At 42.1% G+C, this 71610-nt stretch overlaps 4 protein-coding genes, 1 long non-coding RNA gene and 1 pseudogene across 9 annotated transcripts; 5 read left to right on the top strand and 1 right to left on the bottom strand.

Moving 5' to 3' along the window:
• The first annotated feature begins 7576 nt into the window (after positions 1-7576).
• LOC127786395 (U1 small nuclear ribonucleoprotein 70 kDa) lies at positions 7577-12892 on the top strand. The gene is made up of 11 exons (XM_052313798.1): positions 7577-7780; positions 7877-7991; positions 8171-8250; positions 8962-9037; positions 9119-9183; positions 9285-9347; positions 10977-11058; positions 11161-11323; positions 11714-11779; positions 11855-12476; positions 12576-12892. Exons 1-10 carry the CDS (start codon positions 7679-7681, stop codon positions 12459-12461), a joined length of 1419 nt encoding a protein of 472 aa, XP_052169758.1. The 5' UTR covers positions 7577-7678; the 3' UTR covers positions 12462-12476; positions 12576-12892.
• A 2510-nt stretch (positions 12893-15402) lies between these two features.
• LOC127753335 (peamaclein-like) lies at positions 15403-16745 on the bottom strand. The gene is made up of 4 exons (XM_052278816.1): positions 16668-16745; positions 16453-16494; positions 16286-16316; positions 15403-15698 (listed from the first exon to the last, which is right to left on the bottom strand). Exons 1-4 carry the CDS (start codon positions 16725-16727, stop codon positions 15517-15519), a joined length of 315 nt encoding a protein of 104 aa, XP_052134776.1. The 5' UTR covers positions 16728-16745; the 3' UTR covers positions 15403-15516.
• Positions 16746-24276: 7531 nt separating this feature from the next.
• Positions 24277-25330, top strand: LOC127753528 (barley B recombinant-like protein A; annotated as a pseudogene).
• A 2811-nt stretch (positions 25331-28141) lies between these two features.
• Positions 28142-34680, top strand: LOC127786120 (uncharacterized). 3 transcript variants are annotated; one of them, XR_008019914.1, is made up of 7 exons: positions 28143-28654; positions 28729-28837; positions 28932-29028; positions 29111-29338; positions 30615-30726; positions 31243-31339; positions 31854-34676. It is a non-coding gene; the product is annotated as an uncharacterized LOC127786120 (long non-coding RNA). The 3 variants fall into 3 exon arrangements; XR_008019915.1 differs by having other exon boundaries at positions 28142-28837; positions 31906-34680; XR_008019913.1 differs by having other exon boundaries at positions 28143-28837; positions 31854-34677.
• Positions 34681-37501: 2821 nt separating this feature from the next.
• Positions 37502-39366, top strand: LOC127786119 (barley B recombinant-like protein A). 2 transcript variants are annotated; one of them, XM_052313445.1, is made up of 3 exons: positions 37502-37647; positions 37839-38296; positions 38393-39366. In XM_052313445.1, the coding sequence occupies exons 2-3, from the start codon at positions 37946-37948 to the stop codon at positions 38972-38974; spliced, it is 933 nt and encodes a 310-aa protein (XP_052169405.1). In that variant the 5' UTR covers positions 37502-37647; positions 37839-37945; the 3' UTR covers positions 38975-39366. The 2 variants fall into 2 exon arrangements, with proteins under 2 accessions (XP_052169405.1, XP_052169404.1); XM_052313444.1 differs by having other exon boundaries at positions 37839-39366.
• Positions 39367-66005: 26639 nt separating this feature from the next.
• Positions 66006-67753, top strand: LOC127753044 (barley B recombinant-like protein A). Of its 2 annotated transcripts, none has more exons than XM_052278503.1 (2): positions 66006-66146; positions 66329-67753. In XM_052278503.1, exon 2 carries the CDS (start codon positions 66432-66434, stop codon positions 67458-67460), a length of 1029 nt encoding a protein of 342 aa, XP_052134463.1. In that variant the 5' UTR covers positions 66006-66146; positions 66329-66431; the 3' UTR covers positions 67461-67753. The 2 variants fall into 2 exon arrangements, with proteins under 2 accessions (XP_052134463.1, XP_052134462.1); XM_052278502.1 differs by having other exon boundaries at positions 66324-67753.
• The last annotated feature ends 3857 nt before the right edge of the window (positions 67754-71610 follow it).

The following is a 71610-nucleotide window of genomic DNA, read 5'->3' as shown; positions in this document are numbered from 1 at the left end:
TGGATCCGTGCGGTTGATGTGTTGCTTTCACCAGATCTGGTGGTTTATTGGGGTATTCTGTTGGTGCTTGATTGCTGCTGCTGCTGCTGGAGTGATTTGTAGCCGAGATAAAGACGACGAGTAGAGGATTCAGTTTTGCAGGGTTCACAACCTCTCTCGTAGATAGTTTTTTGTGTGAATCAGTCTTGAAATGGAGTAGTGATTAGCAATTCTTTTTTCCATTCTCCTATTGATCCTTCCTTTGTGAAAATTAGAGCAGTAATTACTTCTGATTGTTTTGTGAAAATTAGAGCAGTAATTAGTTCTGATTGTTTCTGACAGTCATAATTAGTACTTAAAATTTATAAGCTTCTCTCTTCTTGTATTCTAGTATTCTAGTGTCGATATCGATGATTCTCAAGTTCGAAATTATTTTTAGGTTACATAACAAAATAGCTTTCGTACTTGAATTTGGAGTGGTAAGCATTAGGAGCATGGTAGTGGTAAGCATTAGGAGCATGGTTAGGCATGTTAGTATTATCAAGGATTGGTCTTAGCTTCTTAGGTCAAGCGTGCTAAATTGCATAGTTTCTTTAACAAAATATGGGTGATCCATGTTTGACTTGTGGGTTTAACAATGTTCACTGGGAAAGTAGGGAGGCATCTACCTATTTAATATAGCTTTTCTACATTTAATAACTAAAATAATCCAAAGAGTTAGTTTGGGTCAGAGTTTGACTTGGTCTAGAAAGAAACCGTGTTTCAAAAATGCATGGTTAACTAATTATAATTAGGAAGATGTTTATGCCTGCCCAACCGATCACAGCTGCTGTTTACTGTTTTGATCTCTACTCTGTACCAAACTTACCACATGCATTCTTCTTGAAAAACAAACACCTTCTTTTTTATCAATGTTAGGTGTGGTAGCATTAATTTAAACTCAGTTCAATCCAAGTATATAGATCATGATATCTCCAAGGAAGAAATTTTTTCTAGCTTGGATCCTTTAGTGCAGTTGGTAGTTGAAGTAGGAAGGGAAGCTACTGCTGCATCTCCACCTCAGTCTGTAGTTCATAAAGCAGAAAATGTCACTGGTAAAAGGGAAGCATCACCTCCTGAGAAGAAAGGTCATGGCTAGCATCTCTTTGATTCCTTCTATAATCCAATATAATGTCTGTCACAGAAATATCCCCGTAAGAATGTAAATAAGATGTGAGATTTTTACTAAATTGGCTATAAACTTGCTCAAAGAGTATATGTTCCTTAAAATCACTCAACTCACAGATTTGCCTAGCAAAAACAGTTACTAGTCACAAGCTTCTGTAGCTCTAATGCAATGTTCTGATCTTTTCTTCTGATCCTTTCTTCATCTATCTTGCAGAATGTGACTACAAGAGTGAGGGCCTCGGGACTGCAAGATCCAGTGGCGCTGGTGAGCATCGGCGGGTGGAGCCCCAACCAGGGCGCGCCGCAGCTGGCCATCATCCTCAACCCTTCCTTGCGCCGCAGATGGGGCCTTTGCCCTGGGTGGCCATATTGGGCGGCGGCAATGGGATTGAGCGTAAAGTACAGAACTGGAGCCAATGGGATTGAGCTCTACTGAACAAGGCAAGTAACTTGGATTCTTGTTCTTTTGTCCTTACATGTGTTATGCCTTCATATCAAGTGCAGAATCTTTTTATTGACACTTGTAAATGTTTTAGGTTAGGCATCCTCACTGGCAGTAGACAAGTGGAGCCAAGGGGGAAGAGCATGGGTACTGCAATTGATGGTGAGCCCACTGCAATTGATCTCTTTAATGAGTTGCATTGCAGCAAAACTAAAGGTTTTAGTGAACCTGTGAAGAAAGCTATAGTAAGTACTGAACTATTACATCTTCTTTCCTTCTTTTATTAAGTACCTTATGCAATGAACCTTTATTTATATAATAATGCAAAACTGAAACCTTGCTTTGATTGCTAGGAGGATATGCATGCCCGGGAAGCCCTCACTTCATCATCAGGGCCTCCTTCGACAAATGATGGCATTTGGACAGGGTCAGATCAGTCCTCCCTAAGCTAGTTGTATGCTCAGGTGCATAGCTTTAACTTGTCTCTTGTGCTTTTGCATCCATATCAAGCCTATTGTACTGTTTCATTGGTGGCTGAATTTTTTGTTCATGGTGTGTATCAAAATTGCCTATTACTCTGCCTATTTCAATTTACTTGCTGGATTGTTTATAGTTGTTGTTACTATGAAATTAGATATTGTTTAGTTGTGACTGGAAAAGAGCCATTTGATTGATCGATCTAGATACTCTATTTTTTTTTTGGATTATTAGCTGCAAAAGAGCCATTGTTTGGATTTAGTTGTGACTAGAAAAGAGCCATTTGTTTGGACTTTATGGAAAAGAGCCATATCAATATATTGTTATTACTCAATTTACCTGCTGGATTATTACTCTAAACACTGTTTGTTCATTTGTTTGCCTCCAAGTCCAAACAAAATGGACTTTTTATTCACCAGCAACTGAAAACATGCACCTTTTGATGGCAAGAATGAGGTGGCTGAGCTTGGAATTTGATGGCTCGTGTTAGTGTAGTTGAACTTCGAGGCTGTGATCGCTTTTGGTACTTCAGAACTTGGTGTATGTGGCTGCTATTGTATGGTGTATGTGGCTGCTAGAACTTGGTGCTAGCTACTGGTTGCTTGCAGTTTGGCGCTTTTGGTGGCCGGAGTTTTTTTTGGGTTGGTTGCTGGAAAACAGGATTTTTTGGCACCAGTTGCTGGCAGCTGGCAGGATGCAGGCCGGAAGTGCAGTGGCTGCTTGGTGGAATTTTTTTCCTGGCTGCTAGCAAGATGTACGCCGAAACTTAGTAGTGGCTGCTAGGTGGAATTTTTTTGGTGCAGGAACTTGACACTTCCTGTAGGAACTTCGTAGTCGGCTGGGACTTGTGTAGTTGGATGGTGGATGGAACATTTTGTATTCATGTTTCGTGCTTTTGTATGGAACATGTTGGAAACTGTATTCTGAAACTTGCTTTTGTATGGGCTGGAAAATTAATTATGGCTGGAATGTGATTATAGTATAATTATGCAAATGGTTGTGGTTTATATTCTGTGATTGTTTTTTAATTGGGCTGGCCCATAATATGGGCTAGAATTGTACTTTAATTGGGCTATAAGGAAAAAAGTGTAAAAGAAAATTTGTAGCTGTGTCAAAAAAATATTTGGGCCAAATGTAATTGAAAATAAAAAAGCCCATGCTATATGGGCCGAATGTGAATTGCCACGTCATCTGCCACATCACCCGCCTTGTCATCTGCAACATCACATGTCATCATACACGTGGCGTTATTCGGTTCAATTTGTTATGACGAATTTGTCTCGTCATTCATCAATGACGGGAGAATTATTGTCACTGTATCAATGACGATGTCCTCTGGTGGTCACAGAAGCTGGTTAGTGTCCCACCTTCTGTGATGACAGCCATTTCGTCACAACAGGCAGGTAGTGACAGGAAACAGGCTGTTATCGTCATAATGTAATCGTCACAGAAGCCCAGAATTCTTGTAGTGTGAGTCATGCTGGCCACATGAGATGCACATGTAATAACCAACTCTAGTGCCCCTATAGGTGATTGAGAGATGCCTACTCCTGGTTATCGACTAGACAGTTGTAGCGACATCTTGCCGCCTATCAGTTGCCTTCAGGTGATCAAGAGATGCCTACTCCTAGTTGTCAAACCAGTAGGTCATAGCGATCTCTCGTGCCTCGACTTCAAACGGTCGAGAGATACCTACTCCTGGTTCTCAACCAATAGGTCGTAGCGATCTCTCGTGCCTCGACTTCAAACGATCGAGAGATACCTACTCCTAGTTCTCAACCAGTAGGTCGTAGCGATCTCTCGTACCTTGACTTCAAAAGGTCGAGAGATACCTACTCTTGGTTCTCAACCAATAGGTCGTAGCGATATCTCGTACCTCGACTTCAAATGGTTGAGAGACGCCTACTCCTGGTTGTCAATCAGTAGGCCGTAGCGATCTCTCGCACCTTAAACTCCAGTGGTCGAGTTATGACTATAACTGATCTTCGACCAGTGGTGTAGCGATTCTCCCACTAACTCAACGATTTGTTTAGTACAACTATACACCTAGTCTTTGCCCAATGTGGTGGTCATCTCATCATCTACGCCAAATTTCTGTAAGTGTTTATATGTGCAATATTTGTCCGTTAATCTCCTTTTCTTGTATCGCCTCGTCTTGAAGTCTGTCCTATCGTTCCTTTACGCTATTCTAACAAAGCCTCTAAAAAACCTAAGGGGATTTTGGCTAGGGACGCCCAGAGCTGATAAGGCTTTGTTAGATGCTACAAAGCCAAACGACCATGTTAGATCTGGTCATGTCAGAGCGCTCACTGGATGCATATTAACTAAGCCATGTAATCGGGAATTGGTTTTCCCAACTTCATGGCTGGGGGCTGGTTTGTTATAAGATTTGAGCTGCCTTTGTGGAAAATGTCTTTTTCCATAAAAACAACTGGGGGCTAGGAGGAGTACCGAACTTTATTTGCTAAGGGCAACTCTAACGAGCATACTATTTTATTGTCACACGCAGATTCAACTTATTTTTAATTTTTCCATATATATTATAGCATGTTACCCTTGAGCGTTTGCTCGGGGGCTGTTTCTATTTAATATTTTGTTATGAGTATTGATTTCAGGAAAGTTTCATTCAGCGTTATCGAGGACTCCGTGTCTCTACGGTTCTACACCGGGATCGACTAAGCGAGTACGACAAATGTTCTTAGTACTGATTTCAGGAAAGTCAGACATCAGAACAGTCAAGTTAGATTTCAGGGCTTTGTCACAGACTTTGCGCCTTATCGATTATCCGAGAACGGTTGGTGGAGTTAGACAAGGAATATGGAATAAAGCGATGGTGTACCCGTCGAGACAAAATTTCTTGACTTCAATCCAAATTCTCAACTACGGCAAGACAAGAGACTTAGTCACATGCTCCATACCTTCTTGGTTAACATCGGAGATCAACCTAGACAAACCGAATTAAAAATTAGGATAGGTACTGCTCTAAGATTACCTCTCACTGCAAACTTACCTGATCTAGCAGCGTGTGTTGGGCTCCTCAAAGGGTCACGCTAATGGGCCACCTCGCGTCGAAATACGGGGAGAAGTGCGGCCGCCGCTGTCTCCTCCAAAGCAGCAGTGGTCCAAGCCGAGTTGGCCATCCCCACCGCCAAACACCATCGCTGGCGCCGGCAGCCTCAATCCGCATCGAGTTTTCGTCTCCACCAGCATAGTGGTCTCTACACATGAGGTTGGTCTCAAGCTTCAACTTTGAACTCTTATTTTCCATCTTTTAATCGAACTCGATGCGAGCACGGGCTTAATGCATTCAGGCCACAGTCTCAAAGCATTCTGTATTTATGTTGATGTTGGTTGGTTGCTCTTGATGTGCATGTCAGGTACTTGGAGGTTTTTTATTTCCCTCATGACGAGGACTTGTTTTCTCTTATCTTTCAGGCCTCAAGTGACAAATCAGAGCAGCAATCATGCTTTGTTGGGGCTTTTATCTCCACCGATCTCACGGCAATCTATCGACATGTACATTTGTATTTTGTAGTTGGATAAAAAAAGTAGCAATAGTTGCCATCTTTTTCTCTAGGAAAAACTGATTTGTTTATGTGCTTTTTCAGTTTATGTTAGAGGAAATGGTTAGTTGAGCTTGTCTCCTGTACTGAATGTGCTTGGGGTTAACTGAGCTTTCAGTCCGTAAGCATGGTAACAGACTCTTCATTGAGTTAAGTAGTCCAATAATTATTTTTTATAAAGCATTTCAGTCAGAGTAGAAACATTTATGGTTTTTCTCTACTGGCTGCATCTGGTATTTTTGGTAATTAGCTGGCATCACGTACTTATATATATAGTCATATGGGCATCAAGCATGTTTGTGGGCTAATATAAGCTGCTCTAGGCAGAGTAGAAACATTTATATTTTACATTCCTAAGATGACTGCAATTATCTATTTTCGTGACAGCAATAAACGGTATGTCATTTGTCAGGAAGACAAATACGTACTGATTAATTCAGAACTAATCATCAGTTGGGAAGGATAAATATTAGCTACACATACAGATTCAGAGCTAACATCAATGACCGTGTTATGTTTCTCAGTCATTCACTATCTCAATAGATGAATAGACGCAAGTAAAGTAACTTTTAACCAATTTTAGGTCATCTATATAGTTATTTGCCATTGTACAGAAGATGCGCAGTTGAATCAAATATACAATTTATAGATCGATGTTGCATATCATATTTTCTGGTATTTGTGCAAATGGCCATATTTAGATCATATTCGATGTGTGTTGAACTGTAGATGTTGGTCCTGATAAAAGATACCATTTTTCTATAGTTTAATCTATACTGGTAAAGCCTTCCAAAGTTAGTTTAGTACAGTACACTGCTGTTAATCTTCTGGTAATGGGTAAATTACCTTCGACCAGTACATGGTCGAGATTGAATCATTTCCTGGTTGTTCCTTATGCTGAAACTGAATGAGAAATACCCGAATATTACCTTTTTATGTGTATTCTTTTTATGTGTATTGTTTTGCTGAAACTGAATGTGAATCAATTATTGCGATTTTTTGACAGTATGTCAATCCCATTTTAGGAAGCTTAGGAACAATATGATCCAAACTGAAATTCAATTCACCTCAGTTGCACTATATGATGAGTTTTCTGTACACATCCAAATGGAAAACAATATGCATCTGTTTTGTTCCAAAATACATCTCCCAAATTACTTTCTGAACATATTTTTACGTGTAATTCCAGCATATATGTTAAAAGAAAGGAGCATTTCATTAATTGCTGCATATTATGTAGGTGACTCAGAAATATGATTTTCTTTAAAAAAATGTGCTCTAGCTTTTGTTTATATTATGCAATGAATTAGGTTTTCAAAACAAGTATATGATTGCACTTGTAGGGCTTATTCGGATTATGGGATTGTAAAAACGTAGGAATAGTAAAATCATAGGAATATGATAGGAATGCATGGGTAAAACAGAGGATTGAAAAACACAGGAATTCTATAGATATGATTGGTAAACATGTGTTCGGATATACAGAGGAAAAACGTAGGAAATGGAAAAAATGAGGTAGGACTAGATGTAAATATTCCTTTGTTTCTCTATTGATTCCACGGGAAAAGAATGTTTCTTTGATTTTGCTTTGGGTTGATTCATGTGAACCGAATGACAGGAAAGGAAATATTTCCTATCTACAGTATTTCTCTTAAAATCCTGTAAAAATCCCTCAATCTGAAGAGGCTCGTAGTATGTGAGCCTTAATTTTTTTAGTTAAAGACGTGCATTGCACGATTATAGTACGTTTACTAGTAGTAAAAAATGTGTCACCACGATTATAGCCCCCGTGATTCAATAGCGGCAGCAAAAACCCTGCAACGCTCAGGCAGCAAAAGCATACACTAAGTCACCGACGCGTGGGCCCGTGCGAGAGGGCGCTGACGTGTGGGCCCCTCTTTTTACTTCTCTCTCTCCTCCCCTAATATCCCGAGAGAGAGAAAGAGAGAGACCCCCCAACGCTTCGCGAATCGCAAATCCCTCTCGCTTCTCTCTCTCTCCTCGCGCCGCCGCCGCCGCCGCCGCCGCCGCCACCGCCGGCGCCGCGGCCATGGGCGACTACGGCAGCGGGATGATGCGGGGGAACCCGGATGGCGGCGGGATGCAGTCCCGCACCAAGGGCCAGCGCGTCAACGTGCAGCAGCTCAAGCTGGTAAGCCCCCACCCCCTAAACCCTAGCTGCTATAACCCTAGCTCCTCTCCGGATCCGCCTCGATCTGAGATCTCTCTCCATGGCTCGCGACCACAGATGGGGCAGGGACACCCGACGGGCCTCACCCCCAACCTGCTCAAGCTCTTCGAGCCCCGCCCGCCGCTCGACTTCAAGCCGCCCGTCGAGAAGCGCAAGTTGCCGGCCTACACTGGTATATATTCCCTCACCCGCCTCATCCTCTATTCTATCTGTTCGGTTCTAGGGGGATTAGGAATATATATATATATATATATATATATTTTCTTTTAATTTTGTCTGTGAGATTTATTTTGTGGATGAGTTGCTTCCTGATGGATAGACTCACTCTTGTTGTTGATTGGTTGGTTGCAGGGATGGCGCAGTTCGTGTCGCAGTTTGCGGAACCCGGTGACCCTGAGTACGCTCCACCCGTCCCCATGTGCGAGACCAAGGTATACTGATACTGCTGCAAATTTGTTTTCTGTATCAATTTTAACTCGTTTGAAGCGCAATTGTTAGTGTTGCATTTTGTTTTATGTCTCCGTAGTGCAAGATGTTCCTACTTCATATGTGGTCGTAACCATGTCGTATTTATGCCAATGGTATACTTTTCGTGTGGCCATAACCATATTGCATAGTTTCCACAACCATATAGTTGCTTTTTTCAATCGACAAAATCAATTATTTGTAATGGTGTCAGAACGCTTGCTGGTCTCTGAACAATCAGGATTTCTTAAGACTGTTAGTATTAGTATGTGAGCTTCTATGACTACACCTGCTGGAGAATCACTCACAATTTGACTTTTGAGCATTGTTCCACTATAGTCAGTACAGGAAAATTGGGTCCAATAAGTTCTACCTGAAATTGCGAGGTAAGAGTTGGAATCAAATGTTCCCACCTCTGAGATGAATATTTCCACTTTCACCACATGAAAACTCTCTCAAAATAAGACGTGTAGCTATCCAAACATTTGTTTGCCAAAATTCTTCTTCTGGTAATTGTATGTGACTATGTCAAATATGCAGCTTTTTGTTGGCACTACTGGCTTTACTCTTTTTTTTTTCCATGTCTGTTATTGTTTCTAGATCTACTGTATTATTCGTGCCTATTGTCATTTCATCATTCCAGGTCATGACTTGGTGATTATGTTTTATTTACGCAGGCTGAAAAGAAGGATAGGATCCGCAAAAGTAAGCTTGACCAAGGTGCGGCTAAGGTGGCTGAAGAGCTTCAGAAATGTAAGTTCTTTCTTAGCTGCTCTTCCCTTTGTATCATATGATAGATACTGATAACATCATTGGTGTGGTTTCTTAATGTAGATGACCCACAAAGTGACCCCAATGCCACTGGAGATCCATACAAAACACTCTTTGTTGCAAGACTTGTAAGTTTTTTTGTTGCATCATTCACAAATTCTTTTGAACACTGCATAGTTGGTATTATTTTTGTATGTTACTTCCTATTGACTCCAGCAAACGTTTACAGAACTATGAGACGTCTGAGCATAGGGTCAAGCGGGAGTTTGAAGCTTATGGGCCTATTAAAAGGGTAAGTACATGTGGTAAATTCCAGTGCAGGTGGACTTATTCCTCTTTGGTAAGGTGTTTGGTTGTTCTAATTCATCTACAAAAACATGCTTTAAGAAAAAGCTGGTTCACTGCCATTATATATTGCTTACTTGGAATTTCACAACAAGGTGCTAAAGGATGAAAGGGATATCTTCTATCTCACTCCGATTTTCAACGGGCAGAATTGTTTGTAGTATTTGTTTCTAAATCAAACAAAATGCTGTGAAGACTTCTTTTTTGTAAAGAACAAAAATAAGTTATTCTGTCAAGTCTTTTTTTTGCAGCAAACAAAAATAACTTCTTGTTTTTGTCAAACAGTATTCGTAGCACTCTCGTTTTCAAGTTGGGCAATACATTCACTGTTTTGTGTGTAAGCATGCATTTGCTGTTTGCTTCTCAATAATGATGTTAGTTGCATTTTGCTAAACCAAGGAGAAAATAACCAAATAATCTTCTCAAATTATTTAAATAACACTTTTATCTTGTATTGACATGTATTGGTTTGGGTGGTTCGGACAGTCTTTTCTTTGTTATCCATTTCTAAACATGTGGGCTCTGTTGATGTACTTAGTGGATAAGTAATATAGAGCTCCAGCAGAAATTATGTCTTCTGGTAATTTTTGTTAGACATATTATCTGAGTTACTGTTGAGCAATTTAATGTGCAAATGGTTGGTACAACCATTAGAAGACTAAAAAATCCTGGGAAAAACAAATACACACAAGCAGGTATTTTTACTGCATGCAGCCTTGATGTTTTTTTTTCTTAGAACATCTTTTCCCTTTTACTCTCGGAAAAGATCAAACCATTTGCTTCTGAAGTAGGCACAATGTATCATTTGTTTTCCCATTCTATGAACTTGCATCTCGTGTGTATTAACTGGAGCAAACAAGCTTGAAGAATGTTGGCGATGGCACAAGTAAGCTTAGATCACTTTATGCTTTTAAAAGCAGCTTATCTGCAGGCATGGGGTTTCTACATTCTGGGATTTATTAGGTTGCTGGTGAGTACAGTGTTTATGTTACTTTCCCTGAGCTGTTAAAGCTAGTTCTGCTTTCAAGTGCTGCTTCTCTTGGAGGAAACAACAGCAAAATATAATGCAAATGACATCTCAACTTTTAGAGTTGAAGATGGCTCCATTTTCTGATGCGTAACAGCGTAAGGAATAGACATCACTGACTTGCTATTTGTTACCTCCATTTATGTAACCGTTGTCTATTTTGCTGGTCTTACCGACGAAGGCTGAACGAACTATATGCAATGGAGAGGGTAAATGGGTATTGTATTTAGTCCACCACCATCTTCTTTTCTTAATCTAGTAAATTCCCTGGTAAGGGGGTATCACTGTATTTCCCACAAACGCCAATCAGCCAGACTGCTTTTTGCCTCCAACTGTGTTGATCTGTGCTGGATTTCACTCCTCGTAATGAAGGATCTACATATGCAAGGTTAGCACGGCTGTTTTAGGCTTTATGCCTGTCTGTCGTGCAGCATAGAATATATGCTAAAACAAACAAACAATTGTAATGACAACCGGCAACATTCTTAAGTTCAGTGCATATTTCTTTTTGGAAAGAGACCTTAATGGGTACATTTGAGCTTTTTGCAGGTACGGCTTGTGACCGACAAGGAAACAAATAAACCTAGAGGATATGCATTCATCGAGTATATGCACACCCGGGACATGAAAAGTAAGCTTCTGGTTTAGCATATCTCCTCTATACAGTCCAATTTGGCGTCATCACTGATGAAGTGCTGTCTTACATTTTCGCTGCTAATATGTGTTCCCGCAGATGCTTACAAGCAAGCAGATGGGAGAAAAGTGGACAATAGGAGGGTGCTAGTTGATGTGGAGCGTGGTAGAACTGTTCCAAATTGGCGTCCCAGGAGATTGGGTGGTGGACTTGGATCAAGCAGAATTGGTGGTGAAAATGCTGAACAGAAGCTCTCTACTAGGTATATTTATTCTTTTTCCATTTTAGTGTATGAAGGAAGCAAATACTTTTGTATGATCTTAAGGCAACAAGAAGTGATGTGAGCACTAAAAATTAACTGATCATAAATGCTTTATGCGCTCTTGGATATGTTCCTTTGATACCATTTTTCTCTTTTTGCCCCTTCCTGTATGTTGAGCTTCATTACTAATATTATCAGAGGTGATTTTATACCTTTTCGGTATATTGAAGTTTGATATTGTTATGTAAGGACATTGACTCCAATAGGTGCATATTTTGTTAGTGCAGTGAAGATTTTGGGTGCTTATTTGGGTATAGCTATTGTTCCTCATATATTTAAGTATCCATGTAGTTGATGCTGAACACATGCATGTTTTTTTTTTATGTTCAGGGATCAGCAGCACGCTGGACGCCCAAGATCGGAGGAGCCTAGGAGAGATGAGCGTCGTGCAGATAGGTATATCTTATCAAATAAATGGAATTCCTGCATTAACATCTAATTGTGGTGCTTATTACTCATGTTTTGATGCAGGGACCGCGAGAAGTCTCGTGAAAGGCCACGGGAAAGAGATCGTGATGAGAGAACTCGTGAACGATCCCATGACCGTACTCGCGAGCGTGATTCAAAAGAAGATAGACACCACCATAGGGATCGGGACAGGACTCGGGACAGGGAACGAGGAAGGGACCGGGAGAGAGATCATGGTCGTGACCGTGACCGTGACCGTGAGCGTGATCGTCGTGATAGAGATAGGGACAGGGATCGTGGCCGGGATTATGAGAGAGACCGTGACCGTGGTCATGATCGCCATCGTGAGAGAGGCAGGGACCGCGAGAGAGATTACGAGCGTGCAAGTCATGAACGGGACCGTGGTCACGTGCATGAGAGAGATGCTGAATATGCCAACGGTGAGCCAAAACATGACAGAAATTTGGCTGGTTATGATCAGGAATATGGCTATAACTATGAGCAACACAAAAGCCATGATGCTTATGAGACGGAGCGCTCAAAGCGACATGAGCATGAGTACTATCAGATGCAACCTAACAACACAGAACCTGAAGGCCCTGAAGAGGGCGAGGCATATGATGAAGGTGACTACCAGTATCACCAAGCTGCTGATGAGCACAATAACTGAAATTTGAGTGCTGCAGTAAGTTTTTGTTGGCATCACAGTTTTCTTTACTAGTACTGTAATTATTCCCTTAATAATGTTAATGATGATCTCTGTCAAATCCTTGCACCATTTCAGCTGCTTGAACGGTTGTTCTGGGTGCTCGTCATTGTTGCCAAAAGAGGCAGAAGCATGTTTACTTGTTGCCTGGCGCTTGAGCTCTGCCGCTTTGCAAGGCTGGATATGTAATACCGGTGTTACTGTCTGTTGTTCCTTTTGTGGTTTGGGAGTTAAGATGTTTTTGCACTTCCCTGCTTTTGTATTGTATGAGACGCTAGAACTTGTTTTGGATTCATCTTTTGCTTCGGTACTCTGTTCAGAAAGGTTTTGTAATTCGAGCACATGGACTACAGTTATTTCGTATGGAATTCCAATATTGAAGTATCTTTTGTTAACTAGTTTTAGGTTCCTCTTGACATGTCTGTTGCATTGGGATGTAACATAATGTAATCCCGCTTTACCATGGCTGAATGTGGAAGAATATCCGCCGTAGGAAATAGAGAGATTTTTGGATCATCAACATTTTTGGCAATTCGTGTTGAGATATTGGTTTTAGAAAATAATTCAACCTTTTGATGTTGCCTGTAGATGATGCATGATTTATGGAACAAAACAACTGCGTCACTTGCTATTAAGATAGGTACTCCCTTCATCTCAAAATATAAGCATTTTTAGCTATGAATCTGGACACTGCTAAAAGTTGGACACTGCTAAAAGTTGTTATATTTTGGAGGTTTGTTTTTTTTAAAGAAAAAGATAAGTGGCTTCAAGAATCCGTGGTATTTTCAAAATGATGCTAGATGGTACATGAAAAATAGGTATGTACTAATATTAGTTGATATGTGAATGAATATATGTTACATCATAGAAATCATATATGTATATGTATAAATAATATGGAGATGATGATTTGACATCGCTTATATATTAAGATCTAAAAATATAACAAAATCATAAATAATATATCATGTTTGTATGAGATTTAAAATAATTAAATAATAATTGTTAGTGAGTGATGATGTGATATACAATTGTTGTCAGTGAGTGATGATGTGATAATGATTGTCAGTGATAATTGTCAGTCAGTGATGATGTAATTTTTTAAAGCTCAACATGCAAAAAAATATCACATCATCCCACACTAAAAATTATTATCTAGAATATTTTAAATCACATTAAATACAAGCGATTCTTATACATCATCACTCACTGACAAGTGATGATGTGATATACGATTCTTATCCATACACTCACTCGTCGCCGTCGCCGTCCCTAGCCGCTGTCGCGCCTGTCCACTGCCGCGCCCGTCTGCCGCCACTGCCACCGCCGCGTCTGTCGACGCCGCCGCGCCCATCCCTCACCGCCGCCGTCGCTGTCCCCCGCCACCGTCGCCGCGCCCGTCCTCTGCCGCCGCCATCGCCGTCCTCGTCTACAAGGGACGGCTGCAGGGGGCAACCGTGCGTGTTGGGGTGCTCCTTCCCCAACGGGATGCCCAGCTATATCTAGTAGGAATCAGATGATACCTGGTAGGTATCATCTGATACCTCGCAAGTATCACGTGATACATGTAGAAATCGTCTGATACCTCACGAGTATCACGTGATACGTGGTAGAAATCGTCTGATACATGACAGGTATCGCATGATACCTCGTGAGTATCACGCAATACGTGGTTGAAATCACCTGATACCTAACAGGTTTCATATGATACCTCGCGAGTATCACGCGATATGTGGTAGAAAATCGTATGATACCTGATAAGTATCACATGATACTTGCAGGTATCACCTGAAACGTGTGTAGAATCGTCTGATACCTGATAGGTATCACATCTGATACCTACTCGGGATCATCCCGTTCGAAAACGTGATTCCGTTATATAGCAGCCCCTAAAAAAAACATCATGAATTCATGATGACAGATAAATCAAAACTTATTTATCTACTCTATAGTTCTAAAGAGCAATCGTGATCTACTCCTAATTAACGTTATCTACTTGTTTGTTTCATTATCTTCGGGTTCAGGGCACTTGGATGTGCCTTTGTTTGTTCTTCATGATTCATGTTGTTGTACCATGGGCTCTCCTCCTTGTTGACTGATGGAATGGAACACACAAGCTTTTCTTCGCAGCAGAGGTTGCAAAATGTGAGCTGCAGGATGGGCTATAAATTTGTATTTGATAAAATAAACGATCTGTAGTAAATGATTGTTTAAAGATATAGGAAAAATAAAGATAGATCGATGTAAGAGCATCTCTAGTGATCGATACATGAATTGACGTTGATGTACTGATGCATACGAGGAGCTAGAGACAACGACTCTCAATTTTGAGTCACAAAGTCGGCCATCGTTCTCATCTCTCTAAATGGAGTTTTTATTTCAAAATGGGCCATACAAGTTTAAAACACACAGTTAAATGAGTTGGTGAGATATGTGGGATTTTTTCTATTTTTAAGTTGGGCCCATGCTATTGTTCTTTCAGGAATTAGAAGTCATCTTAGGTCTTTATCGATTGCTTATATTCCCTAATATGGCTTATTAGGAAATAAAAATTAATTTATAGATAAAACTTTTATATATGTGTTTTTAACGACTTAAAAGTCAATGCAGAAAAAAATCACGTTAAAAATATTTTTAAATCAACTTCAAAATTAAGTTTAAAATTTAAAAATTTGACCTTTGTTTTGGTTTATTAGAGCAACCAATGGGGCTGCATGAATCGGTTCATCACTGGAGATGCTCTAACGTGCCATCCCCTATTCCCCTGTATCATTTCTTTTATCTTCTATCCCCAGTTCACAGACACTTCACATTCAAAATGGCATGGAAAATCCATGTCAACCAATATATAGCCTTATAATGCCAAAATATGGATAACTTTTATTAAGTTGAACTACTCTTCTCCAACAATAAAAATGACAACACAAGTAGTATATATGAATCTAAGCTTCAGGAAGCATTGTATTTCAGATGGTACATTCCAAGCTTTCATGGATGGATCGATTGTTCATAGTTGATTTCAGGGGCACTTTGGTTTGCCTTCCTGGGTTTTCATGTTGTTGTAGCAAGGGCATTCTTCCTTGTTCCCGTATGTACCGGATGGAACACACAGGCACCTCTCGCAGCAGTATTTGCAGTATGTCATGCACGCCTTCGTGTGAGATGTGGCCGAGCAACGGTAGCTGCATTTCCCTGGGCACTCTACACATAGCACAAAGAGAAACACAATGTAAATCTAATTAGGGGAAGTTACTTCTTGACATTTTGTTAAAAAAAGAAAGATTTCTTGAACACACAAGAAAATTACACGTGTTAAGGCATTTCAAAACGATAGAAACATTTTTTAGCTCACATATTTCAAAGTCTTGTACATATTTTATTTTCTAATTTTCCAAATGAGATTATAATATTTGTACATCCAAGACCTAAAGAAAGATGGTGTCCTTTTGTTTTACTGTGCTAGATTAAATTATTAATCGGAGCCCGAACAACCATCTAAATAAATACTCATTAGTTACATTGGTTTCTTAGTTTTTTTACATTCGAGATAATTTATTTTTTTTCTTGGTCTTGGTTACAAAAGAAACGCATAAGACTTTTGGATGCAAGGAGGAAGTATTCACTTGACTCGTGTTAGATTTATAATTCGAGCCTATACATATGCTACTCCTAGATATTATAGGTGATTTGACCATGTTTCATCGTGCGCCCCTACTTTTAACTAATTGTTGTGTTTTTAATAAGAAAAGACCAGATTTAGTTTGGAGGGTAGCGGATATAATCATTACCATTTTTGGTGAGCGAGCCTTCACCACCAAACTGCAACACAAAGTTCATAATCAATCAAGTGGAAAGGAGGAGAAAAATTGAATGCAAACAAATGAAGGATTCTGTTTGTGCCGCTATTTCCTAGTGTTCGAACAAAAGAATAATACTAGTATGATATGAAATTTACCAAGTGGTATACTGCTTCATTCTTCTGCCCAGACACCTCAACCTGAAGAACAAAACGAGGGCATCCTTTGTGATGAAAATAAACAGAAACCATATTGTTTTGGAACACCAAATAAACAAACTAAACAATATTGTCTGAAGTTTAATGGTTTGGTAACAGCGGTTGTTAGAAGACACATAAAATAAATTATTTTGTAAAGGAAAAAAATACATTACCACAAATGTCACTGCGACTAAGAAGAAAATAATGGAGAGGGAGCGTGATGCTGGATCCATTACTCCTTCTCGCACAACAGCAGATTATTCTTGGAGATAACTTTGTTGGTGGCCGACGAATATATATAGTGTATTACAATTAATTTTGCATTTATAGACGAAATAAATGTGAGATATCTTTGGATCATATCGAAACGCCCACGCATTAATTAGATAGATTGTGAACGGAATTATCTGGGAGATTTTATCATAATTGTACATTGATTGTAACTTAATATACAAATCTGGCTGGAGTAAAATCAACGATTGCCAGACATGTTGATATTTTTACTTTGGCAAATTTTGCTACAAGATACTTCGACTTCGTGGTTTTAGCTGTACAACACCACCCGAACTCACTTTTGGAGGAAAACACTCCATAAACGCGGTAATTTGCTAATGGACACCGCGCCGATTAGAATAATAATTTCCGGTTTAAGAGGAGAGAGAAATCGTGTGAAATGTCAAAAATGCCTTTAGGCCCACACGTCAACTCTCCTATCTCTCTTCTCTTCTCTCTCTATCTTCACTCCATAACGCCGCTATGCTGCCCGTCGTCTTCATCATCGTCCAGCCCTCCCTCGGCGGGAGTGGAGGGGGCAGGGAGGTGGAAGGCGGCGGCGGGTGTGTCAACGGAGGAGGCCGCGACGAGGAAGCGTCGGGCAAGCGGTGGCGAGGCCGGGGTGGTTATGGTGGCGAAGCGGCACGGGGTTCGAGCTCGTCGCGGCGGAGGAGATGGTGAGGACGGCGGGAGCGGCCGCCGCGGCGCTCGTGGCGGGAGCGGCGGACGACGGCGAGGAGGAGAGTCGCGTCATCGTCGCCAACTGCGGCCACTCCCGCAGCGGAGGATGGTGAGAGTGGCCGCCGCGGGAGCGGCGGAGGACGGCGAGGACGTAGCAGCCAGAGCCCTCGCGTGCGACGGCGGCGGCGAGGTCAGTCCCCTCCTCAAGGGGGACGCAGCGCGCACGGCAGGGGCCCACCCGATTGGAACAAAAGTGAGTTCAGATGGTGTCCCACGGCTAAAACCACGAAGTCAAAGTGTCCTGTAGCAAAATTTGCCTTTTTACAAACGTAAGCGCTCACACTCAAGACTCAACCCAATGAACGCGTATCCCTATGAGCGTACCTCAAATACTGGATTTTTTGAATAGACGAAGTCATCACAAGTGTCTCGCTGTTAAGTGTCAATGGGTACGTCACCTAGCTGTAAATACAAGCACCATTGAAGTCTATAACTTAAACCCGGATGGACAAGTTTCACCAAAAAGAACCTAACCAATTGAGCTATTATCACTTCGCACCCATGTCGAAAAATTGACCCCAGCTACTCCATTCATCTATAAAAGACTAAAATACTGATTTTTAGCTTAAGAATTTGTCACGCGAATACTGTATTGTAGGGTGGGGTTCACTGGACGTTGGAAAAAGTACGAATTACCCCCCATTGAACTATCATGGTCGAATGAATTACTCCATTGAACCTGAAAACCAGATATTGCTCACCTTAAACTTTCAATCCCAGACGAATTACCCCCCTCGATCTAATCCAGAGCGGTTTTGTCCTACATAGCGTACACGTGGCAATCCCGTCATAATTTTATTTTTTAAAATGGTGGGACCTACATGTCATACCCATCTTCCTCTATTTCTCTCTCTTGGTCGGTCAGTGGGCCACGGCGCACATGGCGGCACGCATGGCATAGCGCGAGGACGGGCGATGGGCAGCGGCGCACATGGCGGTGGTCGGCATGCACGGCGGCTCGTGGGGAGGAGGGGATGGGGGAGGGGGAGTGGAGGTCGAAGGGGAAGGGAGGAAATGGAGGTGGAAGGGGAGGTCGGTGCACATGGCGGCGGCTGGAGGTGGGGGCCACCTCGTGTACCCCTCCTCCGATCTCCCTTCCATTCTCCTTCCTTCCTTCCTCCATCTCCTCCCATCCCCCTCCCCCCCCTTTGTCGTCGTTGCGTGGATGACACTCGCCATTGTGGCGTTGGCGGCCGCTGTGGGCAAGGAGGTAGTGTCGACCCCCGTTTTTATAACAGGAATCATTCGTGTAAACAGTACCATTTCCCTGGATCAAGTAGTCTGGTACACACGAGTTCATAGCTGAAATACCAAAAGCACATACACGAGAGTCTAGTGCTAATTATTACATCATGAGCCCGCAGGCATTGTCTTAAATCATCGGATCGAGCGGTCCGAAATACATCCAAAAGCAGAAATAGATGAGGTAGCGGAATTCAGGCGGCGGCATGCCATTGCCACAGGCAACGACCGTACTAAGACCTACTGAGCGCCATCGTCTTCATCTCCCTCCTGGTAGTAGGCATAGGGATCCTCCGAAGCTTCATCTCCCACTTCTGATTAATTTTATATTTGCAAGGGTGAGTACCAACCGTACTCAGCAAGCCATCACAGTAACAATGCACATGATAGGAGTATTCAAAGGATGGCTATGGTTCTTTTGCGCAAAGCAAGTTTTGTAATTCTTTTCACAAGCCTAAGACCTAGCATAGACTGATCAAGTTTTAATACCAATGTTCACATTAAACAATGACGGTTCTGTCCACCATCTATTGTGATCCCAAGGATAGCTTCCCGCCATTGAGTCGTCATGGTTTTCTGAGGACGTCCACATTCCCGCCTCTCAGGAAGTGGCTCCATCAGCATAAAAATCATCATGTAATATCCCATCCCACACAAGTTAAAGAATTTAGAGTCTAGCCAAGTGTAATACATGTCCCGGTGCTCAATAACCGCGAGCACGGCTATTCGAATAGATTTGGTTTACTCACACTGCAGTGGATGTACACTTTACCCGCACTCCGCGACTGCCCAACACATGAGCCTCGTCCCAACACATAAGACGCGTCACGGCAAAGCCTTTCGATAACCTCGCATTGGCAGTACCCGCTCCATGAACTTTATCCCTCATGCACTCTAGGCGTCATACGTTTCTAGCAGTGAGAGGAGTTCTGGCGCTCCCGGGAAGGGAAAAACACACACATTCCTACGTTGCTTCTTGTCGTTGAACCCAGTCCATCATGATTGTTCTCTTATGGGTATCCTCATATAGTATTGCCAAGCCAGCCTCTGACCATCCGGAACGGGCATCCGCCATCCACCTGGCCATCCGAACCGGGCATCCGCCAGCAGACTGCTTGCCGCATCACACACCTAAAAGAAGACCTCTACTCATGGATACTGCCTCCGCTCAGCTATCTACTCCGCTAGGTCTATACCCATACGAGAAGTGCGGTTGTACGGGGGTCGTTTCATGCTTAACTTCATGGCTCGGTCCTTAACTGACCAGGGACGGCACTAGCCTTTTCCGGACACCACCCAAATCCTCCAGCCGCCCCAGTCGAAAACAGTTGTTTAACTTTATTTTCCTTTCACAAATCATGTCATCAATATCATGGCAATGTGGCGCTCATGTCTCCACATGCCGCATCTCAATTACCTTCCCAAAGGTAATTGCCCAAGCATATAGCATTTGATAAATATGAGTATGCATGATTCTAGAATAGCATTTCTAAGCAATTGTCATAATTGACTAGGGACTCATACGTAATCATGGTTACAAGGATTTTAAGGGTAAACAATAATCAAGGCATGGCATAATCACAAGTAGGATGTTTATCATTGCATGCAATTTTATTTGTAAACAAAACAATTTCGCAATTGGGATCAACATGTTCAACGAATAGTGATGACTTGCCTTGCTCAAGGTCTTGCGGGTCTTAGTCCTCGCTTGGATCTGCAACTCCCTCGGGCTCTACAAGTACGTGCGAAGAATCGATTTTGAATTCGGTTAGAATTCAAGTAAAATCCAAATAAATCCAAGTGGGAGTCGAATGCGAAGGTCAATTCTTTTATATTAACTTTACTATTTGCGAACTAAGGCAAACCTAATTTCGATTTTAAATATTCTAAACTATTTTGTGGGTGTAAATGTTTGGTTAGCATAAGTTTTTGATTGAATCTACCCGAGTATTATATTCATATCTTAGGTTAGAAATTTCTATTGCGAGCTAAACATCGGACGGAATCCTAAAATTATCTTATAATATTATACGATTTAATTTAGTCTATGACTAAATGATTAAATATAATATACGTCTAAAATTCCTAGTGATTAAATCCGAATTTCTATCGTGAATCGATTTCTTATAGAGATTACCCAAATATAATTTATAATAGCCTATAAGAATTCATCTAATTAATTATATCTAAATTACTACCGCGAATTGATCATTTGTAGAGATCATTAAAAACAATCTACAATAATCTATATAATTCACCTAATTGTTTAGTTTTTAAATACATTTATGATTATAGCATTATTTTGCAAATACTATATTTTCGTTAATCCTATACTTAAATTCTAATATTTTTAAGTGTCCTAAATTTCCCCTAACTTTTCCTTTCTTTTCTCTCTTTCTCTTTTCTTTTCTTTTCTCTTCTCCCTCTCTTTCCTTTTCTTTTCTCCTCTCTCTCTTTTCTTTTCTTTTCTTCTTCTCTCTCTTTCCTTTTCTTTTCTCCTTCTCTCTCTCTTTTCTTTTCTTTTCTTCTTCTCTCTCCCGGCTCCTCCCTTCCTCCTCTCTCGGCTCTTGCTCCACCGGCGGCGACGGTATAGGACGCGAGGGGGGGGGGGCGGCTTACCGACAGCGGCGCTGGCGACGGCGGCGCAAAGCGCGGCGCAGCGCGACGGTTTTGTGGCGGTGGCGCGGCGGCTCTAAGGTGGCGGCGCGGCGGTCACGACAACGGCGGCGCGTGGGGAGAGGGAAGGGGAGGAGAGATGGGGTGGCCGGGGTGGAGAAGAGGAGAAGGAAGGGGGCGGCCGGCTTTATAGGGCGCGGGGAGGGGAAGAGAGAAGGGAAGAGGGGAGAGGGGGGGCGCGCGGCGCGAGGCGCGGCAGCGGCGCGACGCAGCAGCGGCGGAGGCGATGGGCGACAGCGATGGGACGGCGCGCGGCGCGAGACGGTGATGCGACGCGCGATGGCGACGGCGCGACAGCGGCGATGGCGTGCGGCGACGAGACGGGCGCGTGGCGCGGCGACGCGACGAGCGACGGCGATGGCGATGGTGCGGCGACGTTGGCGCGGCACGGCAGGGGCGGCACGGGGCTCGGGGGCGCGGCGCGGCAGGGGCGGCACGGGGCTCGAGGCGGCGCGCGGCGCGAGGCGGCGACGCGACACCGGCGCGGCGCGGCAGCGGCGACGCGACGGCGATGGGACGCGTGGGCGCGGGGCGCGAGGCCGACGGCGACGCAACGGCGACGATGGCGACGGCGGCGCGGCGGGCGGGCAGCGCGCGGGCGAGCAGCGCGAGCGGCAGGGGAGGGGTTAGGGCTAGGGACGCGATCGAACACCTTCGCCATAATGAACAGTGCATTTTCTTATTTATTCCACTTTTAGTTTATTTCCCCTATAAATTTGATTCTATAATTTCTAATCTTTGCATTCATGAATTTTACTCAACATTTGTGTTATTCCAACTAATGGATTCACTTAAAATTAATATTACCCATTTTTATTTTTATATAATTTATTTGAATTTTTACTTAGGTTATTTGAATTTTTAATTAGGGTTAATCTTTATTCCATCGTACTAAAATTTAATTATTGCTACCGTGGTCGCGACAACATTTCGTTTACTTCCAATCTCACCTCATCCTTATTTTAAGTTATATTCTAGTCATTTATTTTGCTTACTTAATTTTGGGTTTTATTCCTAATCAATTGTTCTTTATTTGCGATCTATGAACTCCGAAATCCGAATCCGATAAAATAGTCGAACAAAATCGGCATGATGCAACTTATTTAAAAAGTTTTTTGAAAATCCGTATTTTTAGTGTTTTGATTTTATCGGTCGAATTTTCAGGGTGTTACAAACCTACCCCCCTTAAATAAATCTCGTCCCGAGATTTCTTACCAGTTTTCGAATAGATGCGGGTATTCCGTCCTCAGGAATTCTTCGCTTTCCCAGGTGGCTTCATCCTCAGTGTGATTACTCCATTGTACCTTGTACATACGCCACGCTTTGCTCCTAGTCCTCTTTTCGGCTTCGTCCAATATCCGGATCGGGTGTTCTGGATACGTGAGATCATTGCTAATGTGAATCTCTTCCAGTGGAGCTTGCTCTTCTGGCACTCGTAAACATTTCTTTAACTGAGACACATGGAAGACTGGGTGCACATCGGTGATATTCTCTGGTAACTGTAACTGATAGGCAACTTCTCCTCGTCTTGCGACGATCTGAAAAGGTCCCACATATCTTGGTGCTAGTTTTCCTTTGACCTTAAACCTTTTTGTTCCCCTCATCGGAGAAACCTTTAAATAAACGTAATCTCCTTCCTTAAATTCCAGGTTTCTTCTTCGGGTGTCGGCATAACTCTTTTGTCATGATTGTGCTACCTTTAAACGGTCACGGATCAAGCGAACCTTCTCTTCGGCCTCGTTGATAATGTCAGGTCCAAATACCGCCCGTTCTCCAGTCTCGGACCACATTAGCGGGGTACGACATCGTCGACCAAACATTGCCTCATTGGGTGACATCTTTAGGCTTGCTTGAAAGCTGTTGTTGTAGGAGAATTCGGCGTAGGGCAAACATCTCTCCCAGTCCTTGCTAAAATCCAATGCACAGGCTCTCAGCATATCTTCCAGGACCTGGTTTGTCCTCTCCGTTTGACCATCCGTCTGTGGATGATAAGCCGTGCTAAAAGCAAGATAACTTCCTAGGGCTTCATGTACTTTCTCCCAGAAGTGCGAGGTAAATTGTGTGCCCCGATCAGATATAATCCTTTTTGGCACACCATAAAGGCACACTATCCTGGTCATATACAATTCGGCGAGCTTAGCACTGTTATAGTTTGTCTTGACGGGAATGAATCTTGCCGTCTTCGTGAGTCGATCCACAATCACCCAGATGGAATCGTACCCTGTTGCGGTCTTGGGCAATCCAACAATAAAATCCATACCTATCTCATCCCATTTGGTGGGCCGTAAGCTGGGCCGTGCTCATGCTTAGGCCCATGTGGTGGCTTGGCTAAGCTGGGTTGGGCCCGGCCCACCTATACATCCCTCCTAGCTTTTATTATATATCAAGAAAAAGTAAATAAAAGGAGGAAAAAATAGTTGCGGATATTTCCCCGTCTCATCGTCCTCTATGCGAGGCTTCCTCCTTCCACTTCTCCTCCGTCCCCCGCCCGATCTGCATCCATTCCTCCCTCCGCCGATCGCACATCACCGGCGGGCGGCGGCTTTGCTCCTCCCCGCCGCAACCCGGTGAGCACGCATTCTCACTTTCTCTCTTTTTTTTTCTTAATTTCTTTTTCCTTCTCGAATGAACCCTAAGTAAGCTTCTTCTCTTCTAGATCTGGATCATCCGGATCTGGAACCTTAATTTTCCTCAACCCTTGATACTAATAACATCTTTTTGTTTGTTTGATTCTTTGTTCCAAAAAATAAAAAAGTTTTGGGGGGGGATGTTCGGCGTTAGATCCGCACTTGTGCATTGCGGCCCTTGTTCGAATTCGGCTGGTGATTTGTAGGATTCGGCGGCGGTGAGATGAACGACGACGCCAGCATGAGCAGCATGGGCCTGAGGGGTTGGGGGGCCTTCTACGAGCCGCCGGCGAGGAACCTCGGCCTGCAGCTCATGTCGTCGGTGCCCGCCGACCGTGACACCAAGCAGCTGCTCTCTGGTACCCCCTTCCTGCATCATCACCAACATCAGTAGCATGTCCCGCACCACCACCATCAGCCCATCACCCGCGCGAATGCGGCGCCAATGCCAATGCCAATGCCAATGCCAATGATGGTGCTATGCCTCCTCCTGCTGCCACGGAGGCTCCCCCTTCAATGCTGATGAACTTCGTGCGCAATGACATGTGGATGCACCCGCAACAACAACATCATCATCATCCACGTGAGCCCAAGGTTCTTCACACTCTTGCCGTTGGCCATGGTGGACACATCACGCATCATGACCACCCAGTTGGCTATGGGATGATGCTTGCTACGCATACTCTGTAGATGATGCAGCACCAACCAGAGCCTCAACCGCAACCGCAACCCCCACCATCACCTCCACACCCAAAAGAGGAATGCATTTCCCCGCCATTGATGGAGGAAAATGTGCCAGTTATTAGTGAGCCACCACCTCCCAAGAAGAGGCAGCAGGGCAGGCAACCCAAGGTACCAAGGCCTAAGAAGCCCAAGAAGCCTGCTGCTCCACGTGAGGATGGTGCACCACCTAGTGCGCCAGCACCGCGGAGAAGGGGTCCCATGAAGAATATAGGGATGGTGATTAATGGTATTGATTTGGACCTCTCAAGGATACCAACACCCATTTGTTCCTGCACAGGCGCACCGCAGCAGTGCTATCGGTGGGGTGCTGGTGGTTGGCAATCTGCGTGTTGCACAACCACCGTCTCAACATACCCATTGCCAATGAGTACAAAGCGTCATGGTGCACGAATCGCAAGCAGGAAGATGAGCCATGGAGCGTTCAAGAAAGTCCTTGAGAAGCTTGCTGGCGAGGCTACAATCTTAATAATCCGATTGACCTAAAGACCTTCTGGGCGAAGCATGGAACAAACAAGTTTGTTACCATAAGATAAGGTAAGGGACTAAAAGAAATTCTAAATTTGTTGGCTTTGTAGGTTCCTCTGCTGCTGTTTGGTCTGAGTAATTGTCTGTATGTACTCTAGATGACAAACTGCAGAATCCTTTTAGGTGTAGGTTTTAGCCATGTCCTGTCCCTTTTGCAGTAGTTTACATGCCTCATCTGTGACCTAGGTGCTTACCTGTATGGTGGCTATCTGCATGTATCTTTATCATTGTCTTCACAAGTAGCAATGTAATGCGACAGTCTCTAATTTAGGTGGCAAAGTTAATCATTTGAATGTTTCTCATTGTGCTTAAATCATGTGTTATACAATGTTTCACTGCAATGTCTAGATGTTTTACAGAGCACAATATAGTTGGTATCTAATGAAGTAGAGATGTTATATGTTTCATGTTGTGTTCTGTACGCATGTGAAGTTTATATAGCCTATATGTACAATTTGTCCATTCTTTTATTGTACTGATCTTTGCATGCATGATGCATGTGGGCATAAATGCAGTACACAATCTGTATTGCTTAACCAAGTGTCGTTAATGCTGTGAATGGTAGTGTTTGTACGATAATTTGGCTTATAGTTAGTGCATTTAGGCAGGCCAAATTATGGAGAATAGTTGGTGTGATTGGTTAGTGGTTTAATTATAAGATTAGCACATTTTATATGTGCAAAAATATTTGGTGCACTGGAAGATTAAATCTGTGAGTTACTTGGTGACTGTGGTATTTAACCCAGTTGGAGATTATGTACATGGAGCTGTTGCTTGATGGTTGGTTTGAGCTGTTAACTGGAAGGAATGCAAGGTGTTAGCTTGCTGCTCGATGGTGTGGAAGCTGTATTGCAGGAGACCTCTGAGCCATGTTCAGGACGGTGATTAGACAGAGGCAGGTGGATGGATGGATGTGGTGATCAGGCCGGCTGCTGATGCTGGCGTGGCTTGTTAGAGCTGATGAAGCCGGTTAGTGCATGCTGCGGCAAGATAGATAGAAACAGATCAGCTGGTTAGTTTGTTTCCCTTTCCGATTAAACTTTTCCATATTTTTGTGGGACCAATTAGGATTGTTGAAGATCGATTAGAGTAACCAGTATATATACTGGTGACGGCAGATTAGAAGAAACCCCGAACAATCTATCAATCTACTATTTTTCTCGTTCTTTACTTTTCCGTTATTTTCTATTTTGCTTTCATGGCTGAATTCTAGCAACCCTAAGATTTGGTTAATCTTTGCCGTTTTGCGTTGAAAAACGGTCGTGCTTCTCCATGAAAGCAAGGAGGTTATCCTTTGCTAGTTTGCTCGGAAACTAGTCGTTCGTCGTGACGTAAGTACGATATTTATCCTCTTTGCTAATTTGCTTGTAAATTAGTCGCTTGATTCCGCGAAAGTGAATTAATCTCGAAATCGGTTTCACTAGCCAATTTTGATCTATCGATTTTGGCGACTCTATTGTTTACACCGCAAATCGTTAGGTGATCTTGTGTTGACCACATAAAAGCGTCAACAGGTAGCAAGTTTCTTCCAATTTCATTTAATGTGCTCAAATCTCCCAGTCTCTATTCCAAAGTCCCTTGGAATCAAGAATTTTTAGAATGAATGCTGGGGACTCTCTTCAGCCACTAGTCTAATGTAACATGCCTTTGGTGCCCCCTTATACATAGATGAAACTTCTCTGTCTTAATGAATGATACGCAGATCTCTTGTGCGTGTTCTAAAAAATACATTGATGGAACTCTGACCATTGAAGTCAAATCCTTGATGTTCATTGATGAATCCTTTTGTATAGTACTCCATGTGTTATTTTCTGCACTTCTTTTGTAAGCATTCCTTGTCAAGTAATCGAAGTCCTAGTTCAAACAGTAAACAGCAGTTAAAATATTTCAATTATATACGAGTGATTTTTGATTAGTTAATTTTTTTTGGGGATAAAGAAATTTACCTGTCTACAGTTTTATCATATTGTGCTTCCTCATTATGCTGCAAGATTTTAAGCTGTCTGCATAAATCTTGTAATCCTGAACTGTTGCAAAAGAAAAAAACTGAAATGTCACATGTCATGCATTCAAATTGTTGATCCTGTCTACTAGGGGGATTTAACTCCAGTCCATAGCTTTGTAGTTGTCAAGGCTAATTACATTAGTATGCATATTTATTTATTTTTAGTTCTAGATTACAGGGAAAGTGGTGCCATTTGAATGAACGATGTTACTCCTATTCAGCAATTTTCTTTTCTGAACTATAATAAGTACCGTAATTTTAGAGTGGGTTTCACTAGTTCTCTTTAGCCATCGAACCAGTAATACTCCCTCCTCGTTTTCTATCCACATTAACGAATTAGTCTTTTAACCTCGTGCTTAATCTGACGTTGACTATATAATTTTCCACATCATATCTAAACAAACCCATACAACGGATTGTCTAGTTAGCCATTTCAAATAGATTACATCAATTAATGCTTTGATCCTAGAGACGACTTGTATCTGTATAGTAGATGGTATTAAGCTGTATATCGGAAAACATTGAGCAGCGCGGTAGGGGCGGCCGCTGGGTGATGCCACGTCGGATTGCGAGAGTGCGCACACGGTGGAATTTTTCCAAAAAGTCCTCCGGTTTGTGCGTAATTCGATCTAGCTCCCTCCCAAACAGTACCTCTGAGGTGTTATTTTATGTGGATGCCCTTAGAAAATATGGATATTGCATGTGAAGAAGAGAAAAATCGCGGATTAGGGCTACGCTCTAAAATGCGGAAGCCAAGTGGCTTTTTCGCAAAAGGACACCCACTAACACTAACCACCCCCAAACCCTAGCCGCCATGGCCTGCTCCCACTCCCACTCCCTCTCCCCCGCTGCTGCCTCTGCCTCCCCTCACGCTGTCCCCGTCGCCAGCGCCGCCGCCTCCACCTCCCCCTCGCGCCGCCGTCGCGTCACCGCCGAGCGCCCCCTCTGCCTCCCAGTCACGCTACCACCTCCGCCTCCCGCCATCCCCATTGCCGAACGCCTCTGCCTCGCTCCGCCACTTCCGCCGTCGCCGAGCACTGCCGCAGCACCGCCCTCCACTGCCACCGCCATCGCCGAGCACCGCCACTGCGTCCTTCGCCGCCATCGCCGACGGCTACTGCTCCGCCCTCTGTTGCTGCTGCCATCGAAGAAACGGCGGTGGTGACAGAACCGACATCAAGGAAGGCGGTGGCTGCAGTGTGAAGAGGAGAGCCCCTCGTCACCGATCCGTCCTTCACTCAACCTCGCTGTCGTTGCAGGCTCCAAACCTAGATGGCGGTACAAATCTAGTGGAGCTTTTGGCCGCTTGCTGCACGTCACCTCTTAGGTCGGTCCCTCTTTCCCTCAGGTTGTTGTCTTCATTTATCCCCATCTATTTTTTGCTGTCCATCGCCTCTGCAGGGAAGAACATGAGGTGAGAGTGAGGGCATTCCAAATGGAGGAGTGTGGTGTCCCCTAGTGATAGCCTGTACCCACGGATCCGCCATCCCCACACGTCAACTCATCCACGGTATATCTTGATTCACATGTATATTGTCTACTTTTTGTGGAGTGAAACTGAAATTTGATAGCCCTGTATCTGTCCCTTCTTGGAATGACTTCAGTGATTGCTGTGTTGTGGCTCTATTGGCAATGGTTAGAAGACAGTGCTGGCTGTGACAACAAAAGGTGAAACTAAAGAGATTGAAAAGATAAAACGGTGTCAGTGCTCTGCTCTATTCCTTCCTTTTTTTTTCTTTCTTTTTTTTGGCTAAAATTGGTTGGTTGGTTTTCTCCTTGGCAGGTTTTTTTTCTCGAACGTTCACTGGGGAGACCAACATGGAGGAAAGAAGAGAGGGTGGAGTTGCAAACATGAACCATATACCTTTTGTCATGCTTGATTAATTTTCTCCCAGATGAAAGTAACTCATTGCTGCACAACTCCTTGAATTGAGGGTTCCGATCCTAGAAAACAACATCCTCTGCAGATTTTTTACTGGAAGGTGTTCCTTTTGTGCTTCTTAAACTGAAGGTGAGTCCCATATTCGATTTTGTTTAATGTTCACTGTGTGAGGAAAGTATCTTCAAGTACTCCTAGCTCTCGATACATCAAAATCTTATTGTTGTAGCTGAGATTATTTTCTTACTTTTTTTGTTTCTTGGTTTCAATTATATGTACAAACAGTACCTTGGTGAATATGCACTTGAATGACTTCAAACCTTCCTTTAGCCCACTGTAGAGATTTGTGTTTTATACTCTCTTTGAAAGACTATTCTTGTGGCCCTTGATATTTTTTGGGAACTTAATTTTTCCTCCAGTTTATTGGCGTGGTCTAGGTATCCTATAGTTGCATCATTTTGCTATGGACTTTACTGTTTAAGGGGCACACTTGTCAGAATTAGCCTTTCGATCTTTCATGTTATCTCCGAGTTAATTTAAGATCAGAACAATAAAATCGATAAAATAATGGGAGCTGACTAGATTTTATGATTGGGTGATATGGAAAGTTGATTGTATTTTGTGGACAATTTGGTTTGTATGGATGGATGGTCGTGCCTTTTCTTTCTGTGCCTTTGCCCTCTTGCGAGATGCCAGAGTGATGAATAAATAAAAACTGAACTGTTGATTTTGTTAGGTATGTTGATATCATTTTTGGTATTTTTACATGATTGTGTGCCAATGTTTGGAATAGGACAATGCTTTGTTTTCTCAAGACTAACAAGCTGTTTTCTCAGATTGATTGCAACAGAGCATGCTGCAATGGCTACCATATACAGTACTCCATGGTTGGTGCCATAAAAGGGCAAAAAAAAAAGCCATATCAGTAGATGACTCGTACTGCAAATGAGTCGATCTAGCTAGACTGCATGCACAATCGAAAAGCCAGATACATGGATCAAGATTTTTTAATTATATCTAGATGGGTTGATTAATCATATGCTCGACCAATCTATTTAACTAGATACGTGCTGAAATTATGGTTAAAAAAGAAACTGCGTAGTGCAGTTTCTGATAGTACTTATCTTCCATAGCTATTTAAAATGAGTAAAGCATGTTTATTATCTTAGCTTTTCAGTTCTGATTTTGGCGCTATCTTTTCTTCATGTATTCTAATTCCCATTTCTCCTTTGGTTGGGAACTCCGTGATGTGATACAGGCTTTGGTATTACATTTTTATTATGTTGCTTTAACTATAGATTGATAATTGAACTTTGAGATTCATCTGCATTGCAAATATCACTTTGGTATTACTGTTCTTACTCTGATTAAGTTTGCAAAATGATGATTCTCATTGTATGCTGTGCAGGAGTTATCCAAGGAAAAAGAATAAATAAGATCCTATCGTCTTCAACGTGATGCTATCATCCTTGGTCATCAGGAAAAACTCAGAAGACCATGGACCACTCCTGCCACTCATAGTAAGAATCATGATCATAAATCCAATCTAATATTGGTTCTGTAAACCTAAATTTTTGTTTTAATCTATAATATCAACAAATTTGAGTCGACGAAAAAATCAATACGAAGAGATCATGCTTAATTTTATAAATGGCTGATCTCGGGAAAAAAATGATGTGAGGATTGGAGAAAAAATGTTGCACATTAATCTTCCTTCATGAGAAAAATTATAGCATTAATGAATTTGCCCACCCATCTTGCTTACAAGATGATATATTTTACGATTGGTGTAGGGTCATATGCGTTATCACTTTTTCTCAATTTTATGCTAAATGTTTTTTTTTCATATATAAATTGTGGCACTGTCATTATAGGATATATACATTTCAATGTTAATTCTACACTCAGCAATATTTATTGTTTCAAAGATAGTCTATCAAATTAGTGCTACACTTTGCTATGATTCCACTGTTTTGTTCACCTTTGGCTAATTGTTGTTTGTTCAATCATATTGGTTGACGTTGAATACAAAACAGTCCAGGTCAGGGGTCTTCTTTGTGAAAAGAGTTTATTCAAACAGCCTAATTGGGTTACAGTTCTTCGATGGAATTCAGGAAGGCACATATGAATGGGGTACAGAATTTATCTAATTTATCTAAATGCTCCAAAACATTACTTTGTGCAATATTTTTAGTACAACACCATTTCTCCTTTATGTTTGTCGTTCTTTTTGTTGAGAAAACATTTTTAGAGGTGCCATTTGCCAGCTTCGAAGCTAATTTTTGATGCAAGCTTTAGCTCATATCAATATTCATGAGGGAAAAAAGGTTTGTTCGCATTGATTTAGGCAAATGGCATTCTCATTTTTACCATTCTACTGCCTCCAGACCCCAGTTGCAAGAACAAAATTCAAATGATAAAAATGAAATATTGAGATTAAGAGCACTGCAAACAATATTCTTTCTAAAAATAGATGCAATTCTTCTGAGTCCATGTGATGCACCTTTTGGAGTGATTAGGATCTGATCATGAGAATTATCAGTTATACACCTATTTAAATAATCTCTCAAAATGTGTATGATTAATGCAACGAGTTCAATAATTTAGCATGATGCCTAATCTAATCCTTTACTCAATTATCTTTCAGGCAATCTTGATCAATTAATTGCTTCAGTTTAGAGAGATTTTTTTCCCTACAGGCAGGTGAGATGACCAGCAGGCACCAGCACAGTAGCTCATTACAAGAGCAGAAACCAGACTGAAGATTGTTTGGCAGCTGAAACTGCACTGTGTAGGCAGTAGCCCTTGCTTGAGAAGTGATAGAATTGATGGCCATGACTTGAGTCTTTGGTCATCTGGAACAGCAACACTTAGGTATGCAAGAAGCTCTTGGAAGTGGCCATATACATTGTGTAAAATATCCATCAATTACTATTATCCCTTTCATCCATCAGAATTGTGTTACTTGCCGTCTACGGTTTAACATCGCACTCTACCACCAAATTTTGTTGTAAACATGGTATCTAAACACTCCTTGAGTGATCCAGCTATTTAACACTTAGAAAATCTACCACTAAGTTATGTTGACAATTTTTTTCTTATTTACATTTTAAGCTTCTAGCAACAACACAAATTAGGAATCAAACTAAACAATATGCAGCAGGCGTGCCATTGGCGCGCCCCGTCATCTAGTTATTAGAATGTCTAGTTAACAGATCAATCTTCTCTCTCAATTTTCTCTCCCCTTCATGTCGTACAAAATCGTAAAGTGGCATCTTCTCGCAGACCATTATACTTTGGATTGTTTCTTTCCAATTTCATTTGATGTGCTCAAATTTCTGTCAGATTCTATTCCAAAGTCCCTTGGAATCAAGAATTTTTAGAACGAATGCTGCGAATGTCTTTTGCCACTTGTCTAATGTAACATGCCTTTGGTGCCGCCTTGTACTTAGATGGAATACTGGGATCATTGAAGTCAAATCCTTGCTGTTCAAGTGTTCATTTGGTGACTCTTTAAGTACATGTGTTATTATTTGCACTTCTTTGGTAGGCATTCCCTCGCAAATAATCAAAGTCCTGAAGTTTCAAACTCGGTACTTTGTTTAATCTGCTTTGCAAACATAAACAGCAGTAAAATATTGCAATTACATACTAGTGATTTTTGATTAGCTGATCTTGTTTGGGATAAAGAAAATTACCTGTGTACAGTTTGGTCATATTTTGCTTCATTATGCCTACCACTCCCCTGGCTGGTGCTGCACTGCTCTGCCTCCCCAGGACATATAAATCTGCGCTGCTCTGCTCTGCGCTGCCTGTAACTTGCTGCTCCAGGACATATAAATCTTCCTGCTAATTAGCAATGACCAGTAGTCCAGTACATACTCAAGATCAAATCAATTTTTGGGACCTTTACAAATTTCCTGATGGTTCCTTCTACAAAAATTGAATGTGCAATATCTGAATGTTGCCTATTTTTGCATGTATTGTTTTGCTGAAACTGAGTGTTATCCTAAGTTGCACAATGTGATTAGTTTTATCTGTATACATCCAAATGAAAAATAGTATGCGTCTAATCTTGTTCACATTGAGGGATATCTCTGAGGTAATTACTGCCCTGCTATTTCGGTATGGTATGCATATATTGATATATACTGGTCCCTGCTTAATTTGGCTTTACATCTTCAGAATAGTCCAGTATGCTTTACATTTCAGCTTTTATGAGCTAAATTAACATTTGTTCTTAAATAAGTTCACTGGCCTTGCAATATACAAGCATTTGCCAGAATACATTCTGAACATCTCTCTTTTGTCAAAATGAGCATTTTTGTGTGTCGAAATGAACCGATAAGAACCAGTTAGGTATGCTCCGATCTTTTTGTTTGTTTATGTACAATAACTTAAATGATAGTACTATTATTTGTAGAAACTATGATGATGAAATCTAGAACACTTTAAAACATGATGAATTCAGACCACTTTTATGAAATTGATAATGATCAATTGTTGGTGGAAAAGGAAAACAAGGAAGATTCTTATGCATAACGTATGCCTGGATCTTATTCAATTCTTATGTGTCCAACAATAGGTGTGTCAGCATGGAATTGAATTTGGATTGGTATGGTGTAAACCTTTGATCCCATATTTGTATTTTTCTTTGGACATTTGAGCTTAATGTCAGTTGAATTAGACTTATTGTAAAGCAAACTTTATATGTAAAGATGGCATATCTGTTAAAAGATATTTGGTTAATTCAACTGACTTGAAAAGTTATTTTTTAAAAAGGAAAATGTGTGCTCCTGCTTCTGATGATATTCTGCAATGAGTATATTCTTGCAGTTGTAGTATATTAGAGTTAATTTATATTGCCTATAATGCACGTACACGCTTACTAGTGTGTAGCAGGGTTTACCAAACCATTTAGGGTAACCCTACGGTTTAACGGTTACTGCGGTAACCGCGAGGTATCCCGTGGTTTCAAAAACTAAAAAGGATATCGCATGTGATAACCTGGATAAACGCGCGATAATCGTACGGTTCGTACGGTTTTGTAAACCCTAGTGTGCAGTAGTATGGATAGTATTATGCTGTATATTATTAGAATGTCTTGTTAACAAACATCAATCTTCTCTCAATTTTCTCTCCCCTTCATATCATACAAAATCTTAAAAGCTCATTTTCCATTTTCTCTCAGACCATTGTACTTTGGACTGTTTCTTTTGGAACTTTGAACACGGCTTTGGTGTGTTTGAGTACAACCACCTAACCCTCCGGAGCAAAAATAAGGATACAGATTCATAGTATTATCTTAGGATGGGGGTGTACTATAGTATGGACTATTATATATTGAGAAGGTAGTATATTAGGATGGTGAAAAACGACGTAAACCTTGAATTACTGTTTTTTATTTATTTACTGCATTCAATTTAATCTAAATTAATCTGTCCCTAACAAAGTGATGCTATTAGGCCCATAGCCCGATACCATAGGCCGTCCCGTTTCCCATTGTCGATATCATACAATAGGTGTGTTTAGTTTTTTTTAAAAAGTTTTTGAAGTATACAGACACAAAATAGTGTTAAACGTAGACTAATAACAAAACAAATTACAGATTTCGCCTGTAAATTACGAGATGAATTTATTAAGCATAATTAATCCGTCATTAGCAAATGTTTACTGTAGCATCATATTACCAAATCATGGCGTAATTAGTCTCAAGAGATTCGTCTCGCAATTTACATGCAAAACTGTACAATTGGTTTTTTTTCATCCACATTTAATGCTTTATGCATGTGTCCAAACATTTGATGTGATGTTTTTTGTCAAAAATTTTTGGAATCTAAACAAAGCCAATGTCTTTTCTCAAAGGGACGGATCTAACAAGTTTTTTCACCCTGTCACATCGAATGTTTAGCCGCATGCATGAATTATTAAATATAGACAAAAAAAATTGCGTGTAAATTGCGAGACGAATCTTTTAAGTCTAATTGCTCCATGATTTGACAATGCGGTGCTACAGTAAACATTTGCTAAATTAGGCTTAATAAATTCATCTCACAGTTTACAGGTGGTAAGTTGTTTTGTTATTAGACTACGTTTAATACTTTAAATGTGTGTCTGTATATATGATGTGACACGGTAAAAATTTTCACTCCTGGATCTAAACACAGCCAAAGTCATCATGGCACGTTTCCTTACAAACGCCTACGTTTGAATCGCACAAAGAATCGATGGATTATATGTATTATGATGTAATTGGTTATTGGTTTAATTTAATATATAAGTAAAAAAAGAAAAAGTATAAGGGAAATATTAGGGATAGTCTATGTGTAAACAACTTTAAAAAATAAATTTTATAAAACCCTACCTATTATGGTCCAAGTTTTGCAAAATTGCGTAAAGTTTGGCACGTGGCACATAATTCTAGGTATTAGGTATTATGGTTATAAAGTTTCGCAAAACCACATTACTAATCATTTTGACTTTAATTTACCACACTTTTGAGATCTACAATCATATCTCAAATTTATGAGTATTATCTATCATATAGATGTTACACCCACGTTTTCTATTTTGATATAGGAGTATGTCAAAATGGTTAATGGTGTAGTTGTGTGAAATTTTCGAACCATAATATCTATGGTTCTCTGATACGCACTAAAATACATATGGTTCTGTGTAATTTGGACCATAATACCTGTAGTTTTGTACAATTGATATAATCCAATTAGTTAATGTTTGGAACAATAGAACTCCTTGTATTATTAGTTATCACAGAACAAAATGTATTATAGAATTTATTTTATCACAAAATTTCAGATAACATAGAATGACCACATGTTGATGAGTTGGGAAAATGGAAATTAAGAAGTGTAATTGTGATGTGGAAACCGGAGAAGGGAGAACATCAGAAGCAAAAGTACACGGTACCTTGGACTAGTCAAGAATATATATACTGACCAAGTATGCGAAGTTGATAGAACAAAAATTAACACCCCAAATGTACTGAGGACAGGTTGATAAATATTTTATGGGGGCTTCTAAACTACTTCGTCCGTAAAAAAAAAAAAAAACTTAATCCAGATTCAAACCCAAGATTGTGTTTTTTTCTTGGGATAGAGGGAATAGGTTGATGGTGCACGATGATGATGGCAGCGACGCGTGTGAGAAGCGGGACAAGTTCAACTGTTGACGTGAGTGGAGGAGGGGAGCAGGCTAAAACAGACTCGGAACAAAAACGAGTCAAAAACCCAAACCTAATAGCAAGTCTTGGTAAGATCCGACGGTCACAAATTTGAAAAGAAATACAATGGAATAAATCTTTTCATCTCCCTCAACTCTTGCTCCTGATTAAATCTGTCTCCCTCAAGAGTATAACACCTCCCCAACCTTCGAAACCAGAGCAAATCGAGTCCCTCGATTTTTTGGATAGCGGTTTCGTCTTTCATGACGCTCATGAGACCCACATGTCAGTGAGAAAAATTAAAATAATAACAACCTCACGTGTTAGCCATTCATTTCTTACCTTTACCCTGTTAGGAAACGATAGGCAAATAAATGATAAAGAACAGTAGATCAATCACAGAAGACATGAGATTTGACGTGGAAAACCCTCCCAAAGCAGGAGAGGAAAAACCACGGGTGCCAGCTAGCAAATATCTTCACCATATCGGGTGAGGTTACAACACCGAACGACGGCTTACAGGAAGTATATATGAAGGTGAAACCCTAAAAAGATAACGATCCATACCGCTTCACTCCGTTCGAAGTGGGCCTTTATATGAGTGTAAATGAATTTGGATCACAACTCAACATACCCTTTCTATCTCTCTGGCTCTCGTCAAGCTAGAGCCGAACCAACGATGCACAATCTGTGAGCCCCACGCTGCATCCGCTGGCCTCCGACCCAATTGCCGAGGTGACGGCGGCCGACATCGGCGAGCTTATAGGGAGCGCAGCAGGAGTAGCCAGGAGCTACTCTCCTGAAATTGCAGTCAGCGTCCGACGAGGCATCGTTGCCTTGCTCCTCTCCCAACACTCGATGGGAACTTCCCGGACTAGACGCCACGTCAGTCAAAACAACTATCTATATTGTCTTGGTACTTTATTTAACCTGGTTTTGAAAGATGGATGTTTAATAATTTCTGAAGATTAAGGACCTACAATGAACTTATTCCATCCCAAAACAGTGTGGTGGTGTGTCTTGGATGGGCCGGGCTGGGCCTCCTACCATCCGGCTCGGTCCAACTATATATCCCTCCCACCTTTATCTATTCCATTTACAAAAAAGTGAAAAAAAGGAAAAATTCATTCTTCTTCTCCTCCTCCTCCTCTTCTTGGAGGATATTTCTTCCCCTCCGTCTCCGGCGCCGATCTGCATCCACCCGCCGAGCAGAGACCAGCGCCGCCGCCGTCGCCGTACGTTCCTCCTGCATCGCGTCCTGGTGAGCATCCGCCCCTCGTTACGCACATTTTTTTATTCGAATTTTTTTTTTCAAGAATGAATTTCTGAGCGTTAACCCTAGGTAGTACGTAGCTTCCGTTGTAGATCTGGATCTGGAAAGCTTTTCTCTTGATTTGTTCGTAATGCGATACTAATAGCAGTTTCTTTGCTTGTTTGTTTGTTTCCCTAAAGAAATTTCTTTTTTCTGGGATGTCCGACGTTGGAGCCGCCCCTGTGCAGCGCCGCTCTCGTTCGAATCCGGCCGGTGGTCTGTAGGATTCGGCGGCGGCGGCGGCGAGATGGACGACGACGCCAGCATGAGCATAAGATGGGGGGGATTCTTCGAGTCGCCGGCGAGGAACCTCGGCCTGCAGCTCATGTCATCGGTGCCTGCTGACCGTGACACCAAGCAGCTGCTCTCTGGTAGCCCCTTCCTGCATCATCAGCATCAGCAGCAGCATGTCCCGCACCACCACCATCAGCCCCATCACCCGCGTGACTGCGGCGCCAATGGCAATGCCAATGGTGGTGCTATGCCTCCTCCTCCTGCCACGGAGGCTCCCCCTTCAATGCCGATGAACTTCGTGCGCAGTGACATGTGGATGCACCCACAACAGCAGCAGCAACATCATCATCCCCGCGAGCACAAGGTTCTTCACAATCTCACTGTTGGCCATGGTTCTTCGCACATTGCGCATCATGACCCAGTGGGCTATGGGATGATCCCCGGTACGCATACCCTGCAGATGATGCAGCAGCAAACAGAGCCTCAACCGCAACCCCCACCACCGCCTCAGCAGCCAAAAGAGGAATGCATTTCCTCGCCATTGATCGAGGAAAATGTACCTGTTATTGATGAGCCACCACCTCCTAAGAAGCGGCAGCAGGGCCGCCAACCCAAGGTACCAAGGGCTAAGAAGCCCAAGAAGTCTGCTGCTCCTCGTGAGGATGGCGCACCACCCAATGCGCCAGCACCACGGAGAAGGGGTCCCAGGAAGAATATAGGGATGGTAATTAATGGTATTGATTTGGACCTCTCAAGGATACCAACGCCTGTTTGTTCTTGCACGGGCGCACCACAGCAGTGCTATCGGTGGGGTGCAGGTGGTTGGCAATCTGCGTGCTGCACAACCACCATCTCAACGTACCCACTGCCAATGAGTACGAAGCGCCGTGGTGCACGAATCGCAGGCAGGAAGATGAGCCATGGTGCGTTCAAGAAAGTACTTGAGAAGCTTGCTGGTGAAGGTTATAATCTTAATAATCCGATTGACCTGAAGACCTTCTGGGCGAAGCATGGAACAAACAAGTTTGTTACCATAAGGTAAAAGACAATGAAATTCTAAATTTGTTGGCTTTGTAGGTTGCTCTGCAGCTGTTTGGTCTGAGTAATTGTCTGTATGTACTCTAGATGACAAACTGCAGAATCCTTTTAGGTGTAGGTTTTAGCCATGTCCTGTCCCTTTGCAGTAGTTTACATGCCTCATCTATGACCTGGGTGCTGACCTGTATGGTGGCTATCTGCATGTATCTTTGTCATTATCTTTACAAGTAGCAGTGTAATGTGACAATCTCTAATTTAGGTGGCATGAAAGTTAATCTGTTCAACGTTTCTCATTATGCTTAAGTCTTCTGTTATACAATGTTCCATTGCAATGCCTGGATGTTTTACAGAATACAATATAGTTGCTATCTCATGAAGTAGAAACGTTATCTTTTTCATGCTGTGTTCTGTATGCATGCAAAGTTTATATAGCCTATATATACATGTCTTTTCTTTTATTGAACTGATGTTTGCATGCATGATGCATGTGGGCAAAGGTTCTGTACCTAATCTGGATTACTTAACCAGTTCTAATAATATCTTTACTGTGAGCAAGGTTCTTGCCAATTTCATTTGATGTGCTCAAATCTCTGTCAGACTCTATTCCAAAGTCCCTTGGTATCAAGAATTTTTAGAATAAATGCTGAGGAATGTCTTTTGCCACTTGTCTAATGTAACATGCCTTAGTTCTGCCTTATACGTAGATGGAACTCTGGGACCATTGATGTCATCTTTGCTATTTAGTGATTACCCTTTAAGTCCATGTGTTATTATTTGCACTTCTTTAGGAGGCAATTATTGGCTAGTAATCTAAGTCCTATGTTTCAAACTCAGCACTTTGTTTAATCAACTTTGTGCAAACAGTAAACAACAGTCAAAATATTGCAATTACATTCTATTATTTTTTGATTTGAGGATCTTTTTTGGGATAAAGAAAATTACCTGTATAGTTTGAACATATTCTGCTCTATTATGCTGCAAGATATCAAGCTATCTGCATAAATCTTGTCATCCTGAACCTTCAAAAAATACAGTAATATTTCACATGTTATGCATTCAAAATGTTGATCCTGTCTACTAGGGCAATTTAACTCTAGTCAGGCCATAGCTCTGTCAATGCTAATTGCATTATAAGGTATGCATGTTCTCTATTTTTTCTATTGTAGATTACAGAGAAAGTGGTGCCATTTGTAATAAATGATGTTATGATTCAGCAATTTTCTTTTTTATAATAAAGTACTATAATAATTAGAATGCCGATATGAGAATGAACGATGATGATTAATGAGCATCAGAATTATATGAAATGTTAGATAATTAATTACCACAAAAGCTATTTTCTTTCCAACTTCATGTATGCTGAAATGTGGGTTGCTGCTAGTTTCGTGTTGCCTAAATTGCAGTGTTACATGAGAATATTGAATGTTTGCACATATGTTTTAGAGGCCTTGAGTGCCACAAACGATGGACAGCACCTTTTTGTAAAAAGTAAATACCCAGTAAAATTATTGTGCAAAATATTTGGTAGTCTATGAAGCCATTAGGAAAATAATGTAATTCTGAGCAAATAGAAGCTAATACTGCCAATACTAGAGCTATTGTGATAGATATAGTTCACTGATATGATATGTGTGAAACGTTATAACTTGAGCTATTGCGAATTGCGATAGCAGAGTGTGCTATTTATCAGCATCATCATCGTACATCTGGGAATGTTGTCTTGGGTGATCTGTACATGTACTCTAGTTCCATAGACCATACATGCAGCCACTGCTGTTTTTTCTTGATCTGTTCTGTTCTTGGTGTGCATGCGCCAGACCGATGTATGAAGATCTATTATCTGCATTTGTTGATCGTTGTACATTTTTTTTTATTTTTTGAAAGAAAAGTATGCTATGTTTAGTTTGCTGAGATGCAAATGCAATGCATCATCAGGCTAGAGTTGATGATCAGGCTGAGATGTAGCTGCAAATAGTTTTTACTGTGATGTTTCTCATTGCTTCCATGTTCTCAGTTACCATGGAAGCAGCAGTATTCCCATCATCAATGCCATGGAATTTTGTGTATATCATGTGATATGGTTTTCACTACTGTTCATACTTGATGTGTTCTAAACAATGAGTGTGACACTACGTATCTTGAAGCTACAAAATGAATAATTACCGTTTTATTCTGTCTATACATGATTGTTCCTCCATTTGGTCATTTCATTGTCTCGTGTGGTCTTCACATGGCTTCATTGTTACTTATGCTGAGATATATCGAATCCAATCTGGCCATCATTCATCCATTCTGATGCATTTTGCACTAGTGCTTATTGCTTTGTTGTACAAAAGATTATTATTTATTAGTATTGTATAGAAGAAATAAACAAAAGCAGCTCTAATCAGGTGAACTATAGCTGCGGCTAAAACTGGGCAAGTTTTTGCATTTTAACTTATGGAAAATATTGTTTGTGCAACTCTCCAAGGACCAAAGGGATCTGTACTGGCCATGTTTCAGCACACGGCAATGAGGTTCAGACTTCAGAAGTCCAAACTGATTTGTGTCTTCCCTTCCCACCATGTACTACTGATTATCTTGCAACTTGAAACTCATCATTGACGAACAGTTTCATCGATCAGAGCCTATTAACATGCAGAGAGAGAATATCTAATAGCATATGTGGTCAAGTTTGCTCACATCTTAAGCTTTACTTAGGGCCTATTCGGTTCACAGGATTTCTTAGGGCCTATTCGGTTCACAGGATTTCCAAAACACATGAATAGGAAAAACGTAGGAATAATGTAGGAATGCACGTGCAAAACAATGGATTGGAACACAGGAATTTTTCCTACACTGAGTTAAACAAAAGAGGTTGGAGTGGATATTTTCATTCCTATGGAATTAGTACATTTTGGAGGATTTTTGGAGGATTGGTATAGTGTTCCTATGGAAAATTTTCCTTTGAATCCTACAAACCGAATGCATGAATAGTGCTTATTCCAAAGGAATTGAGATTTCCTTTAGGAATCCTTCAAAACGAATAAGGCCTTAGATTTCTAAGGGCTTTTACAGTGTGCCGATGTGGCGTTCAGCCTTACTCCCAGGAACCGAATATTCGTGTCCACGTTCTCAAACCGTTTGGCCTCCTCAGGACCAAAGCACCCATCTTTTTATCCTATGGCAGGATTGCTGGAGAAAATTGACCATATGTGCAAAGCTAAGGAAATCGTGCAGGCAGTTCAAATTCCTAGCTCCACATTTCTGCCATAAAGCACCCCTTTCATGACCCTGGTGCTCCCAAAGAGGAAGGCAATGTTTGATCATGCTTCTCCTGCAGTAAAAAGAGCACATTCCAGCTGGGCCTTATTGCCTTCCCTCTCTGATGATGGGCTTTCTGATCAGGAGATTTTAGATGTTGCACCTTTGCAAGCCTAGCCATCAAGTTCAGAAGTCACCCCAGCAGTGCTTCAGATTCCTATGGCTCCTGTGAAAAAAAGGGATGGGAAGACTATCCAATACAATCCTACTAGAAGGCAGAGCTCTAGGCTTCTTAATGCCAACCAAGAGCTCAAATTTAATCATCGAATGGGAATTGGCAAACCAAGGGGAAAATCGGCTAAAAAGCTGAAGGAGTTGGCAGGTATATCAAAAATCCTTATCCCTGGCAGCAAGATTACTGAATTTGATTTCAATGCTCTGGAAGATGTTATAAACTCAGATTCTTCCCCTTCTGATTGTTCTTTATCTTTGTTGCAAAAAATGAGGGTGGACCTATGTGGCCTGAATCATGAGGATATGGCTGAATCAAGTTTAGGGGGACAAAAAAAGGAAGAAGCTTCCCCGGCCAAACATGGATGGTTAGGAATGAATAATGTTTCTTTGCTCAGAACATGATCTTTTGTTTTTCAGTACTGTCAGACTGTGATCGGTGTCAGTGCTCTTTGTGTTTGCTTGGAACTTATTTTATATGGCCCTATGCAGGCTAATTTAATTAGCTTTGTATCTATATGCACTCCTAAATGTTTTCCTCATGAATAATGTGTTTAAATCCTGGAATGTGCTGTGCTGGAATATAAGAGACATGAATGCTGATACGAAACTGTTGTCTTTGAGGCAAAAGATAGAGGAAAGTGGTTGTCAGGTTTTCTGTGTCCAAGAGACCAAAAAAACAAAATCTCTCTTTGGCTGATATTAGGACTTTTGCTCCTAAGCGTTTTGATGCGTTTGCTTTCTCGCCCTCAAGAGGTGCTTCAACGGGAATCTTAGTGGTTTGGACCTCCAAAGTATTTTTGGGAACCCCAGGGGAAATAAACAGTTTTTCTGTTACAGTAAACTTTGTTTCAAGGCAATCTTCAGAAGCTTGGGCCTTAACTTGCATATATGGCCCATGTAGTGGCCCAGAACGTACAAAGTTTGTTGTTTGGCTGAAAAATATCTCTTTTGGGACAATGGATAACAGGATTTTGCTAGAAGACTTTAATTTCTACCGATCGGTTGAGGACAGAAATAAGCCAGGAGCCGACATGAATGATATATTCATTTTTAATGATGTAATTAGTTCTCTTGGTCTGCTAGAAATCCCTTTAAAAGGAAGAAGTTTTACCTAGAAGAATATGCAGACCAGTCCCCTCCTGGGGCAGCTTGATTGGGTCTTTACAAGTCCAGCTTGGACTTTGGTTTTCCCAAACACTACTGTCCACTCCGTGACCCGGAATATATCAGATCATGTGCCTTGTGTAGTTCAAATTGATACCTAGATTCCAAAGGCTCTAATTTTCAGATTTGAGAATTATTGGGTTGAAATGGAAGGATTCTTTGAGCTTGTTAGCAGAATATGGTGAATAGACCATGGTTATGAAGATCCGGCAAAATGCATTAGCTTCAAGCTAAAATGTTTGAGGAAAAGTTTGCTGCATTGGAGTAAAAACTTGTCTAAGTTAACTGCTCTTTTGGTTAATTGTAATACTGTGATCTATTTCTTAGACCTAATAGAAGAGCATAGGCCCTTGTCCATCCTTGAATGGAATTTTAGAGAAATTGTCAAAATACAGGTTTTTAAGCTTCTTGAGTTTAAAAGGCTTTATTGGAAAAAAAGGTGCACGAATAGGTGGATATTATTGGGTGAGGAAAATACTAAATTCTTCCAAGCCATTGCTACTGAAAGATATAGATCGAACTCCATTTCTCAGGTGCAGGATCGGCATGGGCAGATAGTCACTGGTCACAATCACAAAGCAGATTTGTTCTTCAATAGTTTCAAAAACAGAATGGGGATTTCTCTCTTGCCTCCAATGGACTTTAATTTGAGGGATCTTTTCCCCAATCTAGAAAACTTGGATTGTTTGGTGGATCAGTTCTACACTCAGGAGATGGACAGTCTTATTAAGGTAATTCCATCAGATAAAGCACCTGGCCCTGATGGGTTTAATGGGTTTTTTCTTAAGAAATGTTGGCAAATCATATCACAGGACTTCTATAGGTTAGCAGCTCACTTTCATGCCTGCTATACTGATCTGCAGCCGATAAACATGTCTTACATAACCTTAGTGCCAAAAAAGTCTTCTCCAGAAACAGTAAATGATTACAGGCCAATTTCACTAATGGGCATCAGTTTAAAGTTTATAACCAAATTGATGGCAGAAAGGTTACAGAGTGTAATGCCCAAATCGGTTCATGAAAACCAATATGGTTTTATCAAAGGCAGAACAATTCAAGACTGTTTAGCATGGTCTTTTGAATATATCCATCAATGCCAGCAGTCAAAGAGAGAAATAATATTACTAAAGCTTGACTTTGAGAAAGCATCTGATTCTTTAGAGCACTCTACCTTGATATCCATTATGAAATGTATGGGGTTTCCTGAAAAGTGGCTGCAGTGGATACAGATGATTTTTTCCTCGGCACATTCTTCAGTACTGCTCAATGGGGTACCTGGAAACTTTTTTAAATGCAAAAGGGGGTTAGGCAAGGAGATCCACTCTCACCATTACTTTTTGTTCTTGGTGCTGAGTTGCTGCAGAGAATAGTTAACAAAGCTTGCTCCTTAGGTCTGTTGACCAAGCCAATTAATGAACTTGATGAGAGGGGTTTCCTAGTAATACAGTATGCTGATGACACTTTAATTCTTCTCAAAGCATAGCAGAGAGAGGTGTTGTGTTTCAAGGCATTGTTGAATTCTTTTGCACATTCTACTGGCCTCAAAGTGAATTACCATAAGTCATGTCTCTACCGAATCAATTTATCTCATGAGAATGCAGTGCTTTTTGCTGGTCTGCTTGGGTGCACCATAGGCACAATGCCTTTTACTTATTTGGGTTTGCCCATGGGGACAACTAGGCCAAGGGTAGTGGACTTTGCACCCTTGGTAGACAGGGTAGAGAGAAGATTAACAGCAAGCTCACAATTTCTGCCACAAGGTGGGAGACTCACATTGATAAACTCTGTGCTTTCCTCGATCCCAACATACTACATGTGTTCTTTGCAACTGCCTGTCTCAGTGGTTAAAGCTATTGACACTGCTAGGAAAAAATGCATTTGGAGGGGAAACAACCCAACTTCAACTCGAAGATCTCTTGCTTCTTGGGATCTATTGTGCAGACCAAAGGATAAAGGTGGACTAGGAGTCATCAATCTAAGAGTTCAGAATATAGCATTTCTGCTTAAGCATCTAGTCAAATCTTACAAAGGACATGATCTGCCGTGGGTTCAACTGATATGGAACTCTTATTATAACTTCAAAGTGCCACATTTAGTTTGGAATAAAGGATCTTTTTGGTGGAGGGATATAGTGGCTCTGTCTGATGCCTTCAGGGGAATCTCAAACTGCCATATCAGGACTGGATCTTCAACTCTTTTCTGGGATGACATTTGGAATGATAAGATAAGAAGCAATGCTTTTCCATCTTTATATATGGTTGCTTTAGATAAAACCCTCTCTGTTAAGCAAATGGGTTTTACTCCTCTTGATGATTATTTCTTACTGCGCCTGAACACCCAAGCTTATGGAGAATTCACTGTTCTAGAGGAGGAATGGTCCTCTCTCTCTTTGCAGAACGGTAAAGGTGATGAATGGTCTTTCATCTGGAACTCTGATAAATACACATCTAATATCACGCCCAGAAATTCCCGAATAGAATTCCAAGCAGATTGTGCATTAAAATCCCCGTCCAGGACCGGCCGGGGTACACAAACGACAATGTTGACATTCAGATCCACGTCTTACAAACATCATAAAAGTCTTACATAAGTGCAGCGGAAAAACGAAAGACAACAGGAGCTAAGCCTTGACTAGAACTGCAGCGGGAACACCACTCCACAGGCATCCTCGACGGCACGGACGAAGCCTACTCCTCGGAGAAACCTCCATCTGACACATACTCGTATTCTGGGGTTGGGAAAAATAGAGCAAGACTGAGTACTACCCACTGTACTCAGCAAGTCATACCGGAATAGGGGTATGATGCAGGGAATTATCAAAGGAGAGCTAGAGTGGTTCATTTGCATAAAGCGAGCATTTATAAACAGAAGTTGAAAGAATTAAACAGTTGCCATAATTAATTAATGTTGATCATCCGCTGTACAACGCTATCCCACGTTGCAACAGGCCCAACCATCCACCTATACTATCCAATTTCATTAGACTAAACTAGGGTGAGACTAATCACGGTGAATCTGGTTGACCGCCCATAACCGCGGGCACGGCTATTCGAATAGTTTTACTCTGATCAGAGGTGTACAACTGTACCCACAAGACACAGCTCCACGACACGTTTCCGTGCGCCGACATGCCACCACGGCATACCAGAAAGAGGCCGTGACAGGACTCTTCGCATAACCCCCTCTAGCCAAGCACACCACACCTCAGGTTTCACCACCGTCCCCAGCGGGCAACGGGCAGTCCCCTCTCGTGCCTAGGTGAATCCGGAAGCGACAGAGGCTGTCGCAGGGCCCGCCCCGCTCCATCACGCCCACCCTTGCCTGGATGCGTCGACTAGAGGAAAGCTACACTACAAGCCCAGCCGTTGCCCACGCTGGCTTGTGGTAAGTACGATAAGTTCTTCCAAGGCATCCCGCGAACCGGTCCTTAAATGCCATGGGTGCGACTAGCAAAACCATGCACCCACAGCCCACCATGTGATTCATTTTAATTAACCAACACCAACACAGTGGTACTAAACCAACCTTACCAATTGAACCTAAAGTCTATATTTTAATGAGATCTCCCCACTGTGTGCTAGTGGAAGTAAGCATGGCTAAGCAATTCCTAGTCCAAAATCTATTCATGTTATAACCCAAGCTACAAAGGAGCATGGTATCAAAATAGCATGGTTGTAACAATAGGTAATCACCCCGTAGTATTATTGCAAAACAAAACGCAGCATTTGAAAGAAAACATTAGGACATTTGCAATATAGGATCAACATGATCAAGTGACAAGCATGACTTGCCTTGCTCTGCTGCTGGAGGAACCTCGGCGACTATCTCGAAGTACACCGGAGCGTCGGAAGAACCGGAATCTAGCGACATACAAGGCAAACATTGCAAACAGGCTATAAGACTACTGAAACAGAGAACAAAACCATTTTTAATGGATTCTACACATTTTTCTTGATTTACTGAGATTTGAATGGGCTTAAACGGAGCTCGGATGAATTAGTTATGAATTTTAGAAGATTCACTGTGTTTATTACTATAACAAAAAGTCCTTAAATCATTTATTGCGCAATATTTTCCAGGGCTGACGTCAGCACGGGGGAAGGCACGGCGCCGACAGGCGGGCCCCACTGGGCAGCGACTCAGGGGGGGGGGCGGTTCACCGTGGACCGGGACCACGTGGGTGGTCCACCGCCGGTCCACGGGACCGACGGCCCAGATCGCCCTCGGGGCCGATCGGACGGGCGGCGATAGAGGCGGCCGCCGGGCTCGGCTCGGCATCAAAGCCGGCCGGCCGGCCAGGGCTAGCGGCGACGGCACGCGGCCGACGGCGGCGGCGACCGGCGGCACGGGAGGCGGCGGCGGCGGCCGAAGGCGACGGCGCGCGACTTGAAGCGGCGACGCGGCACTAGGAGGGGAGGAAGGGGAAAAGAGGGGAGGGATGCCTCACCGAGGGTGGCCGGTGTGGAGGAAGACGACGGCGAACGGCGACGACGAGCCACGGGAGGACGACGGCAACCGACGGACGGGATTCGGGGTGTCCTAAGGAAGGAGAAGAGAGAGATTAGAGGAAGGGAGATGAACCACGGCGGCCGGCATTCATGGCCGAAGGCGGCGGTAGAGGTTGAACTCACCGGAGCGCGAGGGGATGCGAATTCCGGCGATGAATCCCGACGGGGAAGGGGCGGCCGAGGTGGAGCTTAGCCTCGCGAATCCGACGGCAGCAACGGCGCGGTGCGGCGGCGACCCTAGCGGCGGCTAGCGGCGGCCGGAGTGGCGGAAACGGTGGCGGCGGGTGGTTGCACGGCGCGGGAGCGATGGGGAGCACGAGGGAGTTCGGCGAGATGGGGAAAAAGCGAGAGGGGGCGACGGGGAAGCTTAAATAGGGGAGGGGAGCCCCGGACGTGGCCGGTAGGGCGAGATTTTGCTGGCCAACGTGGGCAGTGGGGGAGGAGAGAGAGGGGGGATTCGAAAATCGAATCCCGGCCATCTCGGGCGCGGGCGCGAGCGCGAGAGAGGGGGAAGTGGGTGCGGGAGATGCGGCGCACGCGCGGGCGTGGCCAACGCGGCCCGGAGAAGGCGGAGGCGTGGGCGCGGCGGCGCCGGCTGGAGGAAGGAGACGGGCCCGACAGGTGGGGCCCACCTGTCAGCGTCCCGGGGAGAGAGGGAGGGGCGGCTTGGGCCGGCCCACAAGGAGGAGGGCGCGCGCGCGGCGGGGTGGACTGGGCCGACGGCCCAAGAAGAGGAAAAGGGGGGAAAAGGAAAAAAGAAAAGGAGGAAAAGAATTTCCCTGGGATTTAAAATATTGCATGCTCGATTTTAATTGGTTAAAATTATTTCTAGGGCTTTGAAAATTCCACTAAAAATCCTGTTAGTGAATTTCGACATATAGAACTCAAGAAAAATTCCACATGCCAGATTCGATTATTATTTGTATTACTTTATTAAGGTTTTCTCTTGATTTACACAAGTATTTTCTTGAGACCATTTATAACTTCAATTTAGGCTTGGTAAAGAACTTTGGGGTGTGACATCTAAGAGGTTTTATAAGCTCACATACTCAAATGTACATGTGCCAAGGCCTTTTGTCTGGATCTGGAAAACAAAGTGTGTAATGAAGATAAAAGTTTTTGCTTGGCTTTTATTCAGAGACAGACTTAACACAAGAGATATGCTTGATAGACGACATTGTGCAAAGGAAAACGAAGACCTCACTTGTGAATTATGCCTGAATAATATCAGAGAGACAGGTGAGCATCTCTTTTTCTTCTGCCCTTTCAGTCAACATTGCTGTCAGCATTTGGGAATTGCATGGAATCCTGACCTAGAATTTTTCCAGATGGTGGTTTTGGCTCGCATTCAGTTCAATTAGAGAGGTTTCTTGGAAATTTTCTTCATTGATGCTTGGCACATTTGGAAGCAAAGGAATGGGAAAATCTTTCGCAATGAGCTTCCCTCGTTCAACTCTTGGAGGGCTTTATTCAAAGCCGATGTTCTTCTGCATTTGTGTAGAATGAAGGATCCACTAAAACAGATTATTTTTTATTGGTTATAAACAGTGTAATCCTTTGATCTTTTTGTTTCCCTTTTGTTCTCTTGTAATTTGTAAATACATTTTCTATTTATAAAATTACACTGCGAGGCAAAGTCCTGGCAGTATTTCTAGTCAAAAAAAATTAATTGCTTCATTTTAAAGAGTTTTTTTTCCTACAGGCAGGTGAGATGACCACTAGACACCAGCACAGTAGCTCATTACAAGAGCAGAAACCAGACTGAAGATTGTTTGGCAGCTGAAACTGCACTGTGTAGGCAGTAGCCCTTGCTTGAGAAGTGATGGCCATGACTTTGAGCCTTTGATCATCTGGAACAGCAACACTTAGGTATGCAAGAAGCTCCTGGAAGTGGCCATATACATTGTGTAAAATATCCATCAATTACTATTATCCCTTTCATCCATCAGAATTGTGTTACTTGCTGTCTACGGTTTAACATGGCACTCTACCACCAAATTTTGTTGTAAACATGGTATCTAAACACTGCTTGAGCGATCCAGCAATTTAGCACTCAGAAAATCTACCACTAAGTTATGTCGACAATTTTTTTTCTTATTAACATTTTAAGCTTCTAGCAACAACACAAAATAGGAATCAAACTAAACAATATGCAGGAGGCGTGCCATTGGTGTTGGTATTTCTTAACGACATTACTAGAAATATAATTCCCAGCAATGACGCATAAATACTTCTGGTATATTATAGTTACAGAGTTCATCCGCAAGCGCACGGATATACCATTGTAGCATTTCACCCAAGAGTATTTCAAGGGTATCGTATTTTTTTTATCCCGTGGGAAGATCATGTAGAGAGAACTCAACTAATAATTTATATATTACTTATGATAATCATATTCTAAGTAGGGGTTAAGATAATCCAAGGGTAGAGTGACACACAAGCAGTAACTACTCATTCTTATAATATATCATCTAAGCTAAGTGGAAAGAAAAGAGAAAGAAAATCTATTCCTATACTTCTAATATACATAGTATACATACATTCTAGTTAACTGATATACTAGCTAATACCCTCTATCGATGCCCTCCTGGTACTTCGAGAAGCCACCCCTGATTACCGAGTTCCTTACGACAGCCCGTCATGACCATACAACCGGGGCTAAATACGAAGGAATACCCTCCCCAGGAAATTAACTTAGGATTATATACCGGTGCGGAGGAATACCCGTACTGAGCTGTCACCATCAGCAGCCCACCTCTCATCCGCAATATATAACCCCAAATAATGATATCCCGTAATCTAGACACCACGTCTAAACTACCAGATACTACCCTAATTTCATCGTCATGACATAGAGTAATTGCATATGCAAACATTATACCCGCACCAAAGTATCTCCCAGATAAGCTAGCCGTATATTCAGTATAACATGAACATAATGTAAAGTAGGTACTCATATACTTGGAAAGTATTTCAATACCACAAATGTATTTAGAAGAGTATTCTAATAAAAGTACAAAGCTTACAAAAGAGAAGAGAAAAGCTACTAGAGCCATACCCGAACTCTTCCGAAGGCTTCCGGACTCCTGATTTCTACTCTATTCCTATTCCACCAGCTAAATACTACTAAACTAAACTTGAGAGAAATGAGAGAGCTATTACTTGAGGTGTGTTGAAGTGAGGAGTGTGAACTCCTTAAATAGGCAGGTAATGACGGTTATGGTGGTTGGAAAGGTCGATAATACCCTCCAACCGCCATAGGGAGTGAATCTCCACCGTTCCCTCAAAACCCTGCATCCAGCGTCTTTACGGCAGGTTCGGCCGAACCCCCTGGTTCGGCTGAACCAGGGGCCGGCCCAACCAGCCCACATTTTGGCTGGTGGCCTCCTCTAGTGTTCCTCTCCGTAGACTTGTGAATTTTGGCTCAGTGTGTCGTGTCAATTCTGAGTTCTTGGCCCATTCATATATAAGTCTGGTTCTCGACATCATCCGATTGATTTATCGTTTGAGTTGATGTCGATTCTCCTCCATTTTATTGTCATTCTCTGCAAAAGGTTAGTATACCTACTACTAGTGGAATATTTTTATTCTAACATATTTATGCATTGCAAGCATCACTAGTTCTCCTCTATTTTGATAATATTGACGGTCGAAACTGATCGATAACGACCGTCAACAATTGGCGTGCCCCGCCATCTAGTTATTAGAATGTCTAGTTAACAGATCAATCTTCTCTCTCAATTTTCCCTCCCCTTCATGTCATACAAATACGTAAAGTGGCATCTTCTCGCAGACCATTATACTTTGGATTGTTTCTTTCCAATTTCATTTGATGTCCTCAAATCTCTGTCAGATTCTATTCCAAAGTCCCTTGGAATCAAGAATTTTTAGAACGAATGCTGCGAATGTCTTTTGCCACTTGTCTAATGTAACATGCATTTGGTGCCGCCTTGTACTTAGATGGAACATTGGGATCATTGAAGTCAAATCCTTGCTGTTCAAGTGTTCATTTGGTGACTCTTTAAGTATAAGTGTTTTTATTTGCACTTCTTTGGTAGACATTCCCTGGCAAGTAATCAAAATCCTAAAGTTTCAAACTCCATACTTTGTTTAATCTGCTTTCTGCGAACATAAACATCAGTAAAATATTGCAATTACATACTTGTGATTTTTGATTTGGTGATCTTGTTTGGGATGAAGAAAATTACCTGTGTACAGTTTGATCATATTTTGCTTCATTATGCCTACCACTCCCCTGGCTGGTGCTGCACTGCTCTGCCTCACCACGCCGCCTGTATCGCTGCTCCAGGACATATAAATCTTCCCGCTAATTAGCAATGACCAGTAGTCCAGTACATACTCAAGATCAAATCAATTTTTGGGACCTGTACAAATTTCCTGATGGTTCCTTCTACAAAAATTGAATGCGCAATATCTGAATGTTGCCTATTTTTGCATGTATTGTTTTGCTGAAACTGAGTGTGAATTGTTTCTTGTGAATTATTTTACAGTATGTCAGTTCCATTTCAGAAAGCTTAGAAACAATGTGATCCAAACTGAAATTCAGTTTTCCTAAGTTGCACTATGTGATTAGTTTTATCTGTATACATCCAAATGAAAAATAGTATGCATCTAATCTTGTTCACATTGAGGGATATCTCTGAGGTGATTACTGCCCTGCTATTTCGGTATGGTATGCATATATTGATATATACTGGTCCCTGCTTAATTTGGCTTTACATCTTCAGAATAGTCCAGTATGCTTTACATTTCAGCTTTTATGAGCTAAATTAACATTTGTTCTTAAATAAGTTCACTGGCCTTGCAATATACAAGCATTTGCCATAATACATTCTGAACATCTCTCTTTTGTGAAAATGAGCGTTTTTGTGTGTCGAAATGAACCGGTAAGCACCAGTTTGGTATGCTCCGATCTTTTTGTTTGTTTATGTATAATAACTTAAATGATAGTATTATTATTTGTAGAAACTATGATGATGAAATCTAGAACATTTTAAAAATGATGAATTCAGACCACTTTTAAGAAAATGATAATGATCAATTGTTGGTGGAAGAGGAAAACGAGGAAGATTCTTATGCATAACGTATGCCCGGATCTTATTCAATTCTTGTGTGTCCAGCAATAGGTGTGTTAGCATGGAATTGAATTTGGATTGGTATGGTGTAAACCTTTGATCCCATATTTGTATTTTTCTTTGGACATTTAGCTGAATGTTAGTTGAATTAGACTTATTGTAAAGCAAACTTTACATGTAAAGATGGCATATCTGTTAAAAGATATTTGGTTAATTCCACTGACTTGAAAAGTTATTTTTTAAAAAGGAAAATGTGTGCTCCTGCTTCTGATGATATTCTGCAATGAGTATATTCTTGCAGTTGCAGTGCATTAGAGTTCATTTATATTGGCTAATGGCGTGCATTGCACGTACACGCTTACTAATGTGTAGCAGGGTTTACCAAATCGTTTGAGGGTAACCCTATGGTTTGACGGTTACTGGCCTTGTTTGGCAGCCGTTTTGAACTGCTGCAGCCGCAGCTGCTGCCAAAAAATCTCTTCCGAACACACCCACTGCGGTAGCTGCGGTAACTGTGAGGTATACCGTGGTTTAAAAAACTGAAAAGGTTATCACATGTGATAACCTGGATAAATGCGCGATAACCGTATGGATAGTATTATGCTGTATATTATTAGAATGTCTTGTTAACAAACATCAATCTTCTCTCAATTTTCTTTCCCCTTCATATCATACAAAATCCTAAAAGGTCATTTTCCATTTTCTCTCAGATCATTGTACTTTGGACTGTTTCTTTTGGAACTTTGAACACGGCTTTGTTGCGTTTAAGTACAAGTGTACAACCACCTAACCCTCCGGCTCAAAAATAAGGATACAGATTCATAGTATTATCTTAGGATGGGGGTGTCCTATAGTATGGACTATTATATTAGGATGGTGAATAAGGACGTAAACCTTGAATTACTATTTTTTATTTATTTACTGCGCTCAATTTAATTTAAATTAATCTGTCCCTAACAAAGTGATGCTATTAGGCCCATAGCCCGATACGTTAGGCTGTCCCGTTTCGAATTTTTTTCATTTTTAATTTTTTTAATATTTACAGAAATAATCTATCGGCGAAAAAAATTACAAAAATAGACCCTGCCACCCTCCACTAGGGCCGCAAGCTGACGTGGCAAACGGGGGAGGGACGGGCGGTGACGGCAGACGGGTGGCGGAGGGTTTTTTGCACGAAAACTCTAGCCGCCCTCTGTTAGGGCGGCAAGGGGCCCCATGCAAAAAAGCCAGCCCGGGCCGGCCATTTTGCGGGCGACCCCTTGCCGCCCTCTGGCCGGGCGGCAGGCCTCGCTGCTTATAAAAGGCCTGCCGCCTTGCCCCCAGCCCTCATTCCTCCCCTCACACCTCTAGTAAAAAAAAAGAAGAAGGGGGAGGAGAAGAGAAGAAGAGGCGAAGCCCTGCCGGATTCAGACACCGATTTCATGTAATATTCATAGATCCTATATGTGACTATTGAGTTAACTACTGTGTATTTTTTAAAACTTTGTTTGAATAAATGCATTATATTTTTAGGGTTTTAGTTGTACTAATCTAGAATTGCGTATTGTTAGATATCGGTAATTACGTAGATCTGCTAGTTTGAAATTAATACTTTACCATTACATTAGCATACACAACAATATATTACGTTGTAGGCGTTTATTACATGAAAGAATAATATAATCTAGTTATTTCATTGACAGATATGTCCAACAAACATACATTTCAAGTTTACCATGGCCCAGGAAACGTCAGTTACGGGCCAACTGGGGTAGATTTGTCAGAATTTATTGTAACACCAAGGGGAATTGATAGACCGGCTGAGAGGAGTGTACCTTTTATAAAAGGATGGTTGATGAGGGGCTTGAGAGTTGATCCACAGACAAGTGATATAACAATCAATGTTATAGTAAGTCGGGCAACTGAGGGTTTTTATTGGGAACTAATGCCAGTTCAAAACTCTCGAATGTGGAGATGGTATGTGGAGAATGCATTGCAATGCGGGTGACCTCTAGCTATGGTTTGTTTGTTCACCCGAAGGATCCAGGTGTGCAGATGAACATGGATGATGGCGAGGGACCAAGTGCTGAAGTAAATGAGACTTCTGTGGAAGAGGTCAACGCACCAGAGGAAAGTGGCGTAGTAGCTCCAGTAGGCATTCAACCCGGTGGAGTGGCCGACGAGGGGGAGACTGTCGGTGCCATTGTGGATGAAATGGAGAGAGAGGATTCTGACAACGAGCGTGTAGAGGAAGGTGATTCGTCAGATGATGAGACGGATATTAATCCAGCCGAATGGGCTAGTGAGGATTTTTCTGGTCTGGTCGTCTCTGAAGAGGATAGTGTGGGATGGGAGTACAAAGAAAATATGGTTATTCAGGGAGCGATTTATACTAGAGTAGAAGAAATGAAGGAGGCGGTAAAGCATTTTGCAGTGTCACTTCATAGAGAGTTTTGGGTTGCCAAGTCCAACCGGTCGCAATATGAAGTTCGGTGTGTTAAGGAAAAAGATGGGTGTCCCTGGAGAGTGCACGCTTATAAGGGAAAATGGAAGGAACTGGACAATGTCAGTCGTTACCAAGCATACATGCTTTCTATCTGGTGTTTAGAAATACGACAGGAACATTACATGTGCATTTGTTGCATCTGAGATGTATGCACATGTCATCAATAATCTGACATATGAACCAAAGTCAATGATCCGACATATCGAAGAGACATACAAGTATACTATTAGCTATGCCAAGGCGTGGAGGGCTAAACAGAAAATAATAGAGATGAGATTTGGAACTTACGAAGACTCGTATGACAATTTGCCACGCCTGTTTGGTGTTATCAAACAAAGAAACCCTAGGAGCTCTTACGCAGTGAAGAAATTCCCCTTAATTGAACATCTTGGCAAGAGTGTGCTACAAAGGGCGTTCTTAGCTCTACATGCATGCAAGATGGCATTCGTGCACTGTCGTCCTGTTCTCTGCATTGATGGGATATTCTTGACTGGAAAGTATCGGGGCCAGATACTAACAACAATAGGGGTAGATGGGAACAATCAGGTATTGCCCTTGGCATTTGCTTTCGTTGAGAGTGAGAATACCGACAGCTGGTACTGGTTCCTGAAACTGGTTAAAACAGAAGTTGTTGGTATGAGGCTGTCACACCCTAAAAATTTCAAATATATAAATTGTTGTTTAATTGGAATTATTAGAATTGATTTTAAAAGCCTAGAAGAGAAGATCTAATTTTAAATAATAAATTCCAATATAAAATGGGGCTAGATAAAATTTTATTAAATACTTTGCTTAATTCTATAATTCCTAGATTTTTCTGGGGTTTATTTGAGCTAAGGAAGTATTTTTAATAAATGGAATTGCATTTCATGAATAATTTAAATTGGAAAAAGTTTTAAAAAGTCTCTTTTGGCTTTGGGCCGAAAGTCGGCCCAAACCCTCTCTCTCCTCCTCGGCCCAAGTCGGCCCAGTCCGCAGCCGCCGTTCGCGCGCGTCCGCCCGCTGACAGGTGGGGCCCACCTGTCAGACTCGTCGTCTTCCTTGCACCGCCGCCGCCCGAAACCCTAGCGCCGCGCCGCCGTCGTCTCCTTCCAAATCCAGCCGCCCCTTTCCGTTTCCGGTGAAATCAATAGAGGGGAAATGATCTTCTCGATCTCCTCTACCTTTTCCCTTTTGGAACTTCGGCTAAAATCGTTTGGAAAGCGGAGGATTCGATCTCGAATCGGATTCGTCTCTCTCTCCCGAACCCTAACCTTTCCTTCGCGTCGCCGGTCGCCGTGGGCCTTCGCCGCCGCCTCCTTGCCCCTTTAAAAGGATCCCCGGTGTCTCCGCTACCCGTCGCCACCCTCGCCTTCGCCTCTCGTCGTCCGTAGAGCCCTAGCGCCGTGAGTCCTCGCGCCGCCGTCGTCGCCGCCGCTCCAGCCGTGCGCCGCCGTCGCTCCAGTCGTCGCCGTCGCTCGGGAAGGCCGCCGTCGTGGTCGCCGTCGCGTCGCCGTCCTCGTCCGCCCCTCCGTCGTCGCTGTCGACCGCCGGAACTCCGTCGCCGTCGTCAAGCCGAAGGTTGCCGCCGCTTCTTCCTCGTCGCCGACGTCGTCCGGTCATCGTCCGCCGTCGCTTTGGTCGCCGGTGAGTTCGCCGTGCCGTCCGCTACCCGTAGGTGCTCTCCGTTCGCGCCGCCACGCCGTCGTTCGCCGGCGAGCTCGCGCGGTTCGGTCGCCGCCGGAGGTGACGTCACCGCTGACGCCATCGATACCGTCCGCCGTGGTCCGGCCGTGGACCGGTCGATCTCGGCCGTTCGTTTTGGATGGATCGATCTCGGCCGTCCGTTCTCGTGAACTGTCGCTGTGCACCCGGTCCACCGTAAACCCTAGCCGCTGACGCAATAAATCCTCTTTTCCTTTTCAAAAATAATTCATTATTGCGTCATAATTCAATTAAAATCCATATAAGTGTTTTAATCCGTTTTAATCTTTAAAAATTCATAACTAATTCATCTTAGCTCGGATTTAGTTGGTTCAAGTCTCTAAATTTTTCTAAAATTGAGATCTACATGTTAAAAATATCCACATGTACTGTTCATGCTTGTTTATGTGCTGTTTTGGTGTTTTGCTCCTTTCTGTTTAGATTCCGACGTTTCCGGAGAGTCCGTTTTCGCAGGAGAAGAATTTGAAGAGTTCCAAGGCCAGCAAGGCAAGTCACACAGATCCCAAATAACCCTTTGAACATGTTGATCCCGTTTAAAGCTATTGTTTCTATTCAACTATTGCATTTATTTTCGAATGTCATTGGGTGGAATTAACCTATTGTTTGTTATAGCCCTTTTGTTCTTGATTACTTTATTCCTTGATACCTTGGGTTATTATAAATTGACTAGTTGAGCTTTATATATTGGTTCAGCTAGATATTAGATGTGATCGCTTAGCCATGCTTAGAAACATTAGCACACTATTGGGATAACTTATGACTCACTGTTATTTAATGATGGCTTAATGATAACTCATGATGGTTAATCATGATTGGTTAATTAATTAATTTGCCAACTAAAACCTGTTAATGGTGGGTTGTGAGCACATGGTTTTGATGGTCGTGCTCATGACAATTAAGGACCGGTTCACGAATTTCGGTTGTGAAACATTAACCGTGCCAACCACAAGCCAGCGTGGGCAACGGCTTTACCTTTTGTATAGCATAGTTCATTGCGGGGCACCAGACTGAGAAGTGGCGGAGATAAGCCCACGGGGGTCGCTGAGGAGTCCATGCCTTGTTTATAAGGGGGTGATTATGATCCAGGAACGGTGCGCTGTGGTGGATTGTGTTGTGCGAGGGGTACTGTCACAGCTCCTTTCTGAGGTACCGTGGTGGTATCAAGGCGCATGGTGACATGTCGTGGGGCTGTGTCTTGTGGGTACAGTGGTACACCTCTGGTCAGAGTAAAACTATTCGAATAGCCGTGCCCGCGGTTATGGGCGGGTCAAACAATGTCTTTCGTGATTAGTCTCACACCTCTCATCATAATAAAAGATACTATGACTGGTAATAATTTGATTAGCTCCTGGTTTGGAATGGAATATTCCTGGTTTGGAGATAGAACTGTGCAGCCGGGATTGGTTGTTCAGAATGGTTGGGCCTATGCAACAGGGTATGTTGTATAGCGTTGGATTAATATTGTTTAATTATTACTCATCTGTTTTACTAAATTCTGAAATGTTTATTAAATGCTGTTTATGCAAATGAAACCCTATTATGCCATCCTTTGTTATCCTGTGCACTTGCATATTTGCTGCGTGGCTTGCTGAGTATGTCATATACTCACCTTGCAATCATTCATCAGAGGAGGAGTTCTACAGTGATGCTGATGGTGTGGAGGATTAGGTGTAGCCCTGGTCAAGCTGCCTGTGGAGTGGAATCGTCTGCGCCGTTTATCTTATTTTCCGCTGCTTAGATCTTTATTGATTGAGAGGAACTATCTACCTCTGTAATGACATTTTATTCGCTTATTAATTAGAGTAATAATTGTACTCTATTATCAATTTGTTATTGTGTGCCTCGGCTGATTCCTGGACGAGGGTTCGCGCACATGTAAGCGTTTGGAATTTTGGATAGAAATTCCGGGCGTGACAGAGGCCCAATGTGTGCCTGATATATGACAAGCACGCCGGCATGCTACGAGCGATAGAAGAGTTGCAGTTTGGGAGTATGGATCCAGGATACCCTGGTGAGTGGGAAGATGTACAGAGTAGGTGGTGCATGCGTCATATGTGAGCTAATTTCTTCAAGCAATTCAAGGACAAGGAGCTCATGAACATGTTCAAGAGGCTATGCAATCAGAACCAGGAGAAAAAATTCAATGAGCTTTGGAAGAGATTAGATGAGTTGACAGCCAAATGCAGTGATCGGCGTCCAGCGGGACCATCGACCGCCGTTCCAGACCCTCCTCAAGCTCTTGGACCTCTCCAACGAATAGTCCAACATTGGTTAGAAGAACTGGAGTGGAGATCCGGAAATTTTCTCAGTGGATTTTGCATGAACCAAAAGAGAAATGGGCCAAGGCTTATGACACAGGTGGTGCTAGATATGGGATAATGACAACAAATTTGGCAGAAGTTTACAACTAGGTGATGCGCGGTGTCCGTGGACTCCCACTAGTTGGCATAATGGAGTTCATTTTACATGGGACATGTAGGTATTTTAGGGATCGGTTCCAGGCAGTTCTTCCCTCTATGCCGAACAACAGCATTTTATTCGGAACTTTCATGCAGAAAAAGCTAGAGGAGTGACGTAAAAAGACCATGAAACATCGAGCTCTAGTGCAAGGTACCCAACAGCACAGGTTTGAGATACTATATCAAGATAAGGCAGGCAGGGGTATCTACCGCAAGAGAGTGAAGCAGGAATGTGTTCTCAAAGCTGACGGCACATGTCATTGCTCATGTGCAAAGCCTAAGCTGCTCCACAAGCCATGCACCCATGCCATTGCTGCCGCATCGGAGTGTGGCATACCAGATGCGGTATATGTGTCACAGTACTTCAGTAAGCAAGCAATATATCATACATGGAGTGGCGAGATTTATGGGTTCGTCATAGCTGGGGAGTTCACAAAGACTAACGATGAAGTAATCAATATTCCTAACCCATCGAAGCTCCAAGGCAAGGCTGGAAGGAGGAAGACTCGTTGCATCCGCAACGTTATGGACGAGTCGGAGGCGGGCAGGGTGAAGCATTGCAGCAAATGAGATGAATGTGGGCACACCTACAAGCATTGTCCTAAAGACAAGGAAAAACCAAGTGCGGTGGAGGCAGGACTATCAGGATCAGCAGCAGATGGAGCTCGCCCTACGGGTGAAGGCACTACCTCAACTCGACCCCGTCCTAGACGTCGTCGTGCCACGTCTGGCTACGTGGTGTAGTTCTTGTGTTCTATGTTGGCATGTGGCTTTGCTTGTAATTTGGTTCGAACTTATCGATGTGTTTATGTTTCGTCGTGTAATGTCAGACTTCCGCATGTAATGTCTTTAGGTCTCGTGATGTAATGTCAGACTTTGGCACCTACTGTCTTTAGGCATCTTGATGTAATGTCAGACTTCGGCATGTAATGTCTGTAGGTTTCGTGATGTATTGTCTGTATGTTTTCGACTGCTCACCTGACGACGTTGCTTAGGTAGACGCAGCACCACAGCGGCCACCCTGACCGACTGGTCCTCGTCCAGCTGCGCACGTTCCTAGGCCGACTCCCCCTCCGCACGGAGGTAAGTATATTTAAGGATTTTTTGTACATGCCTCGCACATCTATGTGAGCCGATTGATCCAATTGCTTCAGGGTTTCGTGCACCGTTCAGCACCCCACCTTCCACGGGTAGGCCTTCTGTTGTGCCCCCCACAAGTACTTAAAAAAACAACAGTACTTCGATAATCAATTTACATGCATTTTATGTCTTAGCTTACAAGGGTCCCGTTGTCAATGTCTAGGTTTCGCCCAATTCACTCCGACGAAGGCCGCCCACTTCTCCCAGGCTGCAGGGTCAGCGTCTCAGGCAGCTACGTCGACCTTGCACTCAGCGCAGTTCTGGCAGTACACCGGGACTTCGTCACAGGCAGCCGGCATATCGAGTCAGGGTGCACCACTGGACCATACTGGGACCTCGTCGGACTATGGGGTGGCTTCCGCCTTGCTCTTCTCCATGAGCGACTTCGACTTCGCTTCAGTCTCGACAGAGGACGTCATCGGCCCCTCATAGCTGGGAGGCGCACCGCCGGTGAAAACGTAGGACCAGTCGCCGTCCACTCCGGCGCCAGACACTCGTGCTACCCGTGCTGTGCCATCGGATCGTTTCACATACTCCCAAGACCACGTGCGAGCACAGGCCCGGAGGACCAAGCGTGGTCGCGGCGCGGGGCAGGGCCAGTAGAGCAGACTTCTCTTTCTCTTTGTTTATTTACTTTACATGCTAGTACTGTATGCTTGTGTAATGAATACGTTGTTGTTATTCAGGTTTCTCATCCCTGAACTTCACTGTTACTTTTTACGAAAGCACGATACCTTTCGGCGCATGCACGACATATTTCTGCCGCACCGATGCCGCCTCCTTTATTCGCGTGCGATACGACTACGGAATGGCTGACCCAACATTGCCCGCATACGACCAATGTAACTTTCGGCGCCAATCAGGCATACCCACTATGCCCCGCGACATTGACATGTCAGGGATATCACTGCGATTTTTGGTGCCTATATAAGTCGCCTTAACGAGCGAGGCCTCACAATCTTTAATAACTCAGTCACATTCAGTACTCTCTTCCCTACTTGCTTCATTACAAATCCTACTAGCTTTCGTCAATGGCTAGACGCCTGGGCGTTGAGGATCCGAACTGGCGTAACGATCCTTGTGTATACCTACTACCACCTTGGTGCCAGCGTGCTCTCTGCCTTGCGGTGACCGATGCCAACTAATGGCTTCGAGGAATCCTGATATTCGAGGAAGGCGCTGTTTTAGGTGCCCTAATTATGACCGTGAGGTATTTTATTATCTGCATATGCTTATTCATTCTGTATGGGCAATTGTTTTATTCTTCATAATACTACTCTATTCGTCAGATCCGCACTACGGCTTGCGCATACATCGAGTGGGTCGATACAGAAAATCCCGTTCTCGACCTATCCACTTGTTTACAAGAAGGACACTGGTATTTCGCATCCGAAAGTACTGAGCAATACTTGCAGAGAAAAGCGGCTTACGAACAACAATGTCGTGAACAACAGTGCGACTGGCGGGTGCTAACTACGGCACTCTCTCCATGGGAAGCCCGTCCAAGATGTGCATGCGGTGATCGTTGTCAGGTTCTTCGTTCCATAAAGCCTACGACATTGGGTCAAAGGTTCTTTGTTTGTCCAAATATTCTAGACGACGATTTCATGGTAAAAATATTTTGATTATCATGATTCCTTATTTTCTCACAACATTTACTAACTTTGTTCGCTTCACATTTATTTTTTCCCCCAGGAACCACCAAGGAGATGTCAATATAGAGAATGGATAGACACCAGAATGGTTCTAACTCCACCTAGCCGTGTTGTGCAGCTTGAACTACCAGAGCAATACAGGGTTACTAAAGCGCGGTTTGAGAGAGCATTTTGCAGCCCTACGTTTGCCACCGTTTGCAATAAGGGGCAAGGGGCTAAATGCAATTTTTGCAAACGGGGGAGCCTACGTTTGAATCGAACAAAGAAACGATGGATTATATGGTACTACCTTCATCCCCAAATACTTGTCGTTTTGAGTTTTTGTTTGTAAAAATTTGATCATTCATCTTATTCGAAAGATTATAGAATTATTATTTATTTTGTTTGTGACTTGCTTTATTATCAAATGTACTTTAAGTATGAATTATCTTTTTTTATATTTGCACTAATTTTTCAAATAAGACGAATGGTCAAACGTTGTAAGCAAAAAGTCAAAGTGACATCTATTATGGGACAGAGGTAGTAGTCCATTTACATGGGTAAGCTATATTTATATAGTATTTATGTGGACTGGATGTTTCTATGTTGTTTGAGGAGAAAGAGTCAAAACTTACACTATAAGTTTCATATATTTGCACTATAATTTTCAGTATTATGATGTAATTGGTTATTGATTTAATTTAGTATATAAGTAAAAAAATAAAAAGTAGAAGGGAAATATTAGGGATGGTCTATGTGTCAAACAACTTAAAAAAATAAATTTTATAAAACCCTACCTATGATGGTCCAAGTTTTGCAAAATTGCGTAAAGTTTGGCACGTGGCACATAATTCTAGGTATTATGGTTATAAAGTTTTGCAAAACCACATTACTAATCATTTTGACTTTGATTTACCACACTTTTAAGATCTACAATCATATCTCAAATTTATGAGTATTATCTATCATATAGATGTTACACGCACGATTTCTATTTTGATATAGGAGTATGTAAAAATGGTTAATGGTGTAGTTCTGTGAAATTTTCGAACCATAATATCTATGGTTCTATGCTACGCGCTAAAATATATATGGTTTTATGTAATTTGGACCATAATACATGTAGTTTTGTACAATTGATATAACCCAATTAGTTAATGTTTGGAACAATAGAACTCCTTGTATTATTAATTATCACAGAACAAAATATATTATAGAATTTTTTTTATCACAAAATTTCAGATAACATAGAATGACCACATGTTGATGAGTTGGGAAAATGGAAACTAAGAAGTGTAATTGTAATACGGAACCGAAGGGAGAACATCAGAAGCAAAAGTATACGTTACCTTGGACTAGTCAAGAATATATATACTGACCAAGTATGCGAAGTTGATCCAACAAAAATTAACACCCCAAATGTACTGAGGAGAGCTTGATAAATATTTTACGGGGGGCTTCTAAACTACTCTCTCTGTAAAAAAACCAATCCTAAATTTGAATCTAGTTATGCACTATGTACAGATTCAAACCCATAATTGAGTTTTTGTTTTTGGGACAGAGGTAGTAGGTTGATGGTGCACGAAGATGATGGCAGCGAGTCAGCTACGTGTGTGAGAACGGGGACGAGTTCAGCTGCTGACGTGAGTGGAGGGGGGGGGGGGGGGGGGGGGGCAGGCCAAAATAGACTCGGAACAAAAACGGGTCAAAAACCCAAACCTAACTGCAAGTCTTGCTACGATCCGACGGTCACAATTTGAAAAAAAAATAAAAATGAATAAATCTTTTCATTTTCTTCAACTCTTGCTCCCGATTGAGGCTCCCATCGGTTGCCATTTTAACTAAAATGGCTTATTTGGCTTATTAGAAAATTAAAATTAATTTATAAGTAAAACTTTTGTAGATTTGTTCGTAGCGACTTAAAAGCCAAAATTAACAAAAATTACGTTAAAAACATTTCAAAATCAACTTCAAAATTAAGTTCAAAAATTCAAATTTTGGCTTATTCTTTGGCTGTTTAGGCCAAACGATGGGGCTGTGAATCTGTATCCCTCAACCATAATACTATATCCGTCCCAAAATATAGCTACCTAGTACTAGATGTGGTATTACCTACTACTATGAATCTGGACACTCCCCAACTTGGGACGGAGAAAGTACTGAGTATAACACCTCCCCAACTTTCAAAACCAGAGCAAATCGAGTCTCTTTGGATAGAGGTTACATGTCAGTGAGAAAAATTAAAATAATAACAGCCCCCCGCCTCTCCCCAGGCCCCAGAGCAAATCGAGTCTCTTTTGATAGAGGTTTCGTCCTTCATGACGCTCATGAGACCTACATGTCAGTGAGAAAAATTAAAATAATAACAGCCCCCGCCTCACCCCAGGCCAGGCCCACTTACATTTGGCAGCTTTTATAGGTTGTAGACTGTCCTCATAGACCAACCCAAGTCTTTTCTACACACTAGGCCAAGCACGCTTAACCTCAGAGTTCTTTAGAGATCGGTTTCCGGTAAATAAGTTGCAACTTGTTGATATGAGTATTCTATTAATCCTATTAAGCCTTGGACCGAGATATCACAATCCGTGAGCCCTGCGCTGCATCCGCTGGTCTTCGACCCGGTTGCGGAGGTCACTAGGGAGGTAGACGGCGGCCGACATCAGCGAGCTCGCAGGGAGTGCGGGTAGGAGTAGTCAGGAGCTACTATCCTGAAATTGTTGTCGCTGTCCGACGAGGCATCGTTGCCTTGCTCCTCTCCTGACATTCGATGGGAGTTTCCCGGACTAGGATGCCACGTCAGTCAAAACATCTATCCATATTGTCTTAGTACTTTAGGGTCTGTTTAGATCACGAACGAAAATTTTTGGCGTGTCACATCGGTGATACGGACACACATTTGAAGTATTAAACGTAGACTAATAACAAAACAAATTATAGATTCCGCCTAAAAATACGAGACGAATTTATTAAGCCTAATTAATCTGTCATTAGCAAATATTTACTGTAGCACCACGTTGTCAAATCATGGCGTAATTAGGCTTAAAAGATTCATCTCGCAATTTACACGCAACCTGTGTAATTACTTTTTTTATTTATATTTAATACTCCATGCATGTGCCCAAATATTTGATGTGACAGGGTGAAAAATTTTTGTTTGGGAACAACACAGGGCCTTATTTAACCCGGTTTTGAAAGATGGATGTTCAATATTTCTGAAGATAAAGGACCTTCAGTGAACTTATTTCATCCCAAAACAGTATGGTGGTGTCGCTTGGATGGGCCAGGCTGGGCCTCCTACAGTCCGGCTCGGTCCAACTATATATCCCTCCCACCTTTATATCTATTCTATTAACAAAAAAGTGAAAAAAAAGAAAAATTCATTCTTCTTCTCCTTCTCTTCTTGGAGGATATTTCTTCCCCCTCCGTCTCCGGCGCCGATCTGCATCCACCCGCCGAGCAGAGACCACCGCCGCCGCCGCCGCCGTCCGTTCCTCCTGTATCGCGTCCTGGTGAGCATCCGCCCCTCGTTACGCACATTTTTTTTTTCGAATTTTTTTTCTCGAATGAATTTCTGTGCGTTAACCCTAGGTAGTACGTAGCTTCTGTTGTAGATCTGGATCTGGAAAGCTTTTATCTTGATTTGTTCGTAATGCGATACTAATAGCAGTTTCTTTGTTTCTCTAAAGAAAAGATTTAATTTCTGGGATGTCCGACGTTGGAGCCGCCCCTGTGCAGCGCCACTCTTGTTCGAATCCGGCGGGTGGTCTGTAGGATTCGGTGGCGGCGGCGGCGAGATGGACGACGACGCCAGCATGAGCATAAGATGGGGAGGATTCTTCGAGTCGCCGGCGAGGAACCTCGGCCTGCAGCTCATGTCATCGGTGCCTGCTGACCGTGACACCAAGCAGCTGCTCTCTGGTAGCCCCTTCCTGCATCATCAGCATCAGCAGCAGCATGTCCCGCACCACCACCATCAGCCCCATCACCCGCGTGACTGCGGCGCCAATGGCAATGCCAATGGTGGTGCTATGCCTCCTCCTCCTGCCACGGAGGCTCCCCCTTCAATGCCGATGAACTTCGTGCGCAGTGACATGTGGATGCACCCGCAACAGCAGCAGCAACATCATCACCCCCGCGAGCACAAGGTTCTTCACAATCTCACTGTTGGCCATGGTTCTTCGCACATTGCGCATCATGACCCAGTGGGCTATGGGATGATCCCCGGTACGCATACCCTGCAGATGATGCAGCAGCAAACAGAGCCTCAACCGCAACCCCCACCACTGCCTCAACAGCCAAAAGAGGAATGCATTTCCTCGCCATTGATCGAGGAAAATGTACCTGTTATTGATGAGCCACCACCTCCCAAGAAGCGGCAGCAGGGCCGCCAACCCAAGGTACCAAGGGCTAAGAAGCCCAAGAAGTCTGCTGCTCCTCGTGAGGATGGCGCACCACCCAATGCACCAGCACCACGGAGAAGGGGTCCCAGGAAGAATATAGGAATGGTAATTAATGGTATTGATTTGGACCTCTCAAGGATACCGACGCCCATTTGTTCTTGCACGGGCGCACCACAGCAGTGCTATCGGTGGGGTGCAGGTGGTTGGCAATCTGCGTGCTGCACAACCACCATCTCAACGTACCCACTGCCAATGAGTACGAAGCGCCGTGGTGCACGAATCGCAGGCAGGAAGATGAGCCATGGTGCGTTCAAGAAAGTACTTGAGAAGCTTGCTGGTGAAGGTTATAATCTTAATAATCCGATTGACCTGAAGACCTTCTGGGCGAAGCATGGAACAAACAAGTTTGTTACCATAAGGTAAAAGACAATGAAATTCTAAAATTTGTTGGCTTTGTAGGTTGCTCTGCAGCTGTTTGGTCTGAGTAATTGTCTGTATGTACTCTAGATTACAAACTGCAGAATCCTTTTAGGTGTAGGTTTTAGCCATGTCCTGTCCCTTCGCAGTAGTATACATGCCTCATCTGTGACCTGGGTGCTGACCTGTCTGGTGGCTATCTGCATGTATCTTTATCATTATCTTTACAAGTAGCAGTGTAATGCGACAATCTCTAATTTAGGTGGCATGAAAGTTAATCTGTTCAACGTTTCTCATTATGCTTAAGTCTTCTGTTATACAATGTTCCATTGCAATGCCTGGATGTTTTACAGAATAAAGTATAGTTGCTATCTCATGAAGTAGAAACGTTATCTTTTTCATGCTGTGTTCTGTATGCATGCAAAGTTTATATAGCCTATATATACATGTCTTTTCTTTTATTGAACTGATGTTTGCATGCATGATGCATGTGGGCAAAGGTTCTGTACCTAATCTGCATTACTTAACCAGTTCTAATAATATCTTTACTGTGAGCAAGGTTCTTGCCAATTTCATTTGATGTGCTCAAATCTCTGTCAGACTCTATTATTCCGAAGTCCCTTGGAATGAAGAATTTTTAGAATAAATTCTGAGGAATGTCTTTTGCCACTTGTCTAATGTAACATGCCTTTAGTGCTGCCTTGTACGTTGATGGAACTCTGGGACCATTGATGTCAAATCTTTGCTATTTAGTGATTACCCTTTAAGTCCATGTGTTATTATTTGCTCTTCTTTAGGAGGCAATTCTTGGCTAGTAATCTAAGTCCTATGTTTCAAACTCAGCACTTTGTTTAATCAACTTTGTGCAAACAGTAAACAGCAGTCAAAATATTGCAATGACATTCTATTATTTTTTGATTTGATGATCGTTTTTGGGATAAAGAAAATTACCTGTCTAGTTTGAACATATTCTGCTCTATTATGCTGCAAGATTTCAAGCTATCTGCATACCTGAACCTTCAAAAAATACAGTAATATTTCACATGTTATGCATTCAAAATGTTGATCCTGTCTACTAGGGCAATTTAACTCTAGTCACGCCATAGCTCTGTCAAGGCTAATTGCATTATAAGGTATGCATGTTCTCTATTTTTTCTAATTGTAGATTACAGAGAAAGTGGTGCCATTTGTAATAAATGATGTTATGATTCAGCAATTTCCTTTTTTATAATAAAGTACTATAATAATTAGAATGCTGATATGAAAATGAACGATGATGATTAATGAGCATCAGAATTATATGAAATGTTAGATAATTAATTATCACAAAAGCTATTTTCTTTCCAACTTCATGTATGCTGAAATGTGGGTTGCTGCTAGTTTCGTGTTGCCTAAATTGCAGTGTTACATGAGAATATTGAATGTTTGCACATATCTTTTAGAGGCCTTGAGTGCCACAAACAATGGACAGCACCTTTTTGTAAAAAGTAAATACTCAATAAAATTATTGTGCAAAATATTTGGTAGTCTATGAAGCCATTAGGAAAATAATGTAATTCTGAGCAAATAGAAGCTAATCCTGCCAATACTAGAGCTATTGTGATAGATATAGTTCACTGATATGATATGTGTGAAACGTTATAACTTGAGCTATTGCGAATTGCGATAGCAGAGTGTGCTATTTATCAGCATCATCATCGTACATCTGGGAATGTTGTCTTGGGTGATCTGTACATGTACTCTAGTTCCATACATGCTAGCCACTGCTGTTTTTCTTGATCTGTCCTGTTGGTGTGCATGCGCCAGACCGATGTATGTAGATCTATTATCTGCATTTGTTGATCGTTGTACATTTTTTTTTATTTTTTGAAAGAAAAGTATGCTATGTTTAGCTTGCTGAGATGCAAATGCAATGCATCATCAGGCTAGAGTTGATGATCAGGCTGAGATGTAGCTGCAAATAGTTTTCACTGTGATGTTTCTCATTGCTTCCACAGTTACCATGGAAGCAGCAGTATTCCCATCATAATTGCCATGGAATTTTGTGTATATGATGTGATATGGTTTTCACAACTGTTCATACTTGATGTGTTCTAAACAATGAGAGTGTGACACTACGTATCTTGAAGCTACAAAATGAATAATTACACTTTTATTCTATCTATATATGATTGTTCTTCCATTTGGTCATTTCATTGTCTCGTGTGGTCTTCACATGGCTTCATTGTTACTTATGCTGAGATATATCGAATCCTGGTCATCATTCATCCATTCTGATGCATTTTGCACTAGTTAGCCTGCCTCCCTGAGCAGTTTACATCGAATGCGTATTGTTTTGTTGTACAAAAGATTATTATTTATTAGTATTGTATAGAAGAAATAAACAAAAGCAGCTCTAATCAGGTGAACTATAGCTGCGGCTAAAACTGGGCAAGTTTTTGCATTTTAACTTATGGAAAATATTGTTTGTGCAACTCTCCAAGGACCAAAGGGATCTGTATTGGCCACGTTTCAGCACACGGCAATGAGGTTCAGACTTCAGAAGTCCAAACTGATTTGTGTGTCTTCCCTTCCCACCATGTACTACTGATTGACCAACGGTTTCATCGATCAGAGCCTATTAACATGCAGAGATATAATATCTAATAGCATATGTGTTCAAGTTTGTTCACATATTAAGCTATACTTATATTTCTAGAGCATAAACAGTAATAAATTCATAAGATGAAGAATGGATTGTATTTAATACGTTTCAAATATCGCATTGAAGTAACTCGTTAGGCTCTGGTCCTACACATCTAAAGCCATACTACTCCATTAAAAAAAAAAGAAAAAAAAGGTAAAACATTACTTTTAGGGATGAATTTGAACGAATTTGGACTTCTGGGGACTTGTCAAATTTAATTTATCCCTAGAAGTTGATTTTTTTTCTTTTGGACAGAGGGTGTACTGTAGAATCTAGGCAGCATTATGCAGTTGCACATCTGGAGTTGCAATTGTAATTTTTCAAGATCCAATTTATAGTACTTTCAGTAAAACGGAATGAAAAACATGCGCATATAATGATTTTTTAGGCTCAAATCATGACTAGACTTACCTTAATATGCATCACATCATTCAACCTTATTAGTAATAATGTGGTGTCATGTGGATCTCCATTCTCCAACTTCTAAAAAGGAGCTGGAACTGGTAACAACTTCCAGAGATGACCAAACTAATTAGCATGTTGGTTCTTTATTGGGCACATTTTTTTTTTGGCAGAGGTAATAGTAAGTAGGATAGGATTATCTTGCAAGTTAATAATATTAAACTCTTAGTAAGATACACAGTGATATAGAGCTCAGAAGACAGTGAGATGAGCTTTCTCTTTCGTTGTTAATTGAACTGAATTATCCCAAGTTACTTTTATCAATTTAACGAATTGACAGGTGATTACTGATCATGACATCCACTGATAGCCTGCTACTCATGAGAACAATTTACTATATATGGTAGGTCAAAGAATGCTGCTTCGAGGTGCTGTAATAAAGGTTAATTTTGTTCCTTTTGAGATGCCAACTAAGCTAGCCAAAAAGAGGCGATTGCAAACTGGTAGGAACAAACTATATGAGAAAGGTTACTTTCTAAAGGAAATTATGATAATGTTGTTTGACCAAAGCTAGCAAAGGTAAAGCAAATGCCTCCTTTTCGCTTTCGGTAATAGCAGTAACATGTCGATCAATCAAGCGACAAATAGTAATTAATTAACAAATGGTAAACAAAAGTGCTCCTCACAAATGGCATTTTACCGAAACTGATTGGATTGTGGATCGTTCCGACTGATCTATATAAGTCAATTGCCTCACCTGAGCTCAAAATATTCCTAGGTAATTTGAGTGATCATCTTTTACAATTCAGCTTATTTTTTTCAGGCATGCCTCAATATGAGATTCGTGTGGAAATCATGCACAAAATTATGGAAGTTTCATTAAAATTCATGTAAAATTTCTCTCTTCCAAACTTGAATGTTCCAGAGTTCCTAGTAGATGAGAATATGTAGTCTCCTACGCCTATCAGTCTATAAATCGAGAAAGCATGGAGACTGAGTAGTAGTAAAAGGCAATGCGTGCACATGGCAGGATGAAATCAAAGGTGCTTTGCAATCGCAAAGGTTATA

This window comes from Oryza glaberrima, chromosome 10, assembly GCF_000147395.1.
Source record: "Oryza glaberrima chromosome 10, OglaRS2, whole genome shotgun sequence".
Classification (NCBI taxonomy): Eukaryota; Viridiplantae; Streptophyta; class Magnoliopsida; order Poales; family Poaceae; genus Oryza; species Oryza glaberrima.
Note: the sequence above shows the minus strand (reverse complement) of the source record. Positions and strands in the feature narration are given on the sequence as shown.

Bases quoted from the DNA above. Each gene is read 5' to 3' on its own strand.
- LOC127786395 (XM_052313798.1), top strand. From the start codon at position 7,679: ATGGGCGACTACGGCAGCGGGATGATGCGGGGGAACCCGGATGGCGGC. The intron at 8,251-8,961 runs GTATACTGATAC...TTATTTACGCAG, and splicing joins TCCCCATGTGCGAGACCAAG to GCTGAAAAGAAGGATAGGAT. The intron at 9,348-10,976 runs GTAAGTACATGT...AGCTTTTTGCAG, and splicing joins CTTATGGGCCTATTAAAAGG to GTACGGCTTGTGACCGACAA.
- LOC127753335 (XM_052278816.1), bottom strand. From the start codon at position 16,727: ATGGATCCAGCATCACGCTCCCTCTCCATTATTTTCTTCTTAGTCGCA. The intron at 16,495-16,667 runs GTAATGTATTTT...TTTGTTCTTCAG, and splicing joins TAGTCGCAGTGACATTTGTG to GTTGAGGTGTCTGGGCAGAA. The intron at 16,317-16,452 runs GTAAATTTCATA...TTTGTGTTGCAG, and splicing joins ATGAAGCAGTATACCACTTG to TTTGGTGGTGAAGGCTCGCT.
- LOC127786119 (XM_052313444.1), top strand. From the start codon at position 37,946: ATGGACGACGACGCCAGCATGAGCATAAGATGGGGGGGATTCTTCGAG.
- LOC127753044 (XM_052278503.1), top strand. From the start codon at position 66,432: ATGGACGACGACGCCAGCATGAGCATAAGATGGGGAGGATTCTTCGAG.